The sequence below is a fragment of the Poeciliopsis prolifica genome, unplaced genomic scaffold (assembly GCF_027474105.1).
Source record: "Poeciliopsis prolifica strain line A6 unplaced genomic scaffold, Auburn_PproV2 SCAFFOLD017, whole genome shotgun sequence".
Lineage (NCBI taxonomy): Eukaryota > Metazoa > Chordata > Actinopteri > Cyprinodontiformes > Poeciliidae > Poeciliopsis > Poeciliopsis prolifica.
The window spans coordinates 4,024,999-4,097,087 of NW_026562392.1; the positions used below are offsets into that span (position 1 = coordinate 4,024,999).

General features: G+C 41.2%; 3 protein-coding genes across 3 annotated transcripts; 2 read left to right on the plus strand and 1 right to left on the minus strand.

The window, feature by feature from the left end:
- Positions 1-378: 378 nt before the first annotated feature.
- On the minus strand, positions 379-2,576 carry tpbgb (trophoblast glycoprotein b). The gene has a single exon (XM_055042396.1). The coding sequence runs from the start codon at positions 2,081-2,083 to the stop codon at positions 980-982; it is 1,104 nt and encodes a 367-aa protein (XP_054898371.1). The 5' UTR covers positions 2,084-2,576; the 3' UTR covers positions 379-979.
- Positions 2,577-6,109: 3,533 nt separating this feature from the next.
- ibtk (inhibitor of Bruton agammaglobulinemia tyrosine kinase) lies at positions 6,110-26,595 on the plus strand (the record flags this gene model as incomplete). Its single annotated transcript, XM_055042009.1, has 28 exons — positions 6,110-6,769; positions 6,994-7,090; positions 7,278-7,402; positions 9,029-9,139; positions 10,872-11,042; positions 11,217-11,334; positions 11,638-11,818; positions 11,925-12,048; positions 12,290-12,467; positions 12,694-12,847; positions 14,429-14,813; positions 15,850-16,106; positions 16,195-16,281; positions 16,378-16,460; positions 16,930-16,967; positions 17,069-17,165; positions 17,265-17,366; positions 18,307-18,424; positions 18,687-18,747; positions 19,047-19,174; positions 20,166-20,278; positions 20,388-20,533; positions 20,752-20,882; positions 21,031-21,129; positions 21,815-21,970; positions 22,111-22,311; positions 24,802-24,934; positions 25,305-26,595. Coding segments are annotated over 28 exons (4,380 nt in total), but the record flags the coding sequence as incomplete, so codon positions are not given.
- A 12,012-nt stretch (positions 26,596-38,607) lies between these two features.
- Positions 38,608-44,002, plus strand: tent5aa (terminal nucleotidyltransferase 5Aa). Its single transcript, XM_055042331.1, has 3 exons — positions 38,608-38,827; positions 39,558-39,985; positions 40,733-44,002. The coding sequence occupies exons 1-3, from the start codon at positions 38,608-38,610 to the stop codon at positions 41,510-41,512; spliced, it is 1,428 nt and encodes a 475-aa protein (XP_054898306.1). The 3' UTR covers positions 41,513-44,002.
- The last annotated feature ends 28,087 nt before the right edge of the window (positions 44,003-72,089 follow it).

A 72,089-nucleotide genomic window follows, 5' to 3' on the forward strand; every position in this document is an offset into this window, starting at 1 on the left:
CTGCCTATGCACATCCAGGTAGCAGCTCATTTACATTCCTCCAGAGGAGAGCGGGTCCTCTGTTCATGCTGGAGCTTCGACTTGCTCGTTGATGAAGATCACACCTAGAACTGTTACACTGGAGATGAGAGTGTCACACACTTTTCACCCGATGCTAAACTTGTTGACAGTTTGGTGGACGGGGGTGGAGGGGTGCCGAGATTTGGCACTTGGCATGTGATTCACCCCTCAAGAATGAACTGCATCTCCCTCCCCCCCCTTCCATCCCATCACCCCATCTCCATCTTTACCCCACCACCAACCGAAATCCTCCTTCAAAGCCTCACATTCTTTTTAAGGCCTTCGCTTCACACATGTACCAGCAATCCAGATGTTTTTTTTTTTAATTATTTATTTAGCTAAATATCCTTACAGAAAAAAAAAATAAAGATAAACAGAGCAATCACTTAAATCTACAAAATCCATAAACTATGTATGCTATGTATACTATAATCAGTCCAGAAAAAGGCATAGTCTGCACTGCATATGACATCTTTACATCCCAGATAAAAGGACAAACTCAAGCAGTATAACATCTTTCTCCCGCAATTGGGACATAATTGACAGGTGGTGTTTCACTTAAAAGTTGCAGCACTCCATTCAGTTGTCCTCATAGGTCAGTGAAAAGACAATTTGCAGGAGGTTTCCTCAAAAAAAAAATTGCCTTGATTCATCGTCCATGCAACGCAACACAGGAAAAAAAAAAAAAAAAAAAAGAAACGCCGTTGGCATGACGGCCGACAAACATGCGGCAGAGGTTGATCGAAAGCGTTGACGGATGCAGCATCTGGATGGCGTCATTGTGTTGTTTTGCTGGGAGTTTGGGGGGCGGGTGGCAAGAGAAGGAAGACTTTCATGCAAAAGTTGAACAGCATTGAGTCATTTAATTGCAGAGTCCATGACAATGCTCCCCCATCCCCTCCCACCGTTTTGCCCACCCTCACACGTCCGAGTTGATGCTCAGGTTGGCCAAGCGCGGGTCAGAGTTGATCTCGTACCGGTAGTGGTAACCCTCCATGTGGTCCCTGCAGGCGTCCCGGATGTTGTACATCCATCGCTTGATGCCCTTTCTGTTCAAGTAGAGCACTAGCAGGAATATGACCCCGATGAGGGCCAGCACCAAGCCCAGGAAGACGTACGACGTCTCCAGGACCCTCTCCATGTCGTTCGAGCACTTCAGCTGGGACTGCTCCACCTGCAGAAGGGGCTGGTGCCTCAGGGGCTCGGGATCGGCGCAGGTCAGCTCGTGCACGTCCACCACCACCTCCTGGGTGGAGTTTTTCTTCAGCCACGCCAGCAGGTCGCTGATGAAGCACTTGCAGCGCCACGGGTTCCCTGCAAGCTGGACGCGAAGGTCGAGGCGGAGGCCGAAGTCCGCCGTTGTGGCAGCGGACAGATCCTTCAGCTCGTTGTCCCTCAGGTCGAGGTCACGCAGCGCCGGCAGAGCCCCGTTCTCCACGCTCTGGAACATAATGAGGGAGCTGTTGCGGAGGTTCAGGGTGGCCAGGCCAGGGAGGCCCTGGAACATGCCGTCCGGCAGAAAGAGCAGGTCATTGTTGGACAGGTCCAGGGAGGTGAGGTTGGGAAGGTTTGCATGGGGAAAGAAATCAAGGGTGGTGTAATTGTTAAGAGATCTGCTGAGGTTGAGGACCTGCAGTTTACCACCATCAGGGAAAGCCCTCTCACTGAAATTCTGGATTGCGTTGCTGCTCAAGTCCAGCCGTACCAGGCTTGGCAAGTTTTTGAACGCGCCTGCATGCACCTCCTCCATCTTATTGCCACTCAGATACATTTCTGTCAGGTTTTCCAGACGGGTTGGGAAAGAGGAATCGCTTATTTGAGCGATTGTGTTTCCCGTGACGAACAGGAATTTGGTATTGGCCGGTAAGGAAGCCGGAATCTCGACCAAGTCCTGGTTTTGGCATTTCACGGTGTCTGAGGAGCACAGGCATTTGTCCGGACAGCAGCGGCAGGACGAGGCGAGAGTGAGGAGCAGCAGCAGCAGGCGCGTCATACCGGACTTGTGAGGTCTCCCCGGGCGCATTTTTGCGTTTACAAACCAGTAAACGCAGGAGGGAGAGAGAGGGGGGAAAAAAACAAAACAAACAACTGCTTTTCAACAAGTCGCCGCTTGTCTGGAACAAAGTTTTTCGTCAGAGTTTTCCTCCTGAATCCGATTAAAAACAGCTTCCTGTAACACCTCCATGTAACCGGCCGCGTGCAGTGGGAGGGAGGGGGGCTACAAAAACTCGCGCGTGAGAAGAGGCTACATTCTCAAGAAACTTCTGCGCACCTTTTCGACAGTTTTCACAAACATCGGCTATTTTTTTTTTCTTTTTCTTTTTCTCCGTCTTTAAAGCCGCGCGAGGATCCTCCGGGCTCTGGGGAAGCGGGAGAAATGAAGCGAAACGCAGAAAGAAAGACGGTCCTGAACGTCACTCTGTGGCGGCGGGTTTCCAGACAAAGCCGCCTGTTCTCCCAGACAGAGGTGCAGCGTACCTCTCTCTGTCTCTCTCTCTCTCTCTCTCCCTCCACCAAGCGCACTTCCAGCTTTCTGCAGCAGCCGGGCCGCCGTCACGGGGAGCTACCATTACTCGCCGACAGGAGGGGTGGAGAAAGAACGGGGCTCGCAATTAAACTCCCAACACCCCAAACGCGTTACTCTCTACCAAGTCTTCCTCGCGCTACCCCGACACGTCTCCAACTTCCGTGGAAAACCGCTCAGGTTTAAAGGGACAGCGGCGGTTTTGTGGAGTTCGACAGAAAGCCCCAATAAATAAACCCGAAGAGGCCCCCGAAGGACCGAGAAGCTAGAGGGGCTGTTATTAAAACATTCATCTTCTGATTCACACTGATACTGTCACCCCTGAGGAGTCATATGAACCCTCTCGGGTTCTGGGCTGGAGCTTTTGGGTGGGGAAAACAGATTTAGAAAACTATCCATGCAGCTCAAGCTCGGAGATTAAGAAAAACTGCACTTTTTTGTCATGTGCTTTTTGAAGGGTTTTAGAAACATCCACCTTTACTTGGAGACTTTGAAGGCTGTTTGACCAAATAAAAGCTAAAAGTGACTATACAGGTTTCACCATTTAGCAGAACACATAAACTCGAACCAGAAGAGCATACATAAAAATGTAAACGTTGAAAAGCTACAAAACATTCTCTGATCTTATGTTTACATATATAGGCTACATGTGGATGGATTTGTGCTTGAATATTGATGGAGAGCCCGCTCCTTGTTATATCAAATTTGGAAGCCCCCTGATGGCGATCCACAGTGTGTAACCCTATAGCTTTTTACCTCTGTCTGGCCCCTCTCATATTCTTAGCCCTGGGTCAATGGGACAACCATCTGAGTAATTCCATCACACCTGGATTGTGGCTGAAACCGATACCCACAACGTCCGCCGGGCCTGACATTATGGTTTCCAAGAAGACGCGTAAACTTTTGACACTCACCATCGCCTGCTCACACTGAGGTCAGCGCGCTCGGAAGATTTTTCTTCTTAGAAAATGAAAAGCATGTCAGGCAAAGTAGATATTTTAAGGTGCCGTGTTTTGCAAGGGCTAAATCGATTCAAAATTAAGCAAGGCAATGCGCTGTTCCACAGATAACTGGTAGTTCACTAATGCAGCATTAGCATCAGTCACATTTCATTCAGGTGACAAAAACAAAACATGAAACAACTATGAGCAGCAGTGAGAAGTGAGAAAAGCTGTTTAATGGACTAAAGAGGACTAGAATCAGATGATGGTAGTAGTAGCAATCATCCTGCAGAAAGTTTTGAAGAAATATAAAATTTTCTCTGATCTATTAAAAAGCATTCTAGCTGTAGTTTTTCCAGATTCTCTCAGTTGAGCTACTGTGGGCCTCTTGGCTACTTCTTTCTCTTCTTGTCCTGCTTAGCCATTTCCTTACATGTCTGCAGTTGTTGCATTCACTGTTCACTTTCAGCTGATGAACTCAGCAGGTAAACCAGGGCAATCATAAACACAAGCCGCTCGTCTTGTATTTTACTCGTCTTAAAACCATTTAGCTGGCATTCCCTTCCCACTTTTACTTTGTGTTGGCCTGTCACTGAAAATGCGAGTGGGACATTTAGTGGTTTGTATTTGGAAAGTGACAAACCGTGAACGAGCTCAAACTGTGTGATTGCTTTTGCAAAGTGCAGTGCCAGGTTCTTGCGGTTGCGCAATTTGACAGCGGTACAGGTGATTAGGAATATGTGGACAAACCAACAGTACATGAGAAACAGAGCTTTTGAAAAAGTAAATTAACGCCTGATGATGCAGCACAGCAACAATTGTTTCCTGCTTCAGGTTTAGTGTATCTTAGTGACTCTTCTATGAATATATAGTCACAAATTTAAAAGGAAAATGTTCTTTTGAATTTGGTTAAAATTTGTTTTATGAAGGTTAAGGGGTTTTTGATGGCCTTAAGCCACAATAATCAAAGTGAACATAAATCAACTCTTAATGCAGTTTCTGAGTTTGTCGCCTTAAATTTAATTACTCAATTTGCTGAGATAAATCACTCACGTGGGACGTCATATTTATGAGTCAAAGACATGTACTGCACTTTCTCGTAAAATAAATTGAGCTTTAAATGAAAATTCTAATGCCATACTGAAGCATTTTCAAGGAAAAGTCAAGGCCTTGAACCAGAAAAACACTAAGTAAGGAAGAAACTACAAACAGTAAACTGAAAGTAAATTGATAATAATGAAATATAATGGTTAAATTTAACAGTATTCATTATAGCTATCTTTTTCAGGCAATAATCCCTATTCTTCTTAAAAGTCTAGAAGTGTATTATCTATAATTTCAGGCGTTATCAATGCATAAGATTATGAAAAACAAAAACTGCGTATGACATCATCTGGCAACAGCACCCTTCACTTGCTTGTCGTACCCCCAAAATGGACCAATTGGAGATGAGCATGTTTCCATTTTGACCAATCGGAAGTCTCGTTATTAAGTGCGTGTTGTTACCTAACCTGCAGAATTTTAGCCTTGTCAAAACTGGGCACAATTTCAAAAGCTGCTAAAGTTTCTTATTTGCAATTATGACACCCTGCATATGCGTCGCTAAAGTCACTTTCTCCATGTCCTCCTTTTTCTTCATCTAGCGGAAGGTAAGAGAAAAAACCCAAATTTTTATCTCTATTCTTTCCTCTATCGCAGTAGCATGATTGAACTAGCTAGCAATGTTCCCCTAAAGAAAGCTAACGCAACACTGTTTATTAGATACTTGAAGTAACGAGAACAGTAAAGGCCCTTTTATGTGTTTTTCTTTTTTGTATTGAACGCTTCTTTGCTTCTATATTTTAAATTGGACAACATTCTGAAACAATTTGAGAAGCTAGCAGCTAACCGTTAGCTTGTGTGATAGCTAGTTGCAAGGTAGATTAACGGCGAACATTTCCTCTGTAACATTCAATAAACTTTTATCCAGTTGGATTTCTTCTACGTGCATACAGTATTGGGATATTTTAGTAACCAAAACAACCTGATGTTGATGTTAGCCGGCTAACTTAGCCTGTTGCATCATCCTGAAGTTGTGCATTTGTAACTTCGCATCATACGTGTAAACAGCAGATGTAAGCTTTTAAACTTGACAATTAGGACAAAGTTGTTATTACCTGAGTCATTTTGACATCCTGACTATGTTGAAGCTACTCACTTTCCCTGTTTTGTTACACTCAATGCTTCACTAGGATGACTTTCTGGTGTTAAAGGAGCCAAGAAAAGATTTTGAAGCAGCACTAATGAAAACGTTGTTTCCACACACATAAAGTTTTTGTTGTCTTTTTTTTGAACTGGTGCCTTTATTCTTCTCCCCAGGTTCATTCTACAATTATGGAGTTTTAAAACCAGGAGCGTGAGTTTGGGGGGGAAAGGTGGCCTTTCCCCTCAAGTTGGATGGTTGGGTTGCAGGACGTGGAGGTCTGGGGTTTTTGAAATTGTTGCCTTTTTTTTTTGTAAATGGTTGGATAGAAAAACTATTTTTGCAAATTTTTTGAGATGTACATTTTTGTATGAAGCGCATGTTAAGATTTGTATTTATTGAATTCATCATGCCGGTGTATGCTACAAGCAGCCTAGTGTGTGTTCGATCCTTGGTCGAAATGGTGGACTGAAGGGAGCTACGGAAAAGGCTCTTGGGGTCGCTAGGGTGCGGTGGAACCTCAACACAAGCACAATTCTAGCGCTCCAAACCACCTCAACCGTTTTCAGAAACTTTCCTTTCCTCCGAGAGCTTCTTTTTGTTCTGCAAAAATTGAGTGTCAGTGTTATTGGTTTGTTGCAACGTGTCTTGTTTACAATTGTGGGTGGTGGGCTGTCAGAAAGACTCTGTGACAGAAGCACAACAGAGGATACATTTTTTTTTTTGGAAGAGGTCAGGATGAGTCTGGCACCTCTAGACTGCACACCGAAATGCCGGTCCCAGCAACACGCAGACCAGGTGGTGGCGGCGCTAACCAGCGGCTCCGAAGGAAAGCTTCGGGCGTTCCTAGCTTCACACTGCCACAACGCAACCAGCCTGCGCGACGGGTTCGGTCGCACGGCCCTTCACCTGGCCGCCTCTCTGGGAAAGAAGGCTCTGCTGGAGTGGCTGCTGGACGCCAAAGGGGCCGATCTGATGTTGAAGGATAAAGAGTCCGGCTGGAATGCGCTGCACCGCAGTGCCTTCTACGGACACATCCACTGTCTCATATCGTTGGTCAAGGTACGTGTTCATGGATTATGATCTCTTCTGAATCTTGGGAGATAATTTGACAAAATAAAAAAAAACATTATGAAATCAACTGAAAGTGAAAGAAGCAAAGAAATGATAAAAAGAATAATGTTATAATACAGAAGTTGGTTGGACTAATTTCTTCCAAAGTTTAATATTTTGAAATTCATTTATCTTCTCTTTAATTATTGTTGTCATTTTTTGATCATGTGTAGCATGGTGGACTTTTGACCACCCTGGACAAGGAGGGTCTCTCTGTCCTGGACCTGACAATGAAAGACAGACCAGCACATGTTGTCTTCAAAAACACTGGTAAGAACATCAGAGACATTCTGCATCGTCCACTTTTGGACATTAAACTGTCTTCCCAGTGTAAATGAACATGCTTTTCATTTAGCTGCATAAAAGGAAAACATCAAAAGTATTCTAATAGTTAAATACATCTTCACGTAGAAACAGTGTTGTGGCCGTTCTTGTAATCATCTTTCCTTCACTGCAGACCCAACAGAAGTGTACATGTGGGGAAGCAATACTAATTTTAGCCTGGGCCACGGGAACCAGGACAGCCGACATCACCCTGAGCTGGTGGACGTGTTTGCCAGGACCGGCGTTTACATCAAGCAGGTAGGAAAACTCCTCAGGAGAGATGGACTCATCATTTCCTGCTCACTGCACTGAACATGACTTCTTATTGCACCTTGTTTATTAAGAGATTGCCGACATATGTTACATCAATGTTCTTTAAAAAAAATTGCACTTGTGCTTTGGAGATAAGTTGCAATTGAGGCTTAGCAGATAACCACTCCCTTCCCTGGAGGCCAGCATTACACAACCTTCTCCTTAGGGTTCGTCAGCATGTTTTTTTCCCTCATGGCTGACTCATGCTACCCCTTGCTTTTGAATTTACAACCCTTGGGAATATAGGATATTTTTTGAACGTTTTAACACTTTTTTTTTCTTCATCGATTGCTAGCAAGCTACTGACGTGGATACTAAATGAGTAAATGTTTTGTTTTTTCCAAATGTGTTATGTTAACTGTCTCCTGTGGTCTGGTCTCAGTTTACGATGTAGTAAATTCGAGTTGTACAGGAACTGTTTAGAAATTTGAGGTTTGAGTTTGCAGAATGTGTTCCCTTTATGCCTAAAAGATAGAAATCTGAAATTTGAGTTTGAACATTTTAAGCTAAAAACACACCTCCTTGGGGAACTCTCTTTGCAGATTTACAAAAGATTTTGATTTTTTTTACTGAGTGTTTCCAGTAAATCCTTTGGCAATGTTGACTACACAATTTGTCAAACCAACTGAAGACGTTAAACTTGAGAGGCTGGAGGGTTAACACTTGAACCACAGCCAGATGTAGTCAAACAGAGCATGATCACCAGCGCTTTGTCAGTGTGGATGAAATCTATTGATGTTTGAGGTCATTTATCAATTGTAGGTGTAGATTAGACTCTTCTTGGGAGGAAATTTAATGGAAAACATTTTATCATTTGCTTCATTTTCAGCAATTTGTTTGGAAAATTAACTTCACCGTGCAATTAACTGCTAGCAAGTTGTAGGTTTATGTGCAAAAGTACCACTCAACAAATTCCACATTAGTAAGACTAAATAAGCTATATAGGTTTTTTGTTGTTGTTTTTGCTTCACAACATGTGGAAGTGTTTCCAAGTAAGTAGTATTTCGCTCGCAAATATCGAGAATGTTTTGAATTAAATAGATAATTAAGCTTTAACTATTTTCATGTTTTTTTATTTACAGAATAAACTTTCTCTACACGTTTCTTCCCGCAAAATGGTTTTCTAACATTCCCTGTGGGTCGGGTAGATCCGATATCATGGCCACACAATGACCTGGCGATGCAGGTCTTCCTAACCTAATCCAGCAGGTGCTAGAGGTTAAATATTAATTCCACAAATGACATGCTTTTAATTAAATGAGCTACGCCGCTGTGCACGCTTGTGTGCGAACGTTCACATCAATAAGATTCTTCAGAAAACATCCCTGCGCTCTATTGAAGGCTTGAGGGACTCAATGTATTAGTAATGATGTTTGCTTTTCCACTTGTGCCCTGGCCTTTTATTGGCGTAGTGTTTTTAATGTCGCTACATGAGAGCTTGGCTGGATGTCGCGGAGGGAGGCGCATCAAAGCCTCCCAACTACGAGGTCAAAGTTCGAAGTATTTCCCAGTTACAACAAGTAGCATATTGCTTTGTAAAAAAACTCCTAATTTTGCATTTTCCTCCTGTAGGTGGTCATGTGCAAGTTCCACTCTGTGTTCCTGTCTCAGAAAGGCCAGGTGTTTACCTGTGGACATGGACAAGGTGGAAGACTGGGTCATGGAGATGAGCAGACCTATCTGGTGAGGTTTGACTCAGCACTTCGTCACATACCTTTCTCAATAACTACTAAAAAACAGCTATTCTCCTCAGTCGTCATTCATTCGAGGAGCACAAGAAGGTGTAGATCTTATCAAATTTGTGTTTTACTTGTTTTGGGTTTTTAAGTTTTCTGTATGTTGAGAGACAACATAAGAGAAGTCCTGTTGCGGCCGCACATTTTTAAAAACATCATAACTTTACATGTCTAAAATTAAGGTCTTAAAACATCTAAAATTAATGTTAAGAAAGTAACTTTGCCTGAACTACATTAATCACAGGCCTTGAGTTTTTTCTTGGCAAGACTATTTAATCGGATAGTTTTTTTCTCATGGGACTTTTCTTTCAGGCAAAAGTTTCAGTCACAGCCAGACATCTACATTTTGTCTGATGCTGGACGATTGAGGCTACCAGTAACTCACTGATAACATACGCTAGCTAGCTAATTAGCTCACTTTTTTGTGTGGGCCATTTTGGCCTCACATAATTTTCTCACATAATTTTTATCCTGTTTGTGGAGGTTATCTATGTGCAGCGCAGCACCAGGACTCCACACAGGTACGGGCAGAGTTACCCTCTGCCCTGATCGTCTGTCCATCTCCCGATGTCCTATGCCGGATGAGCGGGTTCCGTCTGCCCCTCGCGGCGTGTCCATTTCCGTGGCTGCAGAATCAATCTTCCTCCCTTTTCCCATCCAGGCTCCTTTTATTTTGGCTCTAATCAGCCTCTGCTGACACAAGTCCCGAGTCCCGAGACAACCACCTTCAGTCCAGGGTTTGGATTGTCAAAAGGGAAAAGGAAAAAGTAAAGCAACAAACCCAAAAACAATCTATACATGCAAAGCAAACAAATAGGCAACAATAATTAACCATAAAAGAAAACAATCATTTTCCCCTGTTCAACACACGTTAAGGCTCAGGGAAACTCTGCAGAGCTCAATTTTCCTTTTATGAAGAAAAAAAGCGGTTTTTCAGAAAATGCCACAAGAAGTCATTTTTCTCTCTTTGACACAAGCCATGTAAGTGGCTTGGTCAGAGTTAATAGGAGGATTGTTGGAACTAAATGGAGGGCAATCCTGGAAGAAAAGCTGTTACACAATAAAGGACTTGAGAGTGTTGCAAAGCTTCATGTACCATTAGGAGAACAACTCTAAAGATGCAACCGAACATAAGCTACATGTAGTTCATATCAATACTTGTATGTTAGACTGGTCTGTTCATAGACCGGTCTAAGACGCCAGTATTTTCAACAATTAATAGCTTTTCATTGTTGACAAGTTATTTCATCCAATCGGAGCTTCAGCTACTTTGTAAAAAAAACAAACAAGCTAACAAAACAAAGAAGGAAAAACAAAAAAGGACTTAAATTTCAGTCTCTACATATGTATTGATGGTGGAATCAGACCCAAAAAGATCTGTAGTTATAATCTGAACGACTCCAAAGTTTTTGTTCAGGCACTAGCTGTGAATACCTGTAAAGAAATACCATTAACTACTTTTCTCTAACTTCATTTTTAGTTATTGATTTATGTTGGTCCATCACGTCAAATTCTTATAAAATACCTGCAGCTTGCTGTTGTGGTTTGACAAAAAAGTGAACAATTTAAAGGTGCACACATACTTATGAAGGGACTCTGTTTGCAAATACAGATGGACTTTTTTTGTGTTTTGTGATTCATTTTTTAAAAAGGTTTTTTTTCTCCTTTCTGTTTTGAAGGTCCCTCGCATGGTGGAGGGTCTGATGTCCCACCATTGCTCCCAGGTGGCAGCAGCTAAAGACCACACCGTGGTGCTGACAGAGGAAGGCTATGTTTACACGTTTGGTCTCAACACCTTCCACCAGCTGGGCCTGACTCCTCCCCCTGCCTCTGCACATGCTCCTAAACAGGTGGGGAGGGGGAGTAACTGACCTTTCTGAACAACACCCCCCGCCCAAAAATGGGTCAAAGCTTCCTTCATTTAAAAAAAAATTTTTTTGCTTTGTTTCACGTCACACAATTGCTGTTTTTTACTTTTCCTTCTTTTTCTTTTTTTTTTGATGTTATTATTATTATATTATCAGGTGTTCTCCAAAATGCTGAAAGGCAGGGCGGTGATCGGAGTCGCTGCAGGGAGGTTCCACACGGTGCTGTGGACCAGAGAGGCGGTGTATACAGTGGGACTGAATGGAGGGCAGCTGGGTAAGAACTCGGCACTGAAATCAACAAAACTAACAGATGCAAAATGTGACTAAACTGTCTGGTTCAATTGGGACAAAAGGCTCAAAATGTGGCCACACAAGTGTAAAAATGAATCGAGAATGAAATAATATGCAAAAAAAAAAAAAGCCTTAGTATGAAGCCTTGAATAATTCTTTTTGTATTATTCATAAAATAACTGATGAAAAACATTTAGTATGGCATATTAAAATGCATAAACGTGATCAGTGTGTAGTTGATTTGGGCCATTTCTGATGGCGTTTTGCACCGTTCTCTGATCTCCAGGTTACCTGCTCGACCCAAACGGGGAGAAGTGCGTGACGACGCCCCGTCAGGTGTCGGCTCTGCACCACAAGGATGTCGGCATTGCCATGGCAGCGGCCAGCGACGGAGCAACTGTGGTCGTGACCGGGAAAGGGGACGTTTATCTGCTGGCTGACTACCAGTGCAAGAAAATGGCTTCCAAGTAAGAAAAACAGGAGAAGTTGTAGATATCTCAGCTTGTAACAAAAAAAAAAAAAAAAAAGAAAAACACTTAAAGTAATTGTGGTGGTATTTTTTTTTCTTTTCAGGCAGCTAAACATCAAAAAAGTCTTGATCAGCGGTGGCAGTCTGGACCATCGGGTAGATCCGCAGAATTTGAATGACAGCGGCGGGGAAAAGATCGCCATCTTGGCATTGGATGAAGCCGGGAGAGTAAGTCAGCGCTTCTTGCACACATGCAAACAGTTTATATAACCCCAGAAGCCCGAAGCTGCACATTTTAAACGCTGGATCCTGTTTTTCTATATTTTTATCACCGCCTCACTTCCCCTACAGTTATCCAACCCGTTCTATACAGTTTGACAGGGGAATCTCTAAAAACAGCCGTACCTTTATGGTACGGTCCAGGTGTCAGCGATGACTAAGAGTTGTGTAACTCTCCTGTCTCCATCAGGTGTTTTGCTGGCGTTCGTCTGGCTGCGCGGTGAGACAGTGCAGGTGGGCGTATCCGCGTCAAGTTTTCATGTCCGACATCGCCCTCAGCAACAACGGCATGATGTTTGTGACTCCCGAAGGGGAAGGGTTTAGTGGCGTATGGGCCGGGGAGTATAAAAAGTATGGAGAGAAAAAAGGTTAGGAATGAAACCCCCCTCTGTTCTCCCACTTAATTACGTGTTATAATCCACTAATGAAGTTATCAAATGCTTAATCTGCTCAAGTTGTCTGTTTCTTTTTAAATTTTTGTCAGACATTTTATATTTTTAATCTTCTCAGTAGGTATTTTTTTTGTTGTTTTTGTTAAGAATTGTTCACTTTTTACCTCATTAAGTTTTGCTGACCTGTCAATTTTTTTTCCAGAGGTCAGAGTAGAGGTTTCTGGGCCGTCGGATGCTGGCACCATGTATGAGCGAATCCGCCTGGAAAAGCTGCCCTTCGTCCACAGAGCCGTCAGCATCACAATGGACTCCAAAGGACGAAACTTTGGAGCTCTTCAAGCTGACCCCAGAACCAGGTATGAGATCATTTGGAGCACGAATTCACAAAAAAGTTATCAAAAACTACTCATCCAAACAGAGTGAAGTAGTTGAGGCGGGGGGAATTTTTCCTTTCTGTCTGATTTTTACTGAACTTTTACACAGAAATGCAGATGCAGTAATGTCTTGCTACTTGGGGAAATAAAAGGTAGTTTTTGCAGACTTTTTAAAATGTTAATTTAATGGATGTGGTGAGTGAGGAGTCCAAATATGATGTTGGCTTCTGTGCCTCGATGGAGCTGTTCTAAGAGTCACTGTCTACTTCATCAGAATGTAGTAGTAGTAACTTTTCTTTATGCTGCTGATTATGAATTTGTCACAGTGTTGAGAGTTATAACTCATCAACTCATGTTTGTTTAAAAATATTTGTGGCTCATTATTTTTGCACCCGTTCGAACATCTTCACCAGTTGTTAACAAGTCAAGTCCTCTTATTGAAAAATCTGTATACCTTTTTCTTTATTTTATTACTGATTCCTGTATTCTTTAAATGCAAATGAGGAATATTGTCTCCTATCTGAAAGCTTGGCCAGTTTATGTATTTAAATTATTTTAAAACTAATTAAAGTTTTTTATTTCAGTGTGGGAAAAACACTGAATTCTGATTATCCACATTGTTCCATTATGTAGGTTTAATCGGATTTCATACAAGTGTGAATATAAATTAGATCCATTTGTTTAGTAAAGTGCTTTTTAACTGGATTGAAATTGAAAATGGATTTCAATTTCAGTGGAAAGTCTGAGCTTCAGAGGATCGGAGCTAAAAAAAAAAGCGTAGTTGATTTGTTTTTGAGAAACAGAAGTGGGATGAGAAATCTCATCTCTACCAGTAGGAAGATCATATTTTTACTGGTTGCTGCGCCATCTAGGGGTGGAAACAGGAACGTCTTCTTGAGACGTTTGTAAAAGGAATAAATGTTTGCAGAAGTGCAGCGCCACATCAGGAAAGCGTGCAGTGAGAATTGTGAGCTAGTGTCTTTCTGCTTTGAGTTCATAGCAAATATAGACCAAATATAATGAGCAGGACAGCAAACAAAATATCAATGCCAAATGTATTAATTTATATAGCACATTTCCAACAGCTGGAACATTTGCACAAAGTGTTTCACAAAATAAATGAAGTAAATTTGATTAACAGTAAGTGAAGCATGGATCAATATATTTGATGTATATTATCTTGATCATTTCAATGATGTGATTTGAGAAAATGTGTTGTCTTGTAATTGATGACTGCATTATGTTTTTGTGACGTAAAACACTTTGAACTTCCTTGTTGATGAAATGCAATACAAATAAATTTGATTTAACTTTAATAACGAGCTAACTTTTGCCGCAATCAAGTCAAATCTTTGAGATCTGCACTGTTCAATAAAACTGCGACAACAATAAACTTGCAGTATGTACTCATTCTGAAGGCCTCGGCACCATATTGTCATGTTTCTAACAGTTTATTAAACTGTCATAAATTCCTGTGATTATTGTTCAAAATGGCTTAATTCCAATCTGTCCAGTAAATATAAAAGTGTAAATCTTTTTGTTTTCCTTCTCTGCATCTTCCAGTTTGTTTGAGGTGCCCAGCATCTCTCCGTCTTCCTTCGCCCAGCACTTCCGGAGTCTTCTGGAGGAGGCGGACGAAACGGACAGCATCCACGACGTGACGCTCCAGGCCGGCGAGCGCAACTTCCCCGCTCACAAGTACATTCTGTCCATGAGGTCCGAGTTCTTCCGGAAGCTGTTCGTGTCCGAGCACTGCGGCGTCAACGAGGAGCTCGACAAGGAGGTGAGACGGGGCGAAGACGCCGTCGGGTGCGACTTGTTCATTCTGGAGAAGATTGCGGCGGACATGCTGGAGTACGCTCTGCACTTCATCTACACGGACTCTTGCGAGCTTCTGGTGCATGGGGCTCGACCCAGAGACTCGGGGATGTCAACAGACCAAAACCAGGTTAGCAGAGAGCTATGTTTCTTATTTCTTTTCTTTCTTTCAAGACTTTTTTTTAATTTAGGGTAGTGTGAGAATTGAGCAGCAATTAAAGCCTAATCCAATATTATGTTTCTTGAGATCTATCCCTGAATCAGTAAAATCACAGAAGAAAACAATATTTTTGCTTGTGAAGGCTATTCTGACCATGTCGATGGGAGAGGAGCTTCTTTTTAATACATTTGTGTCAGACTATATTTCTCTGCATAGTTTAAGATTCAGAATAACAAACTTTTCAAAGTGAAGTTTGTTAGTGTCGAAGGACCTGAGGACCGAAAAATTATACCAAAGGACATTGCTGTGAATGTGTTCTGGATTTGATTTGACTGTTGTTTTTTGAGTTATTCAATTATATACATTTAATCTTCATATATATATATTTTACAGTTTTTTTTCTCATTCAAACCTACATAGAAATATAAAATACCCAAAGGTTTTTTTTTAAATATTTTGTGCACATTCTTAAAGTCCTTAATTCATGTTTATAATATTAAGGTTTTAAGATATCTTAAATGAATTCTAAAAAACTAAGTTTGCTTCAAATACGTTAATCACAGGTTTTAAATGTTGTGATGACACTCCATTTTTTTTTTTACCAAAAAAATGGATGGTCATAGAATAAATGAGATTCTTCATTGCTAGCTCTTTTTTGTGTCCATCATGGTCTAAGTCCAAATTTATCACCACTTGGTTGAGTGATGTTCGTCTTTGCCATTGGCTCACTTCTGTTCCCGCTCCCTTTGGTGCTGCATTCATTCTGGCGGTTAAGGTTGTTTCTTTTGCATATTTCTGTCATGATACAGGTCTCAAATTCCACCCACAGTGGTCTTAAAAAATCTTAAATTTGAGTTGCTGAAAACTGAAGAAACACTGCCAAGCTTAATAGCTTTTTTTTTTTTTCTTCTCCTGTCTGTCCCGGGATTCACCTGAACAAACCGTTTCCTCTGATTGTGCCAGGCTTGTTTCATTTAGACTGTGTTCCTCTGTCTCTGCTGGCCAGGACTCGGAGCACGAGAGGCTTATCAGCAGTCTGCAGGACCTGGGGCTGAGAGGTTGCTCAGCCCTTGAAGTTTACCAGTCCCTTTCCCCTTCAACCAAAGGCGACGGCAACAAGGCAAAGAACAAGGGCTCCAAGTCGGGCAAAAAGGGGAAGGGAGGCAAAGGTGACAAGACCAGGGCCAGCGGAGGAGGGGCCAACCCGGTGAAAACCTTACAGGCTGTGGCTAAAAAGCTGGGCCTGGGGAGCCTGTCAGCACGGTGAGAAGATGTTTCCCCTCTCCAACACAAAGGCAGAATTGATTTAATATCATCTGATGCATGTATATTTTTATTCCCATCCCTTCAGGCTGGATGGTGTGAAGTATGAGAATGGAAAGATTAATGTTGTACAGAAGAAAACTGGCAGCAAGCTCAAATTTCTCCAGAAAAAGTGGTTCGTATAAGAGTTCACTTTAGTTGTGATAAAAGTAAAGAAAAAAAGGATGGTAAACAATTCAGTATATTCTCGTATGTTGTATTGTTTGTGCAGCTCCTATCTTTGTGATGTCACTCTAAAATCTGATGATGGAAAAGAGTTTCCATGCCACAAAAGTGTCCTCTGTGCAAGACTAGGTAAGGAACTAAGAATGACAGCTGATTGGTCAATTTCCCTTATAAATTACATACTGCATTTTATTTTAGATACCTGAATAAACACCATTCAGTTTGTCGTGTGTAGGATATTGTAAGCTACATTAATGTGTAACAGCATCTGTATCGCATGCAAAAAACTCACACTCTTTAATTTGCTTTCTTGGAAAATCTCATAAGTGAACACAGAATAGTGAAATGAAAGGATGACTGCAAGTTCTTTTCACATAAAACCATAAATACGACTGTAGGCCAAACTTCAGATTAGTGTCTTTTTTTTTATCTTTCCACTGTAAATACGCGCTACTTTTAAAGTTACAGCAAAACTTAATGTTGTCATTGTAACACATAGGGTCAGACATTTTCAACAATTTCTGAACATTTTTTGCAAATATTTTGATCCTCATCCAACATGTTTCTGCTTTGTTTTTGTTTTGTTTTTTTCGATCAGAATACTTCAACAGCATGCTTGGAAACCCCTGGATCGAGGTTAGAGATTTGATCCAAAAGGAAGTGTTTCTGTATTCTCTGCCCGCTGAGCATTTTCTTTAGCGGTTTGGCTGATGACGCTGCTGTGCTCCGTCGTTCAGGCGACGTCGTGTTCAGCTCTGGAGATGCCCACCAGCTCAGAGATCCTCCAGGTCATTCTGGAGTACGTTTACACAAACGAGTCTCCCACCATTAAAGGTGCAGACTCGCATTTTGCTTGATTTTTCTAACGGTTGCCGGATCACGGTTGGTCATAATGGCTTTTATTGTTGCTTTATCTGGTTCTTATCTCAACAGACTCTCCCAACGTGGAGTTCGTGTGCAACGTGCTGGTTGTGGCTGACCAGCTGCTCATCACGCGGCTGAAGGAGATGTGCGAGGTCATCATCACTGAGAACCGTACGTTCTTCGTCTTCCTCCTTTTCCCGTTCACAAGAAATGCTCTGCTATTCTAGCCTGTGGGTGTCTTTAAGGTTTTTTTTTTTTATGTTAAAAGAGCAAATTCATTTGTCTTCCACTAGAAATTTTAAATTGGTTTAAGATTAATTCATGTTGATACAAGTTTTTTTTGTTGTTTTATTTTTCCATAAAGGGTATTTGGCTAATTTGCATATAAGCTGTTCAATCCAGGCAGTTTTTCATGTTGGAAATTAGTATCTGGAAAGTCATTTCAGGATCAGAATGTGGAGAAATCCTTTGGTTCTTTATTAGAGTTTTAATTAATTTTATGTGTTTATTTAACAAAGATAAAAAGGCAAAGTGAGGAAGCAGTGCATGAACAGACTTTTGATTTGAATAGACTCCCTTTTGATCGTGGAATCGCTTGGTTTACAGAGGAGTTTGATGGATTCAGTTACAGCAGGACGCTCAGGTCATCAGCCTTCAGCCACCAGGATTCAGGAGTTTGTTTCAAATTAATGCTTTTGAACTTCACCGTCCAACATGCTGATTTAGGGTTTTAAACACTAATATTTGGTTGTTTTAAAGAGTGTCCTTTTCTAAATTTCTCACTGCTAAATGTTCGGCAGACATTTCAACCTTTCTTGCTCGTTTCCTATTTCCTCATGTCACACTCCCCATGCCCCACATTTTGAAAATCCCTTTATTTTTGTACTGCTTATTCATTTTTTATGTTTAGTTTTTTGCCCCAATATTTGCAAAGAAATAAGTCCTGAATTGCAAATTCTTGTTGACTAACGAAACATTTACTTGTTGAGGCATCTGTGACTTGTAGCTTTAGACACTTTAGACACAGTGTGACAGATGTAGTGAGTGAACGCTGTTGGAACAATACCTAAACAGTTGTTGCATTAAAGCATGTCTCCCGCCTTCCCCTCAGTGACCCTGAAGAACGCAGCGGTGCTGCTGGAATTTGCCACCATGTACAACGCGGAGCAGCTGAAACTGTCCTGCCTGCAGTTCATCGTCCTCAACATTGGCGCCCTGCTTGAGTCGAAGTGAGAATCTGAGTCAATACAACAGCTTAGCTTAGCTAATTCATACCACCTTATCAGGTTTAGTATTGTTAATGGCAAAGAAAATAAAGCTTAGAGCTATAGAATCTTAGTATTGTAGCATTTAACTTAATTCAGTTGGTATTTGAACTTTTGTGTAGATTTGGTAAAACCGTTCTCTATTTATGTCTTAATGGGTGTGATATTAGTTAGAAAATAAAAGTGTGTTTGTGTTAACTCCTTTATTTGGTTGTGTTGTCCTCAGGGCTCTGGATATCCTCAGTGAGGATGTCCTCATTGAGCTTTCTGCAGCTTACAGACGGGCGGTGAGTTTCATAGCAGTGCTCCATGCTGTGTGGTCATCAGGCTTGTGACGAGACAGAAGATTGTTTGGACGGGGTTCTGGGACGCTTCGAGGCTGAATCAATGCCTAATCAAAGGCTTTTTCCTCGAGCCTTTGATTAGCAGCTTTTCCAGTTTCTCTCCTCTGATCCCCACACAGCACAAGAGAGAGAGATTTATTTCAGTGTTAATCTGAAAGAAAACAGAAAAAACACAACCATGTCATTCATTACTTTAATCGGCCGTCGGGTGTGTTTTTGTCTGTGGAACTGCTTGTTTTCAGATCCCTGCAATGCAAAGGCGAGTTATCACGCCGTATCCCGGAGCGCCAGACCTCAGTGCGTATGAGGAGGAGGACCTGGACTCGGCATTCAGCCCCAAACCAGAGGGAGAACTGGATCAGTCCTGCAGGTACACCAAGCAATAAATACACTAGTTAATAAACTTTTTTTATTGCAATGAATGCATATGTAGCTTTATTCAGAACTTTTATGCAGTCTTACATGCACTCATCATGGGAATGAATGCTGAGGTTGGGACTGTAATGATAGATTCTGAACAGTTCTTTTTCAGGGCATACTGATTCTCGTAAAAGATCATTATTGTTTGTATTATTATTTGCTTTCGTGTCAACAACTGGTGGCAGAAATGTAATTGTTGTAGATCAGAGCCTCACAATTTGCATAGAGCTTCAAATGTATATATATAAATGTCTCTTTTGAATTTATCCAAATATCTATTACACATAGACCATTATTGTAGGCATCAATAAGCTTATTGCAGAATATATAATCACTATTTTGGCAGAATTTATTTATTTTTTAGGCACTTTAAAAAAAATCCACAAATGTTCAATCAATTTGAGGTTTTGACCGTTCTAAAAGCATAATACTTCCCTGCTTTATGAATTTTAAAACACAGATTTAATGTAATAACAATGACGGTTAAGCATTCCCAAACAAAAGTCAGATTTTGAGACTCAAATACAATAATTATTGAGGCACCTTTATTAAAATAAACTAAACCATTTGGATATTGAAGACAACAGGGAAACACTTTCAAGTGTCTGTGTTTTATAAAATAAAATGGTTTTAAATATAGTTAAATACTTGATTTCTAAACATTTTCAGATACAATGAATTCATCATGAAGCCAAATTTTTTTCTTCTTTGTGTAGACTAATCCAATCATTATCTTGTCTGTTAAGATAAAATTAACTATTCTACTTTCAGGCCGGTGTGGAAAATGGTTCCAAAGCCTTAATTAATTGTTCACTAAAGTTAATTAAAAGCACAAAAGTATCACTCTATATTTAAAAGCCTGTAACTGATAGTTTTTATATGTATGAAACCCACTCTCCAAAACAATATTCTGATCATATTTATTCATCTTCCGTTCTCAGAGAAGTCCTGTTGAAGAAGGCAAAGGTGAAAGCAAAGAAGAAACCAAGGAGACGCTCTGACAGTTCAGGAGGCTACACACTCTCTGAAATCATTCAGAGCCCTCCTGCTGCAGGTACACACACACACACACACACACACACACACACACGTTTGTACTTGTATTTTGTACATTTTGCAGCAGGTTTTTTTGGTAAGCTGCCTTTCTTCTTCTTTTTATCCAGCGGTGTCTCCTGTTCTGGTTAAGACGGGGAAGGCCAACTCCACCGAGTCTCTGCAGGAAGTCCTCACGTCTGACTCGGAGGGCAGCTACATGGCCGTCGGCAGTCCAAGAGACATGCAGTCTCCTGTCTTTCATGACAAACCTGAGGTTATTTTACAGCTTCATTTTTGTTAAACTGTTGTCTAGAAGAATAAATAAATATTAATCCTTAGTGGCTAACACTTTAATTTCTGTTCATAGTTCACCTTAAGCTTTTAAGCCCTTCTGACAGATGCTTTAAATTGTATGAATATTCTTGAGTATGAATTTCTAAAGCTACTGTTAGAAAACGAGGAAATAACTAGTTTTCCTGGTTATTTCTGTAGGATGAGCGAGCGTTCAGTCAGAGACTAAAGACTTCACCCAGCACTCCAACCTCCCTGAGATGCAGCCTTCCTGTTCTCCCTCCAACTCCTCCAACTTCCATCCCCAAAAGCCTCCCCAAGCTTATTGCCTGGTAAGGAATATTTTCCCCATGATTCACGCATTTTATCACTTTTTAATCGAGACTTGGTAGAACTATATCTTAAGGCAGCTGAAGTGTAGATGCTGGAACTATGGCACTGTTTTCTTGATACCAACGGATCTGTTTCTACAACCTGCAGTCCGGCTCACGCACCTCCAGTGTTGGATCTGAGAACCATCATGGATATGGAGGCCAGCTCTCTGCAGACTCTTGGTGCAACTCCAAAAAGCCCCGGAGTGTAAGGAGGGCTTACATGCTGAGTGGATCAGGGCTGGAACGTTTGATTGTGACAAATTGATTATTGGAATAATTTTTTTTTTTTTTTTAGTAATCCATTAATCATTAACTGGAGAATGTAAAGTCAAAACAAGGTCATGTGCTTGTTTTTTTTTCCTCCTGTAGGATGTCCTAATTCATCTAAAGGAATAATATTGAACAATAATTCAGCAAAAACTCCACAAAAAGCATACTTATTTTGGATGATAATAAATAATTAATAATAATAAAAAAATTTGTAAATCTTTTCTACCAATATCTTTTCTTCCTCAAATGGAAGATTAAACTTAAAATGGTTCAAGTTCTATTTGAAAAAATCTATTCTTTTGCTTTTCATTTATTAATCGGTAAATCCAAAAATAATCAACAAATCAGCCCTGCACTGTTTTGGTGTTTCGTTGAGCAGAAATGGCTGAACTTTTCACATGTTGATGTTAGAAGTATCTGTTTAGCTGCAGATGTATCCTTTGCTGTAAATAATCAAGTGTACTCGATCACTAAAATAATTTAGTTGCAGCACTCGAGCATATTACACAACTAGACCTGGTGTTTTTAAGATTAATAAAGGCATTTGTGTAACATTACATTTAGATTTTATTGTCCTAATTCAGGTGCGTGTGTGTGTGTGTTTTTGTGTGTGCATGCAGGGTGGCCTCCAGTGTCAAACACGGTACCGTTTCCTCCAAACTGTCCCAGAAGCAGAGGAAGATGTTGGCCATGGCCAGCAGAGAGGCCAGTGTGGATTCACCTCCGTCTAAATCAGTACCCATAGCGACACCATCCAAGAGCAGCGAGAAGGCCTGGTGAGCCAACAATTTTTGTTTTTTTAAAAAGAAAACTTTTTAAATTGTGCTTTTATTATTGATGTTTGTGGGAGTCTTTTTCTCAACTCAAAGCTTTTCATCTTTGCCAATATTCCAGTATTTTCTATTGCATTCTGCAGGGCAACAGCTGTCCAGTCTCCCCCCTCTTCATGTTCATTTCGGGCTCTCGTGGAGGAGGAAGTGAACCGTTCAGCCAGAGTGGGTCACCCGGGACCCCAGCGGGTCCAGAATGCCCCGGGGACCTCCAGCAGCGCCACGCCCGCTGCCCGGAGGGTCACGTTCAAAAGCAGCGATAGCGGCGAGCCGGAGAAGCCCATTGGGTGAGCAGAGAGCTTTCATGTTACTATGCATGTCACCATGGCAACAAATTTTTACTTCAATAAATTAAATTATTTTTAAAGAACATTCAACACCGGTACAGTAAGATATTTTAAATATCCAAAATAAAACTCAACAACTAAATTAACCTCCGCCTCTCCACATTAATAAAATCTGTAATGAAGTCTGTGCAAATAAAATATTAATTATTAAAATAGAAATTACTGAGCTCAATTAAATTCATCGTGTGACTTAATGGCTTATTGACAGGCCTGCACATTATCTAATTTTACTGGTTCAAATACATGGGCCTGTCATGCTAATAAATGGACATTACAATGTCCCAGAAGTTATTGCGATTAACGATAATATTGTTTTTGTGACCATTTTCAAGTAATATGGCGCCAATGTCATAAAAACGCAAGATCACCTTCTCAAAGATCATCACACTTGAATTCTAATAAACATTCAACACTGGAACTGGAAAACATTCTAAATATCAAAAAAATAGAAAAAACAAAGTCAATTGTGAAGTTTCTGTGAACAAAATAATAATAAAAAAAGAGGCTAGTTGAGACCAAAGCACCAGACTGAAGACTTCTGTCATCCAGCTTTTGGTAAAAAGAGAGAAAAAAACAATCAGCCATGCAAATGTAGATTGAGTTTGTTTTATTTTACCATGAGATTCATTGACTTCTTGCTGATTGTGACAAGTCTACAAGTGTTGGTGTTAAAATTAGCAGAACTTCTTGTTTTTTCTGCTGATTTCCACTTGAAGGCACTGTTGAGGTATTTATCACGTTGTCATCACAGTCTGGTTTTTATTTTGATTTCACTGCATTTCTATTTTACATTATCTCTCCTGGTGGAGTAAAAACACTCAAATTGATCTATTCCAAAGGCGGATTCAACATAGAAGCATCATATTAACATGAATGTAGTTTTTGTATTTGAGAGCAGAGAAACCATTTTCCAGACCAATTTCCATAAGAAGTGGGAAATAAAATCCAACGCCAGTTTTATGTTACTGGTGGAGTTGTTGACGTTAAGTGCTGGGAGTCCTGGAGGTTCTCTGCTTGGGAGGCCTGGAGTGAGGCAGGATACTCCGATCTGGGTGAGCCGAACGGCTCCGAGTGACCCGATGCAGCTGGGTTGACCTGCCTGCAGAGACAGAGTCACCCTAACCTTTACAGTCTCTCTTGACAGCTGGGTAAACACAGTGTACACACGCATACACACACACACACACACACACACACACACACACACACACACACACACACACACACACACACACACACACACAATATCCTGATCAAGGGAAATGGTGTGCTTTGCTGTTTATATACCATCTGACCCCCCCAAAAGAAGTTCGCTTATCATTATCATTTGTTTACTGGATTTGAAATCTCCTGCTTTAAGCCGTTTTCATCCTGGATTGTGACAAAAAATCCAGGATGTTAAACAGCTGCAAGACTCAGTCAGCTGGAGGCGGTGATGTAAATCAGAAACGATGGGGGCAGTCCTCGCGTCACCACAGATCGCGCAAAGCAGAGAGCGGGTTTAGCGCGGAGTCAGGAAGCCCTGGCTAATCTCAGCCGTGCTTTTCCAGACCCACAGTCAATTTAATAGAGATGCCTCTAATCTTTGATTTGACAGACCGTCAGACATTTTTTCCGTCTTATGTCTTCAGCGAGTGCTTCACGAGGAAACTCCTGGTCGTATCATTACACTGGCCTGGCTGCAGTATTCAGTAGCTGAATGCTTCTGACCACATTTATAGTGCTTTGCATAAGCACTCATACCTCTCGTACTTTTTTGCAACTTTACTGCCAGGAAATTCAATTTATTTCATTGGGATTCTTTTGTGGCAGATAATCATGATTGTTGAAGGAGAACGATCCCAAAAATGTGATCGGAACTGCATACAATTCCTGAGTGAGTCAATGACTCTTAATATCAGTTTGATAACAAATTTGATTCATTATGTTTGGGATTATTTGCTGAAAGATGAACCCCTGCAAATCATTTTATTTTGACTTTCAGCAGGTTGTCTGCTCCAGAACTCTTCAAAGTTGACAGGAAATTTGAATGCATCACTAAAGATAACTAACTGTTACTGGAAGACATTATTAACAAAACCTGAGCACCAACTATTAAGTCTCAAAACAAGCAAACATAAATAAAGTACAAGAAAGATGCAGTTTTTTTGCACAGATTGACTGAAGGAGTAAAATTAGTCGAGGTGTTTCCAGGCAACACAAACTGTCAACGTCCATTCCTCAACCTCCTCCAGACGTTTTGGCTCCTGAACGAACGCCTGAACTAAAGCAAAGTTGGAACGAAATGCGAGAATGATCGTCATCCAGAAAATCTGTATAATGTCTGGTATGAAATGAAGTCAGAGTTATCAGGACGTCCCTCGCAGCTCGGTGTGCAGCGCTCTAACCCACCCTGTGCGTCTCCTCCCTCTCCCTCCTCCTCCTCCTCAGGCCGTGGGTGCTGGGCACCGTGGGCAGCCCGCCCCCCTCCTCCCTGGTGACCTTCGCCTCCATCGTGGAGGAGGAGAAGCAACAAGAAGCGGCGCTGATCCGCAGCCGAGAGAAGCCGCTGGCGCTCATCCAGGTAGACGACAAACAAACGCTCTCCTTCGCCCCTGATTCTGAACTAGGACTACATGGTGGTGGAATGTCTGCTCCTTTTGTCTGCAATCTGTTCCCGTCTGGCAGATTTATCTGTTTAACATCTCCGTCTTGCGTTGCTGTCAATGCCAGACTTCTGCCACTGCTTTCACTAAACACTTTGTAAAAGTTTTTTTTTTTTCTTTCCTCCCCCATGTGGCTTTCTGGTTTCCATTATCTTAAACGCTCCTTTACCGCCATTAGACTTTCACCGTCAGCGTTTCCTGTTTTCACCCACAAGTGAAATGTGCTTTTGCTGAACACATTATCCCATCTCACAATCTGTGGGACGTTGCGCTCCCCTCTTCCTGCAGATTGAAGAGCGAGCAATTCAGGACCTGCTGCTCCACTACAAGGCGCGGGACAACCCAGACGAGCTGATAGCGGTGGAGACGACGTCCAGAGGCCCCATGGCAACGCCAACCTGGCACAAGCACTGACGCCGGGCGAGCCCGGGACGCCACAACATCAGCGTGCCGTCAGAGCGAAGAGTTTGAATCCAGATCCTCCCCACTGTGCGTTTCTGCTCTGCTGCTGCTTCGCGTCTCCTTCATTTCAGCTTGAGAGAGCGACAGCTTCGCGTGTCACAAAGCGCTCCCAGCGCAAACAACTTTTAGAGCTCGCAGCGAAACAGTAATACGCCGCAAACGAATTTCCTTCGTAAATATCCTGTCGCGTGACATTGCCAAAGAATCGGGAGTTTAAGCTGCAAAGTGGGTCCAAACGAAACAGAGGGCTTGTGTGTCTGATAAGTGGAAGTCTTTGGTTTGATTGTGAAGATTTAAGAGTGCCAAACAGCAGCTGGCAGAGCTTCAGCTTTAATTAGTGGGATATGTCGAAGAGGTGCACCGATCGGCGTTCTCCGGCCAATGCCGATTTCTGTCTTTTTCTTTTTTCTCTTTTGAGGTTTGATTTGCTGATGTAGATTAGCGTCCGTCAACTAAAAAACGTAGGCCATACAGAAATGTGCTGTAGGTTTGTTTCATGTAGTAGTTGAGAAAATCCAACGAAAAATGAAAAAAAATAAAGAAATCGCCTGTCAAAGCACATGTCCTTCACTTTTACCTGAGTTTTCACAAACTGAACCTGCATCAGCATTTCACGCGTTTAAGGAATCAGAAAAATCCTGAATTTTCTTCTTTTTCTTTTTATGTGTATTTCAGCAGCTGTCTAAGGAAAGGTTGGCTTTCTGATCTTGTCAAATTGATGGATGTGTCCTTTTTTTCTTTTTGATGACAGATTTGCTCAGCTGCACTGTCACCAGTAAACTATTGGACAAGATCATCGTCCATAAATGGCAACTAGTGTAAATGCATGATTTCACATAGTTACACGTGAATGGTAAACAAAGTGAGAAGGCATATTGTTGCGAAGCTGGTTTAAAACTGTGATTTAGAGACGGCAGCGTGCGGATTTAAAATCTTTATTTCAGTAAATTAATTATTTTTTTTGGAAGGCCATTGTGAGTTTGTTACTTGAGCTTTAGAGTACATAATCGCTTTACCTACCAAAAGTTTTTTTGTGTGTGTTTGTCTAAGACGTAAGGATGTAAAAGCAAAACTGGCATGCAATAAAATAAAATAAAAACCTCATCTGTTCAATGAACTTGACGTTTATTTTCATCTTGGGTTTAAGTGATTCAGGTTAAAGCCGACTTCCATTCTCTCAATTTCCCATCAAAACATCCAATTGGTGTTCTTTTTCGTCGGAAATGGAAAAAAAATAACATTTATCCCACCCCTCCATCGCATCTCATCACGCTACATCGGCCCTGAATGAGAGCGGGACCATTATGAAGTCTCGGTCTCTGATTAACTGTGATGACCCTGATCTCGGCAGAGAGGATGGTGATTGAGGGATTTTATTGGCCGTAATTGAACACGGAACGTCGGGTCCGAAGTCGGAGAGAGGCGACTCATGGGGAAAAATGTTAATGACGGATTAGGATGTATTAGCCGGGGCAGAGATGACACATTTGTTAGAGGGGAAAACATCTTCCTTTTGACCTCGCGCTAATGCGATGTGCCGGGCGATTTATACTTTTTCAAGTGGACTGCTCATTGTGTTTGTGCTCGGAATAAAAATGTCGCTGTACAAAATGTCCGGAAATTGGTTTGTTGGGCAATAAGGAGCTCTCCTTTAATGCCCAGGGCTACCGTCAGTCCTCAGATTTTTTTTTTCATTTAATACACACATCTTGGTGTTTGTCACAACCCATTGGATTAATGTTTAAAATATTGTATGTTGGTAATATAATCAAATTTCAAATTTAGCTAAAATGATCAAATAAACTATAAAATCATGCAAAGTATATATATTTTTAATTTTCAGGGGCAATTCTTATATATATATATATATATATATATATATACATACACACACATTTTGAAATGACAGGGTTGTTCGAGGCTTAAGTACAATATCAGAGTTTAAAAGAGTTTTCAGCTTGATTCACCAAATCATACCAAGTAATTTTGGTCCATTTACTAGTTGGCAAAACTAACTTACAGGTAACCTTTCACTAAAATATTGGAGATGGAAAAAGTACGAGATAAAAGTGAAATAATCTCCCAGGAATCTGGTATTTACACTGGCAGATTATTTCACTCGGCCAACACTTTTTCAACACTGTTAAGGAATCATGAACTTAAAGTAAGCTCCCATATCTTGCTGAAAAGTTACTTGTGAGTAAGTTTTTAGCAAAAAATATGGACTATTTTGGTTGAGAAGAGTGAACCTTCCTTGGTGCACACAGAGCATCTGCATAGTGTAGCAAGATTCTGATATAGTGTTGCCACTCTAGCAAGTTATTTTTTACTTTGGATTGCTTATTCAAATTGAGTTATATAAAAAAGTTTGGTTTTATTCAGTTTCCTAAGTTAACTTTGCTTTTTAGCTGCTTTGTTCAAGTACTGAAGCCATTAGGTCTTTAATCAACTTTTGTTGCATCTTTTTGTTGCATCTTTTTGTTGCCCGTCATACTGAAAATGCGAAAGCCACTGGCAACATTTAGAGATATTCAAGCAATTTATCCACTACTTTCAGCTGAAACTTGAGAGATTATTATTTTTGCCTCAAAAGCTGCACAGTTTTTATTGCTGCAGCATATCTTTGTGCCGCTTTTAAATGTCATCTAGATGTGCGGTATCCCGGTTGCTCCTTCGTTCCATCTCTTCAGCATATCTGTCTAATCCTTGGTTCCATTCTTTTCCAATTGGGCCGTATGAGTATTTGAGAACCCCGGTGGGAATCGCTGCTGTAGATTTCATTAGTCAGAAACCCTCCGAGATCAACCCGGCATTATGCAGCATTTGAGAAAGCCGAGCCTCTCCCTTTTAAGAGCGGGAGAGGATAAGCCCTGGTTATTCAGCTTCCCTTCCAGGCACATGGGAAAGTCGTAGGGCTGTCCTCCAGATGGTGAGGATGACTCCAGGATTAATTTGTTTATGGAGGAAAAGTGACGCTCCAGACGCCCCGCGGAACAGCTGCCACATTTCCAAGCTGCTCTGACTGGAGAGCGCCGCGTTACAGCCAATTCATCAAGGCTCAATCGTTATTTATTCAGCCATCACTTATCAGGTAGCCTGTCAGCACCAGACAGTCAGTTGAATAGACCTGAAGTCGAGCTTTGAGAAGTTGCAACCTGTCCCCGGGGGGGAGAAATCTAATGAATCGCTTACGATGAGACAGAAATGGCTTAAAAGCTGGATATTCATCCTGATTTTGCTTACAGAACTAAAGCTCAGGCCTAATTTAGAGACGTGTATTGACATCAGTAGAAGGCTGAATGGAGTTCTCTAAAATGTGTCGACTTGTCCCAGCCTTATTTATGGGGACAGAATTCTTTCTAATATTATTGATATGGAAACTGAATTCATGTTGTATTGAAAACTTTAACGGATAAGAAATGAAAGAAACTCAACTCAATATTCAGCAATAATATCAAATCAATCAAATGTACATATTTTATAGAAAACCAATGTAATTTCCATTTTCCGCACCATTTTCACACATGCTTAGAAATAACATGTAATAAAGGAATCAGTGTGACAGTATTTCATGACGGGCTGGATACTTCAGGGTGTTTTACTATTTTTTGTTTACATAATATTCACAACAACAAAAAAAAAAAAAACACTTGTAATTAGGGATGCACAATATTATCGATATCGGCCGATATTAGTTGTAACATTTCACATCGGTCATTTGCATTTGGTAGCAGGGTGAATCGACGAGGATGATGCAGTGATTTAATCCCCCAGTAGAGAAAACCATACAGTTTCAGTAAGTAGGTAAAGGAAAAAATATCGGTATTGGTATCGGTTTTCTCCCAAATGAGTTTTAGTATATCGCATATCGGATATCGACCAAAAATCCAATATCTTGCACCCTACTTGTAATATATTACTTTCTTGAGCGTACCTGAAAGCTTTATATGGTTTTTTACAACCTTAGAGTGAGAGAAGAAAGACCTTTGGCAGGGAGTCAGGGTGGTTCATATAGAAAATAATGAACGCCTGATGTCATGGAGTTAAAAAGAGAGGCGCAGGGTGCAAAAAGCTGCATATAGTTGTATTAATGCACAAAGCGCTCTATTACTGTGATGTGATCAATGACTGGAAGTGGTTTCGGTGTCTCGACTCAAACTTTCCTTCAAAAGTTAAGTCAAGATTCACTGAAGAAACGCACACGGCAGCCGCTCTGTTCCCTTTAGAAGACATAAACAATGATAACGCTGGATAAGCATGTTCCAATCTAGTAATTCGAAGTACTGCTGTTGAGGCAAAGCGGTGTTTATCCGCCGTAGTTACGATTACATCAGCTTAAATCATGCGAGTCTCTGGCTGCATTTTGAGGCTTGCTGTCCCGCTTGAAGGCGATCCTCTAACGGGTTTACGTCATGCACTACTGCACTTTGTTTTTAAGATCTCCATCCATCTTCCTGTCGTCTCCGGCCAGCTTCCCTGTCCCTGCTGAAGTAAACCATTCAGCAACATGATTCCTCCACCACTTTATTCCATGTGAAATGCTAGTTTTCTGCTTCATATTATTCCTTTGCACGTAATTTAAAAAAAATAAAAAATTAATTTATGGACCTGCATGACCAGAAGTCAAGACAAGTCTTTTAGTATAGTATAAGGTAAAACATAATACAACCATCCATTATGAAACGAGCAACAAACGATACATTTTGTCAAATGCCACCATCAAAATCGGCAACTATGTTGATCAATCTTCCAGTTACCGGGAATAAAAGGCAGCTCCGAACAGGCAGGTTTTGATTTAAAGGACTTCTGTTTCAGTATCTTAGCTTTCTGAGAGGTTGAGAACTTTGCATGTCTGCGGCGACCAGGCAAGCCACTGCCCCCACCTCAACTTGACAACCGACTGGAAAGAAATGAGGATTTCTGCAAATAAATCAATAAATCATAATCTTTCAGATTATCTCAAAGTCAACTTTTCCAAACGAAGACTAGAGCCAAAAGAAATACAGGATGACGTTGACAGACGACAATCCAAATACTCCACCAGGCAGGTGAGCACTCCTTTGGTAGTTTGTCTGCATAACTTAAGTTCCTTTAAATGGAGGCGATAAACCCACTTCTTCAGGGTTGCCTTTGATAAGCAGCGAGTGGAACGACATATTGGATGGGTATTTGCTAGATGACGGCAATTGACAAAATGTAATATTTATTTCTTGTTTGCTAATTGATCGTAGGATTAGGTTTTATGATTTAAAACAATTTGTTCAGCCTTGTTGCTGAAAGTTTCAGCACAAATAAACTTGGACAAATTAGCAGACTGACTCAATTCCTTGCTTTTCATTATGTTTTAGTGAACCTGTGATCTACTAGTTTATTGGATTTGGAACATAAATTTGCTAAAGTAACACGTCTACAGCCAGGCGGCAACAGAGATTAGAAAAACACATTAAAAAAACCCTGTTGTAGTTCAGGTGTGGCTGTTTCTTGCGGGACACCTTCCAGTCTGGCATCAGCTTGGCTGGCAGAAACGGGTTAGGGTTATGGACAGAAACGGGTTAGGGACAGAAAAGGGTTAGGGTTAGGGACAGAAACAGATTAGGGTTAGGGACAGAAACGCTGTCACGGTGATTGAAGAGGCGAGCGGTGCTGCAGAAAAACCTTCAACGTCTGCAGCATCTATTAGTCGCTTAAGTGCTTTAGCAGCACCATTTGAGCGCTTTACTGACCCCTGGTTCTGGGATCGCGGAGACTCTATAATGAGGAAGATTAGGTGAGATGAGCCTCGCTATCTTCTTGTGAAACTTGGGCCTCTTCTGTAACTCGCAGCTTCGACCTGCCAACATGGTTTGAAACCAAACTCTCCTTGGAGAAGAAGACGGTTCCTCCGCGGTGCAGATGACCTCTGTTGCCTCACCTGGAACGCCCCCCCACGTGGAACAGTCACGTTAAAAAGGAGTTTGACTAAAACCGGACGGAAATTTCATTGTTGTTTGCTGTGCCTTTATGATTCGGAACCAAAAATAATTGGGTTTCTCCACAAATAGTATGGTCGGACTACTGGGAGCTTCCTGGAATACTAGTTAGATGGAAAAGGGATGAACGTAGAGAGAGAAATAAACAACAGCTCTGAAAAAAAAGGAACCTATTTATTTATTCAACCTTGAAGCTTCTGCGTCATTTTTGACTTCTTTTACTTTTCTGAGTTTCTGTTACATTTCTTAACGCAAAAGCAAATTGTAAAACCCCAAACGGACGGTTGCTGATTAGTAATTGCAACATTTCTGTTTACGCCTTTGGGAGTCTCTACAAAATTCCTTTTTGGAAAATCGGTTTCAGCCCTTTCATTTGCTTGATTCAGTAAGGAGGGATCACAGCTAGCCAAGGCCAAGCTGGCTGGAGCTTTTTTCCACATTATCCCTCACATAATCTGTACAGTACACTCTGCTATCATCAGAACCTCAGGCAGCCAAGCTATGAGCCTTTCTACCAGAGGCAGTAAAAGAGCAACGTAGCTCTAGAGCGCAACGATGACCCCTGTTTCACATGAGCGAAGCTATCCCTGCTTTAAGTATATCTTGCGTTTCTACAAACCAAACAATTAGCTCCCAACTCCCATTTTTTTTTGTAAAGATCTTACTTTGGATAATAAGCGATGGAATGTTCTGCTGATGATTATCTCAGAAGCCACCAAGATGAACATTCTCAAACGTTCAGGTCCAGGCTCGCCTTTGGGTTCTTTATCTCATCTTTTCTGAAGGTTGTTGAAAACGTCGAGCATTGTTCCCATTTTCGCCTACGTCTAGACGCACTCGCGCAGATAAGCGGAGCCGCTGACAGCAGTGCTTGTGAAGCAAACACAGGAAGTTCCTGATGAGCACTGGTTCGTCTTTTTTCCCCTTTCCGACATGAAGAAATCACATTTTGATTCCAATGTAAGGGTGGTGGCGACCTGTCTGAACCTAATGGGGATATTTTTAAAGCCAACACAAACTGTAGGACATGGAGCTTTAAAGACTTTAATTTTGGGATGGGTGGATTTAAATGTGTGAACTATTTCAAAAACCCTACATTTTAATCTATTTAAACTGGAGTTTTATGTGAATGATCTGGAGTGCTTAAAAGGGCTTTTTTTTTAGCTTAACATGAGGTCAGAATGTTATTCCCTCATCAAAACACGCCTGGAGTCTTGTCTTGATTTTTTCATGCATGTCTGAAAAATCCCTGTGGCAACCACTCAGCTGTGCAAAACACCCAAACCTGAACCTCCCTCCCTCGGCTCCTTCAGACTAGCCAGCTGCAATTAGCCAACGTCCAGTGGAGCTCATTGTACGAGTTATTTCTCAGTGCAACCCTGGTAAAAATGACACTAAAGGGTTAAAAGATGAGCGATGTTACGATGGCTTCCTGAAGAAGGAGTTTCAGAAAAAGCTGGAGTTTTTAAAGAGACACAGGCCCAATTTCAAGTCATTGAATCAGGAAGTAAAATTTCTTTTCAATGATATTTGACATATGCAGCATTTATATAGCACTAACAACTAAAGGTGTAAATACTTACTTGATCATGCTATAAAATGGCACTATATGCCAAGAAAATACATAATGCTGTCCCTTTAATAGTAGGGCAGAAGGTAAATAAAACATAATTTACAACTTTTGAGAGAGATTTATGAACCATTTGCGTTTGTTTTACTCTGATACACTAAATAAAATCCAGTGCAACCCGCTGCCTTCAGAAACCACCTGATTTTGAGACACAGGTTTGCTGGAGGACGTTAGTGAACAAAGAGTATCGAATAGAGCAGGGAACATGCGGCGGAGAGGTCGAGGGATAAAGCTGTGGTGAAGATTAAAGCGGAGGCAAGTATAAATCTCAAACTTTGGGCATCTCATCTCTCTGGCTGTTTACTCTCTCATCCAAAACTGGAAGGAGTTTGGCTGCAAAGACATGGCATCCACCGAAACCAATAGGAACTAACAGAAGCTGCCAACAAGCCGATGGCAATCCTGGAAGAGCTGCACGGATCTACAACTGTCGTGGGAGAAGGTGTTGACAGAAGAGCTAATGTCTGCGCACTCCATAAATCTGCCCTTAATGGAAGGGTTGCGAGAAGAAAGCTATCGGCTGTCCCGTTTGCAGTTTGTTACAAGCAAAAACATGTGGCTGAGCGTGTTTTAGTCAGACGAGAACAAAACTGATTTTTTTTTTATTGCTGCAAAGCCGTACCGTTTATTTGTATAAAATGTTGAAAAATATATTTTCCATCAACTTCACAATTATGCTCTACCCCAGTAAAATACAATAAATATGGCCACCTTCCTAAAATATAGTCTGTCATTTTTTGCCAAAAGTGATTTTTTTTCCACTTAAACTACCGTTCAAAAGTTTGGGGTGACATTGAAATGTCACTAAAAGCACTGTACTTGTCAATGAAAATAACTAAACCAGTCCTAACCTTAAAGAAATACACTATACATTGCTAATGTGGTAAATGACTATTCTAGCTAAAAATGTCTGGTTTTTGGTTCAATATCTACATAGGTGTATAGAGGCCCATTTCCAGCAACTATCACTCCAGTGTTCTAATGGTACAATGTGATTGCTCATTGGCTCAGAAGGCTAATTGATGTTTCAAAAACTCTTGTGCAACCATGTGCACACATCTGAAAACAGTTTTAGCTCCTCACAGAAGCTACAGTACTGAATGGGGTGACCCCAAACTTTTGAACGGTAGTGTATGTCAATCATTTTTATTTATTTTATTTTATTTATTTTTTATCACTCTTGGCAAAAAAAAAAAGGGCTTGGCGTATTTTTGGAAGGTGATGCTATGTAACATTTTGTTACATAATACAATCTCTGAGCATCTTTGAGCATTGATCAGTCCCTTTGGGACTTCTCAGTTTTTTAAATCTTTTCATTTTTTTGCAATCAAACCCACAGATTTTGTGTTGCTAATTTGGAAATGTTTGCAAAAAATTTCGCAATTTTTGCGCTTAGATATGACGTTAAATGTGACTTTTAGTCACTTGCCATGTCGATCACGGACTTAAATTGGCTTCAAGTAAGGCTGAGGCCACCGTGCCATGGAAGAAATACTTCCACCTGCAGGTGGGAGTTAGCAGTGACCTCAATCTAGTTTTGTTGTTGTTTTTTATTTTTGTTTTTGGCAATTTTGCTAAAAAGAAATTTGCAATGAACTCAGTTTTGTACTAGTGCAAAAATAAATAAATTAGAAAGTTCGGAGTACTATTGATTTTTGTGTGAATTTTAGATAGTGTGAGACAAAAACTTGAAGGTACCGATTTATTTCATTTGAATGAATATTTTCCAGTTCTCTGTGTAACTAGAATCAGACACTGTATTTAATCTGCAGCTTAAAGCAAGAGGGAAACATGGCCTGTTTGTGTTCAACTCTTAAACACTCCAGCTCATCTCAAAAAGCAACTCTTGGATTTTAATTTTTTTTTTTAAAGTGATCAAAAAGATTTTTATATTTTATCAAAAGTGGCACACAGATCCGGTCAGGGGGTGGGGGACTTCAAAGGAAACAGCAAACAGAAACTTTATGGTCAATAACTGTGACTCATACAGGAAGATAAACGATGTTGGGAGGCCAAGAGACTCTTTCCTCCTTTTCTCCTTACCGGGCTCAGCTGTCCAGACAATGTTTCGTGGACTCCAGGGAGAAACTTTGTGCGACTGTAAAAGATTGCTTTTCGGGGAGTTGGATTCGCCCCTCTGCAAAAAGGGCAACAAAAGCAGGGTTTGGCTTTGGAAAGTTGTCTCTTTTTCTATTCTTTCCTTTTCTTGTCGAAAAACACAAACTCATTTGCTTGAGAAAGACATGAGCAGAGAGGGAGAGAGAGAAAGAGTGGAGGTGGGAATTCGATTTGATTTCCAGACGTCATCATCATCGTCGTTGTCATCGACTCATTTCCATCTGCAATACGTGAAGACCTCCACTTCACGATGAGTAATGAGGTGCCAAGTCGTATTTACATAAAACATCTCATCAGTGGTGCTGTGAGTGTGTGTATGTGTTTGTTTGTAATACCTTCTGGGGACCCACTGCTCCTTGTGGGGACCAAAGTGTTTTTGGCTCAGCAGCTACATTTAGGACTAAGGTGTGAATTGAGTTTTGGTTAGGGTTAGGATTAGGATAAGGGTAAGGTTCAGGCTGTAGAAATGATTGTAAGTCAATGGAAAGTCCCCACAAAGACAGCCATTCAAACGTGTGTGTGTGTGTGTGTGTGTGTGTGTGTGTGTGTACCTGCTGTTCAGTGTCTCTAACAGTGACTTTTTGTTTTGGCTCTGAAGTGACGGTGTGGCTGTGGGGGCCGATCCAATCCGTAAGCAGCCGAGCCTCCGCACCTGGGAAACGCATCGTTGAGTCTGCTTCGGGTCCACTGTAACTAGTTCCACGTATATTTCCAGATGTGGGATTCGGTTTCAGGGAGCTGTTTTCGTCCTTCGCGAGCCAAGTTAAGGCTTAGAAAAATAAAACAAAAGATTACAGATCTTCATGAGAGGAAGACTCTTTCACCTCGTCAATCTGCTTGGCGACGGACCTGAGAAAAAAAGACTGTCGCCTGAGTAAAACTTGCCTGGCAACACTATGTAAGCTCAAAGATTTCAAAATACAACAATCCATCTAAAAAGAATCAAGAAGAAATGAGAAAGTTAATGGCATTTTCACTTGGGTTGCAAAACCGTCTTTGAGAGAGTATCGATGACTCTAAAGGAGGTCGCAAAAAAAGAAGCGGGAATCATTGAATCATTGTTGAAATTTTCTTTCGGCAATTAGAAAGAAGAGTGGCCAAAATAGGATTTTTTGGTTGTAAATTCAAATGATAAACCTAAAAATGACACAAAAGCCTGTCTCACATTTACCCCCCCAAAAAACAATGCCGATGATTCCTGAGATTTTCTACACATTGATGAATTGAAAGCATAACTTTTTGGAAAGTGTCTGTTCTGTTATGTTTGGAGTAAAACTGTCGAAGCAGTTTAAGGAAATAATGTATGAACAGTCAAACATGGAGGTAATAATCTGTTGGTTTGGTTCTGCTTTGCTGCTTTGAGTCTTGAGTGAGTTACAGCAATGAGGTAAAACCATGAATTATGTTCTCTAGAATATAAAACAGTGAAAGTGGTTTGGCTGACCATCAGTTTGGGACGTTAAGCGGTCCCTCAAGTTTGATTGTCGACTGGGTTTAACAGCAAGTCCACATCTGATTCGAAGGTGGGAGCCGTGAAGGTTTTGTAGTGGCCCAGTCAAAGCTTGGGCTGTCAAGACCAGAAATATTCACAAGTTTGCCAGAATGAACTGATGAAACCCTTTAACAATCTGTTCAAATATTAATAAATATCTGTCACTGTGTTCAATACGTACTTCTTAAAATTAAATAATATTGATTATCTTTCCACATTGAGCGGTCCCTTTCGAATTTCTCAATTGATTTGTTTTATTTTTCCAAATCACAGCTTTTGTGTTGCTGATTTAAAAATAATTGTAAGAAATTTTGCAACAGCTACGCTTACATATGACGTCAAACGTGACTTTTTGTCACTCGCTTTACTGATCACGGACTTTAACTTGACATCAAGCAAGGCTGAGGCAGCGGTGCCAAAATCGAAGAAAAGAGTACTGCTGCCTGCAAGTGGGAGTTAGCAAACACCTCTTTCCAGTTTTTTTTTTTTTTTTTTTTTGGTCACTTTTGCAAAAAATTTGCAGTGAACTCAGTTAGTGCAAAAAAAGTTCAGAGTACTATTGATCATTGCGGAATTACGAAGAGCTGAAGGGACTGATGTATATAATTTAGAATCAGGAGTGTAGAGGTCCTGAAGAAAAAGCCAAATCCAGATCTTGAGTTTGACACACGTGCCAGAAATAGTCCATGAATGTTTTTTAAAACCTTTCAATGTGGCTAAAATTAAAATGATTCCTCAAAGAACGGGGCAAATCTCCTCCACTGTTTTGAGTTTAATGACATTTTCACTCTGCCGATGGTGGGACAGTTATGTTTTGGTTTTTCCACGTAGGGGTAAGCTTGGCTTGGATAGCTTTCGCTAATCAGAAAACACTTGATGGCACTTAAGGACTGAACAACTGACGAACTGCATGCTTTTATTTCTGCAAAGCTGTCTGAAGGTCTCACACCGTTTTTATTGGGTTAAAGTCTTCACTTCAAAAGGCCTTCAAAACCATCATCCTTTTCAGCAGTTTGGTCACAGATTTGTTGCTTTTTCAGGGATTATTTTCCTCCTGGTGAGATCTGACAAGAAGATGGCCTCACTTTTCACTCTTATGTGGAGAGGTTCTCAAATGGTGGCAATTCAAGCCAGTCATTCCTCATGTCTGACTGTCTGTTAAGGTTGCGTTGACTCAGTGAAATTTGTGTTTGAAATGAAATAGTTAGATTGTAGCCATCACTGGAACTGATGCTTCTGTGTCCTTCAAATGCAGCTGGGATTTTCACCTGTTGGTCGGCGACGGAAAAAACACAATTTATCACTGCTAATGGCTGATGCGACGTGATGTCCGCATGTCGCAGAGTCGACTGCATTTAGACTTATTTGGGATCTTTTAATCAAATTGACTTGAGCAGAAGCTGCTTTTTCCCAGATGGCTTTTCCATTTTGGCTTAATAAACACCGGCACAGCAGATTCTGTCGTCTGTTTCTTTGCTCTTGGCGTGAAAAATCATTTTAGGAGCCGGCAAACCACTTCAACTGCAATATGCTGTGACCCTGGCATGAAAATGATGTATTTATGTTTTGTTTTTGTTTTTTTCTATCCGGTGCATCTGGCTGTATCTGTCCTACAGAATCTCTTGGGTTGAGTTTCATGAATTCAAGACCAAAACAAGCCAACAGGGGGCGACAAAAGGTCGCGAGATGAGCTGCAGAAGAGGCAAACAGGCGATCGGGAGATTAGAAAAGGCTCTTAATATTTAGAGTCCTGATTAGCCTATTATTTTTTGTTTTTACCAGTTCGACAGACAGTTTAAAAAAACAACAACAAAAACAATAATGACCCTGGAAAATCATATCCGACTTTGAAAGTACATTTTATTGAATAATAATAATTATTATTATTTGCATCAGCGCCACTATAACGCGCACCTCCATATGAGCGCGCGGCTGGACGCGCTAATAAAGCGCATTAAAGGGGCCGCAGCTGCTCGCGCTGCTGACATCCTCCAGACTTTTCAGAGCGGCTCCTCCAGCGCGCTGCCGCGCGTCAACTGGGACCGGGACCGGCGAAAAACACCCCAAATCCCCCCTCAAAAACAAGAAGTTCAACCGAACAAAGTCCACAGGAAAGCAGACTGCAGCAGGACACGAGCTGGTATTAAAGGGATCATTTCCTGGCCAGCGGTTGGGCCGCGCGCGGAGAGAGACATTAAAATGATGCACGAGCTGCGCGTAAAGATCCAAAAAGGTTCCTCTTAGGGGCGGAAGGGGCCAGAAACACAAAGACAAACGAAAAAGAAAGGAAAGAAAAGAGAGACGCTTTTATTCATGCAAATTCGTGAAATCATAGGCGGGCCTTCGGGCGATGGAGTCACAGCCCGGAAAGGCAAAGCCCCCCCAGTTGGATCATCCCCGACCTTCAAAGACTGTGAAGCGCGGCGCGCGGACGCAGTGACGGCCACACCGGGGCGAGTGATCTAAAAGCAGGAGGTCGCCTCTTTCTTTCCTTTCTTTCCTTTCTGTCATTCTTGCTTTGTTTCTCCTCCGGACCGGCTGCTGTTCTCCCAGAAGTCCGTGCAGCGGTTCTTCTGTCTCGACTGGATCACTACTGGAAACTTGCCGCAGCAGCCATCACCATCAACAGTTGGTTCTTAGTATATATTATATATTTCCCCATATAGTCATAGATGATTACACTCCTTCACGGAACAGTCCGAGTTGCGTCGATGCAATTTCTATTACCAGCATCTTTATTTGCACGTCTTAAAGCCTAAAGACTTTTTTTTTTTACCAATTCTTGAGAAAACTTTTTCATTTTTGCTTTTTCCCCCCCCTCTCTCCTCTCTCCTATCGTTGAGGAGTTTTTTTTTTTTTTTTTTTTCCAGCACGTCCGTCGAGGACGACCGGCCCGCGCCGGCGGGGGGCGCGCGGCGCGGACGCCAGCAGCGTCAGCGTCCTCGGCTGGGAGCAAGTGCAGCGGCTGGACGCCATCCTCACGGAGACCATCCCGATCCACGGCCGCGGCAACTTCCCCACGCTGGAGATGCAGCCGCGGCAGATCGTCAAGGTGGTGCGGAGCCGGATGGAGGAGAGGCAGATCCGCGTGCGGGACGTCCGGCTGAACGGCTCCGCGGCCAGCCACGTCCTGCACGAGGACAGCGGGCTCGGCTACAAGGACCTGGACCTCATATTCTGCGCGGACATGAAAGGCGAGAGCGAGTTCCAGACTGTGAAGGACATCGTTTTGGATTGCCTCCTGGATTTTTTGCCCGACTGTGTGAACAAAGAGAAAATAACCCCGTTGACTCTGAAGGTACCACTCGCCACTTTGTCTTCACTTTGTCTTTGCTGCCTGCTTTTAGAAGATGCTGCACGCTGACAATAAGAGCGCGGATAGGTTGGCAGGGATTTTACTAAAAAACAAAAAAACAAACAAAAAACCCAAAAAACTGCTGAGGCAAAGAAAGCTGCTCTGCACTGTTTTTATTTGGGTCAGTGCCATCATTAAAGGCTTAAGAAGGAGTTGATTGGCCGCCTCACACATTTTTGCCTTCAAATTTGTGCTTGCTCATACAGATCTGAAAGAGGAACATTGCTTGAGACAAAAAAAAAAATAAAAAAAATAAAAACAAGAGAGAGAGAGAGAAAAAACAGAAAGAAGACAAAAACAGTCTGTGCAAGCTGGTTTTTAGGAGGTAGAGTTTGTCTTATCTAAGTATCGGTTTGCACCAAACAGCAGAAAATAGTTTGGAAAAAGTGCTGTCCTGTTGGTTTGTTGGTTTATTAGGATCGATTTCACAGAGGCTTTAAAGTGCAGTTAGTGGTTTTAAGTGATAGTAAAACAAAGGGGGTTAAGAGGATAGAGATAAACCAATTTAGAAGGGATCTCCCTCTTAGGCTTTCCAGACTGTAATGTCTTTGAAAGGTTTTTAATTCAATAAAAAACACGTCATAGTTACATGTCTAACATTAAAACACTGCCTACTGTTGTGTAATTAAAACTCAAACGTGCTCGTCTTGTAGATTGTTTATGTGTTAATGTCGCCTCTCTCAACCTCAGGAAGCCTACGTGCAAAAGATGGTGAAGGTGAACAACGACTCGGACCGCTGGAGCCTCATCTCTCTCTCCAACAACCGGGGGAAGAACGTGGAGCTGAAGTTCGTGGATTCCCTCCGGCGGCAGTTTGAGTTCAGCGTGGACTCCTTCCAGATCAAACTGGACTCCTTGCTCCTGTTCTACGAGTGCTCGGAAAACCCCATGTCCGAGACCTTCCACCCCACCATCGTGGGCGAGAGCGTCTACGGCGACTTCGGCGAGGCCCTGGACCACCTACGCCACAAGATCATCTGCACCAGGAACCCAGAGGAGATCCGAGGCGGGGGCCTCCTCAAGTACTGTCACCTGCTGGTGAGGGGCTTCCGGCCAGCGTCGGAGTCCGAGATGAAGTCTCTGCAGCGCTACATGTGCTCTCGCTTCTTCATTGACTTCCCCGACATTGGTGAGCAGCAGCGCAAGCTGGAGTCCTACCTTCAGAACCACTTTGTAGGGCTGGAGGACCGCAAGTACGACTACCTGATGACCCTCCACGGAGTGGTCAACGAGAGCACCGTGTGCCTGATGGGACACGAGAGGAGGCAGACCCTCGGGCTCATAGCCATGCTGGCGGTGCGAGTCCTCGCAGAGCAGAACATCATCCCCAACGTGGCTAATGTGACGTGTTACTACCAGCCTGCTCCGTATGTGGCAGACGGTAACTTCAGTAACTACTACATAGCGCAGGTGCAGCCGGTGTTTGCCTGCCAGCAGCCCGCGTACTCCACATGGCTGCCCTGTAACTGAGTCGACCCGAATGGAAAGGAGGAGGGCAAAAGTCTGATTTCTTTAAACAGGAGTGAGCGCAACCATTATGGCCTCAGATCTGTCTGGCGTGTTTCGACGGCTGACACAAGAGAGTCCGCCGTTTAAATGTTTTGCATCAAAGCTTCTGTTTTAGTTCATACATAAAGTATGAATGACACATCCAGAACAGCTGCCGTGTTTTCAGCGTGAATATTACACATTTGTTTTCAAACGCCGACCTCGCCTCGTCCCACCGAGGCCAAGCGGGGTTGTGGGGAAGGGGTTGGGGGGGAAGAGGAAGTGTTTGTAAGCAGCTAATTTTGGGTATATTGAAAGCGACGGCTGAATGCAAATTTGTGCCTAGCCTCGAAGCGAGCAGCACAACTGTCACGGAGACTGATCGAATCTGTCACAAACCAATTAGGCTGCCGACCGAACGGCTGCATCGCCGTCCTCGAGCCGACAGCTAACTCCAGCAAAGCTTTTATGGGCGGTCTGCTTAGTGCAAGTTAACACTCACACACACGCACAGACATTCAGGCTGAAATCAGAGGTGTGTGTGCATGTGTGTGTGTGAGAGGCTCCTGAACAAGTACTTGGCCTCCCTGAACTGAAGTCAGTTGCCTCTTCACTGGTCAACTATGTCCACCTTGCACCTTTGCAACCAAAGAATCTTTTTAGACCACTTCTGACATTGCAAGCCAATTTTGACCTGGGAAAACTGAACACAAATTTGAAGCTATTGTCATACCGGTTTGTATATGTGAACATGTATTAGTTTCTAAGTGCCTCTTGCCTCTGAGCGGACAAGGAAAGCAGTGAGCCGGCAATGTGACCCCACTGGTAACACCCCCATATGCTTCTGAATGTATTTGTGATGTCACGTACAGTCAGTGTTGAAATGAAAATAAAAAAGGGGACACCATGCTTTGGTGCTGGAATTTTCATTAAAGTAGCAGCCAAGTGTGTGATCGAAAGATATTTTTGCAATGTTTACATTCTTCAGATTCAAAAACATTATCCTCGGTGAACGATATCCTATCCGAGTACTGCTGCAGTGGTTGGGAGAAAGATCATCAGCAATGGCAACCAAACAACTCCCAGCTGGAATCTTATCTGTATGTCGTACAGCGGCGCTTCTCTCTTTTCCCCTCTCAACCGAGAAAAAGCAGATCAAAAACAAGAGAGGACGGGGTCCGAGGGAGATCCTGCTGCGTGTGGTCGCCGGGCTTCATCCCATAATAGCAGGATATTTGCAGAGACACCTCAGATCAAGAGATTCTGTTTGCTGTAACACCCTCGCAGGGAATTCCTCAGCTGCTGCCGAAGAGCTTGAAATCTCAGCCAGGGTTGGGGGTAGGGGTGTCCGCCAGGTTCAGGGTTCAGTGTTCAGTGCCAAGCACTTTAAGCCGCACCCCTAAAGTTTAACAGTGTGCTCATGGGAGCGCTGATCCGATTGAAGACGGAGGGGTAGAAGCGGAGGAGAGACAGGAAGCAAAGAAGGGGAAGAGTGATCAGTCTGGAGAGATGGGTGCAGCTGGTGATGGGGTTTTATCTCTTTAGGGCTAGCGTGCGTTGCTGTAGCGAACGTGTTACATTCATGCTTATATTTCAACTTGTAGCAGCTTGCAACCTTTACGGCAAAAACAAAAATGGTCTATTTCCAGCACTTGCTCTGTTTCAATGAATGTTAATAAGAAAAGAGAAAGAGAGAGAGAAACGAGTCTGGAGACAGAAATCCACATACCAGCCACAGGAGATTTCAAGTTGCAACCTGTGTTTCTTAGGTTGCCTTATTTGGTGTTCATCAGTGTTCTTTTTGGTGTTCATTTTTTGTCCATTTTGACAAAACCTCTATACATCTCTATGTATATATTTATTTTTTAGAGCTGTGTCTTTAAGTAGAGAGTGGGAGAGAGACAATTGTTCACTTCACCTCAAAACATAAACTGCACTGCAGCTTTTGGAAATGGCAGGTAGAATGTGAAAACTGTTAGGGTTCGCCACAGAGCCGCAGGTTTCCCCACCAACGCATCACTTTTACGTTGACTGTGAAAACACACCTCAGTCTTCAGCGCCCTTGTTGGTAGATTGTACAGGTGATGTTTGTCGATCTGCACTTAATGAAGTCCTGACAGCTAATTAGCCAGCTAGCTCCAGTCTGCCTGTCACCTCTTGTGTTAGAGATCGTGGGTCTCGAGTTTTTGTTTCGGATTTTCCGCAGACTTTTACAAAAACCACATATTCTGAAAAAAAAAAAATCTTGTCTTGTATGTATATTTTTTATGATTGTACTTCTTATAAATGTATCAGACACTGCAGATGTTGCGGTGCTTTTGAATCTGTGATCGGGCTTCAAAAGGATATGTTCTTGATAGATGGTTCTTTTTTTTTGTTATGTCGTGTTCAGTTGGTTAAAAAAAAAACAGAAAACAAACTAAAGATGTTTTATTCAATAAAAAAGAAATAATATGAAAACCAGGTTCATAACGGCTTCCATGACTCATCTGTTTGAATCTAAATCCGTCCGCCAACGCGCAATGACGTTCAGGTGGGCTCTCTCAAATCCACACATTGGCCCTCGGGGTCCAAAAGGCCCAGCCAGAACTCAGTCCAGAACTGGCCACGCTGAAAGCCAGAAAAAGCTGTTGTTCAATGTGGAGGGATTTAGATGGACCCCCAAAAAAGAGTAGAGCTCATCAAATTCTCTTTCAACAGCCACTCAGGCAGCATCCACATACAGCAAATCAGCGGTCTGAGCAGAGATCAGCACTCAGGCCCGCCGCGTGGCCCGGTCCAACTGCCTCCTGGATCCCTGGCTGGCTGAAATAAAACTGTCAGTCACTCAAGTCACATGACAACCTGTCCTAGATCCAAACGGCTCCGGAGGAGAAAACGCACATCGAGAACGCGACTCACAGCGTGACACCGTTCTAAATATAGAAGATGTGATAATGACATTACTCCACATAAGCCTTATTTGAAGCTTATTACCTGAGTCATTAGAGGAGCGACTGGCCAATCCACACTCGCTGGCCATGCGAGGCAGTTGTTGTGTATGGCTTTTTCCTACTGGCCCTTTCTTTTCCCAACAAAAAAATGCTTAAAGACCACGTTCATGTGTTTCAAGTTTGCCTGTAACAGGCATCTGCAAATGGAAATGGAGTGTTTTTAACGTGGCTCCTCTGAAGTCTGGACACACTTTGGTACTGAACAAAAGACTGTAGCTTTTATCTTTTATCTTCACATGGTTTCAGAGTTTCTCTTGGAGTGAGTCTCTTAACCACCAGTAGAGCCAGGTGGGATGGGTTTAACAACTGCTGCCAGTTCACGCCGGTTTGGATGCGTTGTTTCACAGAAGAAAGCTGGGAAGCCATCCTTTTCCAAAACCACACAGGCTTGAAAAGGAGAACGCTGTTTGGAAGCAGACACTTATAGCCCTTTAAAGAAGAAAATACATTGTTACTGAACATTTGCTCACCATGACCCATGTCTTTAAAACAATGACTATTATTGTTATTGAATTTTTTTATTGTACTGTAAAGGAAAGAAAAGATGAAACAAAGGGATATTCTGTGAAAAGTTGAATAAAGTGCTATTGGCTTCATTACAATGATTAACCATAACCTTTAGGAGACACTTATGAGAAAAACATCAGAGAAAGTTCATAGACTCCACTTTCTTCTCAACAGCACTGAATGTTTCAAAAACTTTCTCAAGGCATTTTCTGAAGTGAAGTGCAACTCTTGGAATATACTATATTAAGCATACATGTAAATTAGCTGGTGTCAAAGGCCAAACGTAAAGTCTAGTCCATCCAGAAAAGAACTCCAATCTCAAAAGCTAATAATTCATCTGAAGACTGTTAGACCAGTGACATATTTACACTGAGTAGTATTTTACCCTGTAGACCTTTTATTGCATGGGAAACAGAGGTGGGAAGAGATCAGTCACCAAAACTCTTCCTGTGAGAAATCTACCGAGAATGGAATGTGTAGTGTTTCTAGTCAAAGTGTTGGTCAAATAAAAATAGTGTCAAAAACTTTATTTTTGACACTCTGTTTTACTTGGAGTGTAAAACTGTTTTACACTCTAAGTAAAATTGTGTTAACTTGGTGTATCACAATTTTAGCACAGCCATTGACACAGCTTTGCTCTCATGTCAGATGTTAACTCTGACATTAAATGCTTGATATCGATCACTCTCAGTAGATGCTTCAGTCGGGAAGATAATGGCAGAAACATTCATTTCCTGCTAAAATTGAATAATATCTCACTCTTTGTAGCCTCCCAACACAAACACATACCTGTTTACAAGGTTAGTTTGGATTCATTAAAGTACGATACGCTGACATTATCAGACATACTTCCCTCACCCTGTTGCCTTTATGCTTGACTGGTGGGCTTAGATGGGTTAATGGGGGCTTGTGAAGGCTACTCATACTTGCTTTATCACCAAAGGATTGGTATAATCCAAACCTGGAATTCCATTAGCCAAATGCAAACCTTCATCGAGTCACAGCTGTTATAGTTAGCTGTTTATTGATAAATCTCCCGGCCTTAGTTTGAATCTGATTGATTCTGCGAGTCTTAGTTTTAATTCCCACCATGACAGCACTTAATCCTCTCTAAATATATTGTCCTATTTGTGGTGTCCCTTAAAAAAACACATTGATGTGAAGGCGCCAATAAGCCTAAATCTCTGCTCCTTAATTTTAAGATGCAGCATAAAATGGCGAGGCCCTCTTAATTTCAGAGGAGCTTTTGATTTAAAGTTGTGAAAGAGTCTCACCGCAGCTGCTAGCTGGCACAGGGAGAGAGCTACTGTAAATCTCACCAGTCTGTCAGGGAACGTCTTCATAATTACCTGTTTACCTTCACATGAAAGCATAACCGCATTTCTGCAACTCATCCTGCAGTTCCCCCGTTTCCCCTTGTTGTCTGGAAGCTCCTCTGTTCTCTAATGGCTTTTCCACGCCAGAGATCGGAGAGTGCCTGGCTTCACAGGATTTCTCTCCTGTTTTCCAGGCTCTCTCTTCTTTTTTTTTTCTTCTGTGAAGAATTTTTTCCAGATGAAAGATTTTATGGAATAAAGGGGAGCTGTTAAGAGGGCGCCTTCACCAAAGTATGTCCCAGTCAGACTTCAGCACAGCCTGGTGGCGAGGAGTGATGAACATAGTCAGGCCAACTCACTGCTTTGGTTTTCTGTGTGGCTTGGTCTTTGAAAACCTAGTAATAGAAACATTTTTACATGATCATGTTTTAAAACTTTTGTTAAATATTTGGGTTACCACTGAGCAGACTGCACCAGAATACTGTCAACAAACCTTCCAGTGTCCCTTTACCCCACGATAAATCATAAAAATAAAAACGTATGGCCTTAATTTTTTTACTCCGACATTGAACTTTCAAAACTCTGGTCTGTGATTAGCCTAACTGAATGTGTGACTACTTATGGTAGACATTAAAAACAGTCTAACATTGAACATTCTACAATAAACCCCCTAACTACATAAGAAACTTGAAACTTTAATGCCAATTTTCAATATAAAAGGTGTGAAATTAAAATATGATTAAAATATTTGCATAAAAAAACAGCAATAGATTTTGCCATATTGATTTTAAGGTTGCACCTGTTAAGTGTTTTTCTGCATTTAACAACTTGTGGGGAAAGTTTACTAATATAAAATGAAAAATGGGAAAGTCAGTCAAGAACACTGTCCAGGGGTGATTTGTCTGAAGATTTATTGACTCTTGTAAAGTTATACCTCAGCTGACAGTATCAGTGTGGAAAGTTGTGAATCTGAAACAGCTGGCTGGATTTGAATCCGTCACGAATCCTTTAGAAGATTAGAAGTAGAGCAGGGAAGATTCAGTAGAAATTAGGTGAAAGAGAAAAATGTATTATGGGAATGTGAAACAAAGATTAGATAATGATTAAAAACAAAGATTTCTAAAATATATGTGCACCTGGTTTTTATGAACTAACTGAGGACATTCCTTGATATAGTCACCAATCGTTGCAGACCATTGGTCCCAGTTGGGACCAAAGTTTTGTCCTAATACTGTTTAAATGCATTTGCGGGTTTTGGCATAGATCATGCTTGAGAGCAATGTCAAGCTTGGTTTGATTGTGGTTGGACATTTTCAATGGGGTTAGGCTACTGAAAATGAATAAAAAATGAATGAAAGTCAATTCCTTGTGAAGAAAGAAAGGTATCTTACACGTGTGTGTGTGTGTGTGTGTGTGTGTGTGTGTGTGTGTGTGTGTGTGTGTGTGTGTGTGTGTGTGTGTGTGTGTGTGTGTGTGTGTGTCCTTGCATTTGATACATTATAAGGACCATTCTGCTAACACATACCACATTGTGGGCACTGACTTTTTCTTGTGGGACCAAGGCCTGGTTCTGATATCCTGTTTAGGGTCAGAAGAGACAGTTAGTCTAATTTTATCATCACTGCACAAAAACACATCTCATTTGGCAACAAAATGTCATTGCTTGGCTACAGATCACACAGAAAAAATGGAGAAAAACTATAAGTGTGACTATTTAAAAAAATACAGCCATAGAGATATGTTCATATGTAAAAATATTTCTCATGCAATTAAAAAAGAAGAAGCTGGAATAAATAGACATATAAGAATATATTGCTAAATACATATAAGAGGCAATGATAAAAGCAATATTGTTGTTAATTCGATTTTGGTTGAGGTTAGAGTTAAATATATACTAGGATTGTTAGGGTTAGAGAAAATGTCTGAGTCAGGAAAAAATGCATTTACTAAAAGAGATGGATGTCAATATAAAGTCCTAGTATGGGTAGTAATAGAAATGTATGTGCGGGTGCGATTGTGTGTGTAAGAGAGAGAGAGAGACAGAGTGTGTGTGTGTATATCCAGAGGATGAAAAGGTGAGCCTCTCTGAGATTAGTGTCAACTAGGTTAGCAGGTTTATCTTATTTAAGTCCCAGGACAGAATTGCGTCCTGTCTCAGTTGGCAACAGAAACTTCTATCTCATTAAACCATATCAGGGAGAAACATTTTTGCACACCTGTCAGCCATGAGGACCTGTCTCTGTCATTTCTGATAACTAGAAATTCTGAATAGTTAATGGAATACAGTGCAAAATTATGCAGACTTTATAAAAAGGGAATTATTTTCCTACTTCTTGTTGAACAATAGCTTCAAGTAAGCAAAACTGAATCGACGGCAGCTTGCAAGAGAATAATCGTATTCTCATACAAATTTATCTCTGGACTTTGACTTCGCCATTCTAATGTATGAATATGGTTTGATCTTAATGATTTCTCTAAAGATCTTGTTTTTAGAGATCTTTTATGACAATAAACAAAGTCACTTCTGACTTCTTTTATTGCCTCTAACAGGTTTACCTTCAACGCACCTCTATATAACTGAGCTCCATCTAAATCTCCAAGAAAACTGACCAGCTTTTGTGCAGAAGAAAATAATTACCACACAATGATGCTGCCACCGCAATATTTCACAATTGGGGATGGTGTGTTTATGGTGATCAGGCCAAAAAATTTGAATATTGGTCTCATACAGCAAAAATACAAACTTACCAAATAATTTCATCCGAGTTTCTTGACAAAATATCTCAGTACACTTGAAATGAGACAAAACTAACTTACAAATAACTTTTCAGCAAGACGTATGAGCTTGATTTAAGTCAATCATTCTTTAATATTGATGAAAATGTACTAGTTCCATCTGCTAATGATCCACTGGCAGATTATTTCACTAAAACAATATCTGACGTCTTCATAGAGAAGCTGCATTTATACTAAAATTAAATTATAATTCTATGTAGTAAACGTAGATGGTTGTCTTTAGTATTTTTTAAAGTATATCAGAGTAAATAGTTTGATGGATTTGACCACAAATCCATCAAACGCTTTAAAATTTTATTTGGAAACTTCAAAATGTTATTTTAAAATATTTTCAAAACTGTGTAATTTCCATCCGCTGCATTATTATACTCATTATTTTCAGAGGTGCAGCTCTGTTCAAACATCATGTAATATTCTCATACATGACATCAAAATTAGTGGTTAATGTGATAAAAATTCAGAGTATGATAACTTCTGCAAGAAGCCGTTAAAGAATGTATGGAAAATATTTTTGAGGAATTTGTGGAACCTGCTATAGGAGAAAATTTGGGTGTTCTTTAGGCATATGAAATTTCCCTGAAAAGACATGGATTATAAACTTCCTAACTCGTAGGACATTTTAGTGTTGCTGCAGACTGTTAAGACTGACCTGTTGTTTCTCTGTTGATGTTCAGGGCAACATGGTAGCAGCATAAAGCACGAGCTAATGCTAACACCCGTACCAGGAGAATACACTGATGTATTCAACAGTGTTGCATCTACATCAGGCAAATGTGCACACACCTGCAAGAGAGGCTGTAATAAGTAACTGGATCAAACTATTGCTTCTATAAACTGGAATTATTTTCATGTATTAGACCTCAATTCAGCCAAATGTGATTTTTTTTTTTTTTTTTTTTAGCAAATGCTATTCCTATCTTGTCTTATAAAAAAATCTAACTGATGCTGACAGGTCCTTGATGGAGATTTGTGACGTAAGAGGCTCCTGAGTCGCCTGGCAACCTCTCACTGGCTTTTAGTTTCATCAGCAACAAGAGCTGCAATTGTTGCGCAGTTGCCTGAAAGAAGCTTCAGTACACAATGATAAGTAGCCAACATCCCACCGTATGCAACAATGAAATGTCAGGCTGCAAAACTCAGAGTAAGTTTGCTGTGCACCACGAACTGACAAGGGACAAAAACAGAGTGCCTGCACACACTCTCATTAGGAGGCAATTTAGCATCCAAATTACCTATCATTAACTTTTATGGACTGTGAAGCTGGAGTACCCAGAAAAAAACCCATACATGCACACAGAGAACATTCAACCTCCAATGTGATCTTAGCACATTTTATTTCAAAAACAGTTTTATTTAATCGCTGCAACTATTGTAGCAGTGATTAGTGCCGCTGCTACAATAGTCAGTAGTAAATGTAGATGGTTTAAAATCTGAAATAGGTATTTATATTGTGAGCATTGGAATTCTGATTTAAAATGATAGCTTGAGAACAGCATCAGCTAAAGAAAGGCAGAAAGTTGTTTTACTAAAAAAACCCCCCAAAACAATAGATGCTTATAGTGTTGAGATTTAAACAAACAGCATCAGTTACCGTAAGCGTTTTTATATTTGTTTTCTGCCTTTTTTTAGTCATGTAACAACGCTGATAAACTGATATTAGCTTGCCAGTTGGCTAAGCCAATATTTAATGGGCGAACCAATTTGATAGATAAAAGCTAGCCTGTGTTAAAACAAGTTTAAACTGCCAAAATAATATAACACATCATTGTTATGGTTTTATTTAGGTGATTTTTTTTTTCAACAGCAGTTTCCACTGAAAACCTCATATTGATCCCTACTGACCAAACTCTTCATAATGCCTAGCTAATGCTTACAAATTATCATTAACTACAAATCACATTCTCAGGAGGAGATACATTATGAGATTAAAGCCATGAAGACATAATATACATTAAATAGGTAATATGCTGAATGACTTATAATTTTATGTAATCCTTTGTTCTTCAGAACCGAAAGACGCTGCGTTCGACACTTTGTGATGTGTGAAACAGGAATTTTAACATCTTTTCTAAGAGTTTCAAAAATGGAACTGCTTCGAGTCATTTCTAACCCTTTAAAAACTTTCATAACTCAAATGTATTCCCACTAATTATGACATAAAGTCAGTTATCGCTGCATTAATCACCTTAAGTTTAGACTAGTGCATCCTGTAGCACCAGCCAGTTTCTTTGCACGGCTTGGTCGCTGTATGTATTTTTGAACTCTTCCCCTCTCCCCCATTTTATAAATGCTAATGCTGGGATTTTTGTGTCTTTTAATGTCTCCCATTTGGAAATTGTGGAATTTCTGGACAGCGCTTTGGTCCGTTCTGTCATTTTAAATGTGCTTTGTAAGCAGGATTGACGTGATTCGTTTTGATTCAATAAATGCTGCCATTCTATTACACACAAAGAGAAGAAAGACATAGACTCGGCCATAGTGTATGGAATGATTTCATGCAAAGTTTTGACTTAAATCGAAAGAGTCAATCTTTGTCACGCAATGATATCACATTGATCTTGTGATCACTTCTTTTTTTTTTTCTTTGGAAACAATTCCTGTGGCATTTTCCCTACCGACAGCCTGTCAGCGAGGAAAATCACACCGACTTGCTGTCATGTAACATCCTGTACGTTGCTGTGGCTCTTTGACCTCAGTTTCAAAACTGCTTTCCTCTAAAAACAAATGACATCCTTGGCTCCGGAGCAGCCCGCTGTTGCTTTAAATGCACCAGCTGCTTTACATAAAAGCACATTCTTCTCACCACTAATAATAGCTTTAAAGCTATATACTTACACACTCGACTACAAACTCCCAAATAGTAAGGTAAAACATGCCATACACTCAACGAACCATGTTTGAACTATATTTCTTTACAGACGTGTGTGTGCGTGTTTATGTGTAAAAGCAATGACTTTATGGCAATTGGCCTTATCAATGCAGCTATTTTAGTAGATTTACTGGTACAGCATCGCAACTGAATGGTATTCCATCAATTTTAAATGTCTCTAAACCAGTCTCACAGGGAAACCATATAAAGTAAATATCCTTTTCCAAATGAAACCCCTTTCAGACTCCTCTAGGTAACAGGACCCAGATGGTACGTCTGACATAAAAGCCAGGTAATTTCGGGAATTATACACTTCTCGTTTGAATTGAAGATCCGTGGTACCAACCTGTGTCTCCCAAACAGCATGATCCTTGTAAACCTCCGTCAACACAAAATTTATTACCGTCCAATTACATTTAGTCAGTGGTGCAAAAGTCATTGGGCGGTGGAGAAGTGCAGACGAGGACTCCTGAGCAGGAGATCTTGTTCGCCTTAAAGGGTTGAGTCAATCAGGCTGGCTGAGACTGAGGGCGAGTTTGATTGTTTCTGTTGTGAAGGAGATGTTCATGTTCAGACTGCCACAAAGGTGATTACGTTCTGGTACAAAGGAGCGGCAGAGACAGAAAGATTGAATATGCTTTTATCTAGATAGGAGGCCTTCAATGATGAGAGGACTGGGTGGTTTATCGGCACCCAGGTGTCTGTGTAGGTTTGCTTAAGGAAAATATTTGTAAGTTGATCAGATTCAATGATAGCTTAAAAAGAGTTATACATTTCTTTCATCATTTGAATGATAGGAGAGCAAAGGTGAGACAGGCAAATCGAAGGCGCAACCATTGACATCTTGGACAAAAGAGCCATTCTGGACCTAAATTTCAACTCATCTCCGTTGTCCGGATTTTTTCCCACCAAGTAAAGCTCATCAGTGTATCAGTAACCATCCAGCTGTTCTAGATTGTTCTACCAGCATAACTCCAGCATTTTTCTTTTTTGCATGCACCCATATACACTCTGTTGCAGGGGTGTCCAACTCCAGGACTCTGGGGCAGTTGTTTTAAATGTGCCCAGTTGATTTAAATGGCTATATTACTTCTTCAACATATCTTAAAGTTCTCCAGAAGCCTGGCAAAGACCCAATCTTCTGTTCATGTGTGTTGACATCTAAAACGTGTAGGATACCGGTCGTTGAGGCCCTACTTTTGCACACCACTGCTCTATTGCCAAAATGTAAACAGATTTTTATTCAAGGTGCAGTAGAATGATCTGTACACCTCGTCATTGGGGTAAAAACTTTCTGAAAAGGCCTAAGACGGGGTTTAGTGTTGTGGGATTACGTGACTTTTTCACCATTCTGTCACGAGTGAGATGCTGATGCTGAAAGCGATGGCATGGCTTTTGAAGTATTTGTCTCATTTGTTCCAAAAATTTTATTAAAATTATCCACTTCAAATGAACTCATCGATCACTCAGTGGTCCACGACGGTGTCTTGGTGTGCTATGACGATCTTCCTGGAACGAAACGGGCCAATTCCTGAAAAACAACTCAACAAGTCAGGGGAAAAAAAATATGCCTTCACTGCTCTGAAGTCCACTGGCAACATGTTTTTTTGCATCGCTGCATCCGACACTTTGTGACGTCTGCAGCTGATTGTCCTTAGAAACCCGTTCCATGAAGTCGTCCGAGCCCATTCCAGCGCTCCACACACCGATCTTGGACTAATTTGGAGGTTGAAGTTTGGGGGTCTGCAGAAAGTCGATCACTTCTGTGCTCTGTGCACTTCAGCAGCTGCTCTGCGCTTTCATGTGGCCTACCACTTCATGGCCCAGTTGACGTCATTGCCTTCAACATTGTCGCATTACAGCTGACAGCTGCCGTAGAAGCGATAGGGGCACCTAATTGAACGGTTCGGATGGGTGAGTGAACACTTTAGGCCACATGCTGTGTGCATCTCCACCTGTATTAGTAGCTGCTTGTGAGTATCTTATGGGAAGATCCGAATTGTTGACATTTGTTTCAACAAGACAAAGTTCTAAGGGAAAGAAAGGATATTGTCAATATTTCAAGTTATGAAAAACTGACACCTGTTTTCCTGAGATTAATTCAGTTCCACGAAACTGCAAAGTTAACTCCAATTGTAAGTCTTCTTTTTGACTGTGTAGCCATCATTTCAAAACGGAGCAGAGCGCCCACATGTCCTTGTAGGAAATATTGCCCGCATCAAGCAATCGGGATGTTTTTGAAGTGTTTGCCTTAAACATCCAATTCTGCTCTCGAAATCTCTGCTAGAGCCCTTTTACTCCAGCCAGCTTTTTTTCGTCCTTTTTGTTCAGCCTCAGCCAGACAGTCGTATTGGTGTGTGAGACTGAGATGACTGGTGGGGCAGGGGGGCCGGAGGGGGCTCTTGTGTTACTCTGAAGAGCTCCCTTCCCAGTTCACCAGGGTCAGTCACAGGATGTGCTGCTCGTAAATGTTCAAAAACACAACTACATTAACTAAGCACAATTACAAATAACACAAAAACGCAACATTAATAAAACGGAGGAGAAACCTGAGACATCTCTGATTGGATGATACCATTGTATTATTCAGACATTTGCTTCCTCTTTGTTCAGACAGACACACAGACAGTCACGGTGATATGCATTGCCCCAAATAGTGAATTCTAGCTTTGCAGAACGTACAGACTGAAAGTATCACTGAATAGCGGTAGCTATGTTATTCATCTTTCCTATTATGGCGGATCGAGGTACATAGCGCCACTTGCTGCACGTGTGTGTGGCAGCATTAACTCACATCCATTGAATTCTGTTTCTTAAATTTGTGTCATGAAGACAAGTTAGCTGTGTTTGCATCACCAGTAGCATTCAACGTGCTAAACTCAGATTAACCTTCTGTTTTAAAGCCAAAAGTGGAATCATCCAATCGGAGATGTCTTTTGTTTGGTCTGTTTAATGAATTGCTGACGCGGTCTGCACTTCAGGGCCACCGTAGATCCTTTGGAGCACAAAAAAAAAAAGAACCTATTTGGAAAGTGTGATTTTGTTTTGTTTATTTGCTTGTTTTTTTTTTTATTTTTTTTAATCCTAGTCAAGGGAATCTGACAAATCAATATATGGTGCTGGTGCTGTAGTTTAATTCACAACTCGTTTTACCGTTCCATTTCAGAAAGAAAAGGTTACTCTGGATGTGAGTTATTAAACCTTTTCTCATAACTCCAAGGTCCATTATATGAACCATAATATATACATCGTAATAATTACCGGCACATGGGGAAAATGTGTCTATTTGTGTGACTTTTATTTTACACATATACATTCCCCCAGCTTCTTCGCCCATTCCTCAGAAAACACAGTAATTCATTGTTTGACAGCTGTTTTCTTTTCTGTGAGCTTGTCCCGCTTGGATCCTTGGGTGTAATTCCACACACAGGGCCAGCTGGAGATTTTCCTGGAGAGAGAGAGAAGTAAGAGGGAGAGAGAGAGAGACAGAGAGACAAAAATTAAGTCCTACTGAGGCTAGAACTGACACATTGGCCAATAAACCACCACTGTAGCTGAATCGACATGTGTCTCCTCCAGTCCGGATCCACCTGTCTCATGTCCAAAACACATAAAGTCACACTCCAGTGGACTCATATTTGACTTGGACTTTTAATTCAATTACACCTTGACGGATTTGCTTGGTTTATGGATATCTTCATAAACACCTGCTCCTTTCTTTCTCTTCACAAATGATAACTTATGTTTGCTCATATTATCCAAAAGTACTTTACATATCCAATGTAAAGTACTTTTACATTGAATATGTAAAAGTATTCAAACTGTGCCAAACTTTTGTTTAGATTCTAAGATCTTTTAATAAAGTTATTGAATCAACATCAACAGATGGGCGGCAATATTGACACCAACTCAGTATCGGTATCAGATCAATACTTGCGTGGTAAGATTGATGCATTTCTTTTTTGCATTGAAATTTCACAACTAACTTAAAAACAATTTTGTTTTGATTTGCTCTCAAATCAGAATTGTTTTGTGTTTTTTGCACTTTATTAGAGAAAAAAAAAACAGAATTCCAGAACAGATGAGAAACAAAATTCATGACTTATTTGAAATCAATTTATCTTTCATTTAAAATGGACAACACACATGAGGCAACGTGTAAACAACGTATCATATGAATGTGCCAGATTTGTGGCAGAATCTTTTCGTTGAGTAGCTTCATAGAATAGAACAAGACGAACATTGAATCGCACAATTAATGAATTAGTGGAGTTGTCTTGTAAAGTTCTCAAAATCCAACGATACTCCTCGAATCATCAACTAGTACCCAAAATAATTTGGAACAAACTCATAGGAACTGTCACTTTCTGAAATCCAAATGAAACATCTCGACCGGACTTTCAGAATCGGAACATTCTGATCAGATTCTGAGACGGTTTGGTTCCAAAAGTCCCCAAAAATATGTTTATTCATATGTGTCAACACAAGATGTGTCAGAAGTGCTCTTATGTAACGTAACGTGTCTATGTGCATGTGCAGTGTGCTTATGATATGTGCATAAATGTTAAGCTATATGTTACAAAGTACCACATGGTGCATGATAACACTTGTTGTGAGCATGTTATTCCTTCTGGCCTCATTGAGCCTGAGTGCATCATGTCAGAAACTGGCTTGTTATGGTCAAAACTTTGAAGTTTGTTTATTTCCTCCCCCACTCTGATTGAACACTGACTGGAAGACCAACAGCATGCGTCGCTTCGCCGTTAGCTTAATCAGTGAGCGCAGAAAAGACTAGGCTGTTACCTTGGCCGTGGTTCCATCCTGGCTGCTCTGAAGACACGGAATGAAAAATGTGCTGGATTTGCTTGAATTCATGCTCAGCACAGAGAGAAGGAGTTTTCTCCTTCTCTCTGTGTGTGTGGAAAATTTTACAACTTCTATTCTGAATAAAGTCTGGTGCACGTAAACACACGCCACGACTGGATTCATTCATTTTGTGAGCATATGAACCAAACATTTATATTATTTCATCTAAATAAGTTTCAATCCAATCATGCAAGTATGCCTGCTGTTGTCGCTCACCTGGTTCAAAGTTCACATGTAGAGCTCACTTTCTGTATACTCTCTTTGCAACAAGCTTTTTGAGTTTCCACTTTATTTTCTTAAACAGGTCAACCCATTTTCTCATGACTTCTAACATAAATATAGACTTTGTGTGGACGTTAATGATGCTGCCTGGATGTTGTCTCTTTTTTTAGGCAATCTTCTATAAAACAAGAGACGGTTTTGCGTGAAAGCGTCATTAAACAGACTCATTTAGTCTGGCGCCAACAGTCAAGCAACGTCAGAATGAATCCCATTTCTGTACAAATCGGCTGCTTGAATTTTAGTGAACTAAAACAGTTTACACATTTCGATATATTAATGCATTCACTCGCTGCCATGCGACTGACTGACAGATCCGAGTTTCGACCTCTATTATCCTACGCAGATCATCCGAACTCTGACCTTCCAGTGGGACTGAAGAGGTGAACTCAGTCTGCACGCTCTGAACCAACACTTACCAGGAGCGTGTTGAGCAGAGCCCCTCGCGTTCGCAGGTGTCTCAGGAGAACCGTAATTCCAGCTTTGTTAATGTCATAAAACTGCAGAACACGGCAACTCGGCTTTAATCACAGGGCTTCTGCTGAAACGAGTAATTTGCACCTGTTCCTGTTGCCTCGCACACAAATCAAGCTTACGCAATGAACATTGTTAGACCTTCGCATTTCACTTAGTTGCCATCTGAAAAGAAAAAAAACAAACAAAACAAAAACTGCGTCTTGAATAAACCCAGCACACACAGCTGAAGACTGCCAAGGTCTCCTAGCAACTTCTGCCCGAGTGCCAGACTGTTAACGATTCCTGAACAGAACCCGCTTTACAGCCGTTTTCCCTTTTCATTTCCTGTCTGGATGACCCGGAGCTCTCCAGAGGGTGACTTGTAACACACTTCCAACTGAGTTTTGGACACCGACCCCGACCTTATTTTGCAGACAGGATGTTTTAGCGGACCACCTGGAGGGTCACTGGGAGGGAAGCCTCCGGGCCGGTTCTCCCCAGATGGTGCAATGGAGCGTTTGTAAACAGAATACCGTGACATTATAAAGCCTGTCAGCTTTATAATAAATCGCAGAATTTTATGGTTCTCCTGCAGCTGAGTGATTATACGACTCTTTGTCTGTGTAGCAAATGCGTTTTACGTTTTAAGCTTTGCTGAATTGTCAAACGGCTGTTTATGTTCTCATACTTTTTTTCATTTATATTGGTGTGTTGGAAAATACAAGACCCACCAAAAGACTGGTTAGAACATTTGGGAACACTTTATTTGACAGGGTGTGCAGAACACATAAACATGACATAACATGTTATGAAGTCTTTATGAATCTCTGTGACTGTTATCACGAAGCGTCATTCAGTAAATAATGACACTTTTATTGCAAAGTTGCTTGAAAAGTGGCCTTGACGGTCCATTAAAAGTGCCAACTTTGCATCACTTTTTAAAAATAATGACACGTAAAGAATGCAAAGTTGGCACTTTTAAAGAACTGTCAAGGCAACTTTTAAAGCAACTTTGCATGAAAAGTGTAATTTACCGAACGACAACAGATTCATGACAACAGTCATAAAGATTCATAAAGACTCCGTCGTCTTCATAACACGTATTATGTCATGTTTATGACAGTGTCATGTCACCCCGTCAAATAAAGTGTAACTGAAAATTTATTTAAGGATAAACTCATCATCTGGAAGTTAGATTTCCAGTGGTGACATATTAATAAGGAAGAAAGTAAAACCATTAGTTCCACTCTCATTTTCAAGCATTCTGCATCCAGAGGTGAGGGAATCTTCATAAATACAGATATTGCGTTTGCACAGATAGAGTAATGTTATAGTTGGGTCACTGCAGCAGTATTTGAGAAGTGGCTTGCTGTCACTGTGATGTAATGGTGCAGAATTACATAGTGTGTGAGTTGTGAAGTTCTTATAAGGGGCAGTTTGATGTAAAATCTGCGTTTTTTAGCTTTACATCATGTAATAATGCGGTTCCCTCAAAAACATACTTAGAGTGTTGTCTTGATTCTTTGATGCATGTTTGAGAAATCTCCCTCTCAGAGCTGCAGTTTCCAAGCCTCCACTCTTCCTCACAGAGCAGGCCTCCCCCGCTCAGCTCCTTCAGACTAGCCAGCAGCAATTAGCAAACATCTGGTGGAACATCAACTGAGCTCACTGTTCGAGCTGCTTCACAGTGTAACACTGGTACAAACGATACTAAAGGGCCAACATGTTGTGAAAACTTCCTAAAGGAAAGAGCAGGCGCATTTAATAAAACAGTAACCCAATTGTCAAGGCGTTCAATTTTACAAAGTAAAATTTCTTTTGACTCAAATTTTTATTTGTGTGTATGTAAAGCATTTCGATGACAACTGAAAGTATCGCAGTTACTTAATTGTGCTATAAAATGGCACTATGAGGCTGGAACATACATAATACTGCCCCTTTAAATTCATAGCAACGTTAGCTTCTGATCAAATTATGTAACCTGCAAAAGTCAAATGCTTATGAAAAGTGGTGCCAGGACAAAATTAGTAAAACCAGAGACACATTAGGAAGTTCTAATATTTCTCCTGCATCAAACAGCCGTGGCATTAACTGTTTGATGCAGGAGTAGCGGAGAACTCTTAACACCGTGGATGTAAATTAAGAAAGTGAAATGACATCTTTCCTTCAAAATGTGTCTGCTAAGCTAGCAATTGAAGCAGTGACGAAGACTTTAAAAGTCAGGGGCTGCCAGGAGCTTCGTTTTAATGTTTTATTGGCACACAGTGCCAATTTTCAGCATACCTCTATCCTGAAGTGTTCATTAAAGCTAAAATTACAACAGTTACAGGCTTATAAACTGCTCCATCGGAGCAGCTCAGCGGCCTGACGACCGGTGTTGTTTCCCCCGGACAAACTTGCCTGCCCGAACCAGAACCGCCGAGCCAAAGCTGCACTTACCTGGGTTGAAGACCGGGGTTAATAATCAGGTTCTTCTCACACCTGCACAAGCAGAATCTCTTCCACGCCGCCCCAGCGCATGTAAATATAACCCTGCTGAGGATCCGTCGCTCCACTGATGAATGTGGAAATATCATAACTTAATTTGGTAAGAACAAAGATATGTTATTCCGTCGGCTGGACATTATTGGCAAAGAAGGTAAACAAAGTTCTGAGAAAAGTATTCGCACCCCTCACATGTCTTTGACGTGTTGTCACATCACAGCCGCAAAGTTTGGAGCATTTCTTGTGATTCATACATTCATACTTTACCATAACTTGGTGAGCTTATTTGGCACCTAGCTTCCTTTTTTTATTTATTTATTTATTTATTTTTTAGTAGTTAAAGAGCGGTAGGGTTTATAAATCATCAAATAAAAGTTTTAAAAAAAATTTTAAAATGAAGGGGACAGACTGGTCCAACCTTTATGGTTTCCCTGCTTCTAATCTGTTCTCCTGCAGTGGAAACCCTGAATCTTTCAACCTCAGGCTCGTGGCGTTGCATCATCACAGAGCTGAACGTGCCAGTTCTGCTTCATCTTTCCAGAGGGAGCTTCGGACGCATTTTTGAGATTCCACCAGGCTCTACCTGTTTTCCCTCCCGCCCCAGTCCCGTATGCTAAACAGCTTTCTGGCTCCAGCCACATAACACATAAAGGATATAAAATTTTTATCGCGAGGTATATTTCCCAGAGTCCCTTCATGTCTTAAATCACTGCTAACAGGATGTCTGTGTTCCAGAATGTTAGTTTTTCCTTTTTCTTTTTGGTCTCATGTATGCCAGTTTTGCAGCGTTTCAAGCTGTCTGGAGATGACGCTTCTCCCAGAATTTTTTTCCTATTTTTTAATTTTTTTCTTAAACTCTTGAGCTCTGAGCAACTTGTTTTGCCAGAGTCCTCTCTCCTCTTGTGCCTCATGAGGTCATTGGAGTTTCAGTCCGGGGTCAAGTCCCGGTCCAGTTCACGCTGAGACCCACATGTGACCGTGGCCTGTTGTTTCAGGGATCCAGCGGCGCCGGTTCCTTCGAGCGCTGACAAGTCCGGTGGAAAGATCTGGAAACCCAAAAAAATTTTAAAAATAAAACATTTACGGGGGGAATGAGAAGCGAGAAGGGGAGAGACGGTGATGACCGAACCCAGACGAGAGAAAACGGGAAGAAGAAGAGAAACAGAGAAGGAGAGAAAAATCCAGTTGGTGTCCACATCTTCTGAGCCAGATTCGAAAAAAGCGTTATACAGGCATTTAACGCTTGTTTTTTCTTGGGGTTCACATTTATTCTGGTGTTATACATTTCTGCCATGTGAGTCAGTGGACTGCTCTGCCAGTAAACGCAGCAATAATGCATGGATGATCTGCTGGCTGACACGCCCAGGATGTAAGCCATGACTCTGAGGTGACCCCAGCAATGAGCAACAAAAAAAAAAGAAAAAAAAAGAAGAAAATTAACAGCTGCAAACTTCTTCCAAACTGCAAACACACAATGATCTGAACACAACAGCAGCAGTGCTGTAAAAAAGTAAAAATATCCCTCGAAACTGTTTATGTGAAAATTTGGACTTTTATTGAGCTTTTATGTGACGGAGCGACTCACAGCAGCACAAAGTGGCAGGTTATATTAGTTTCAAATTTTGCAAATAAAAACCAATCAAATGTGTGGCGTGCATTCTATATTTAAATACATACATTTACATAAAAACCCCAATTCAATCTACTGAAGTATTTGTTTTTTTCCTCACTATGCATTCAAATCTCCAAAAAGTAGAAGATGCTAAACGAATGTTGAATGTTTTCGTTTCAGAAAGTAAAGCTTGCACGTAACATGGATTCACTTGACATAAATCGAAAACATTTCGAGCCTTTATCTCTTGAAAATTAAGTCAAAATTTAGAATCTCAGAAAGTCAGAATTATGAAAACAAACAACAACAAAAAATGGCGGCACGCCCAAAATCAACTAATTATCTCAAAGCGCCTTCAAAGGTTTCCTGAGCCTCTAAACAATCTCAAATGGTCATTGCTAAAGAGTGCAGCAGGATGGAGGCCACTCTGCTCCAAGTCCAGAATGAGGTTTCCAGTCGGCCATGATGTACTTTCACATCGTCCGGTTCTGGTCTGCTGCATCTTCTGAAGGCCGCAGTTGACAGCGTTTTTTTTCTGTGGAGCTCCCAGAGCACTTCCTGCTTCATTCTGCACTCGGGCTTCGTGGAGATGCTGAATCCATTTTCCAGCCTGTCTCGGCACCGGCCCACCCCGCCGAAAGGTACAGAGAGCTCGTTCAATGACTGCGGTTTTATTGACCACGCCAAAAAGAGAAAAAGAGCTAATTTGTCAAATTAAGTAAACATATCACCTTTATTAAGTTGTTGTGTAAAATAAAGGAAAGCTTACGTCAGCTACATGTAACAAATTAACTGAAAAAAATGACAAAAACATTCAAGCTTTTCCAAAATATTACCTGTTCCAGTAAATCCAACTTTACTGGAACAGCATCATGAACAACACAGCAGACAGGACGCCATTAAAGCCACAAGGAAGTTTAAAACAAGGTTATTTAAAATAAATAAATAACCCAAGCTTTAAACAGCTCACTGATCCGCTCTTCGCTCTGAAACAACTGGAAACTTTCAAATCTGCCCATGGTGACTGGGAAAACCATTCGCTGTGCGCACGACATATCTGGCTTTTACGGAACAGCGGTAAGGAGAACCATGTGGTTGAAAACTAACAAAGCATCTTGTCCTGAACACATCATCCTTGTTGCGGTGTTGGCTGAGCGACGCTGAGCCTCTGCGGCACGAAACGGCGAAGCGGGTCAGAGCTGATGGGAAGACGGCTGAAGTTAAATACCTGCTAGCGCTACGATAAATCGGTCTGGCTTCAAATCTAAATCCAGCTGAGACTCGGTGGCAAGACGTTACTGTTGGACTCTTCAGTCTGGAGCTTTTGCAGAGAAAATTGGGGGGGACGAAAATTATGCATCAGCCGGAGAACGAACCAAATGACTTGCAGCTGTGGAAAAAGGCGGCAGTGATAAACAAGCATCCACTCGTCTGGGCTGCATACATTGGCACGACGCACTTTTCAGATTTTTTTTTGTTTTTTTTTTTGAAGAAAACTTTGAAAACCGAAAGCTCTCTTTCCTTTGAAAGAGACTGTATTGTGCAGAGTCGGCTCTTTTGAGCTTTACATCATGTTATAAAGTCATTCCCTCATCAAAAACTTAGCTTGAGTGTGGCTTTGATTATTCTATGTAAGTTTGAGCAATAATTCAATCTCCCATGGCAACCACCCAGCTGTGCAAAACGCTCAGAGGCCCCGGAGAGCCTCCTTCGATAACACAGCTCATCCTCAGAGACGCAGTTTCCAAGCTTTATCCCCCACTGAGCTCCTTCAGACTAGCCAGCAACAATTAGCAAACAACTTGGCGTAATTGACCATGCACTGTAATGAAGTAGCTCAGAGCAATGCTGGTAAAAACATTGTTGACGGGTTAATAGAGGAGCCATGTTATGATGACTTACTGAAAGCGTAGTTTTTAAAGCAACAGAGGCCCAATTTCAAGGCATTGAATCACAAAGTCAAATTTCTTTGAAGTAATTTCTGACATATTTAGCATTTTTGTGACAACTGGAGGTAACAGCTGCTTGACTGTGCAACAAAACGACACCGTGTGCCATAAATTAATAGCACTTTCCCTTTAATTCCCAAATACACACTCTTGTTTTGCTCTGTCACATTAAACCCCAATAAAATACACTGAAATTCATAGTCGCACATTTACAAAATGTAAAAAAGTTTCGAGGGGCGTAAATACTTTTGCAAGGTTTGCTAGTTAACCTGTCGGGGGCTTCAGGTGCACATTACCTCTACAGTCAAACTCAGCCACTCTTCGGCCTTCCTGTTCCAGAATCCAGGGACTGCAGCCTGACATGTTTTTCAAAGCGGCCGCTCTGGCCTCCGGTTCTGCTCCAGCCACGCTGGAGAGCGAACAGCCGTCAGCTGACTGCAAGATTGTGCAACGATAACAACCAGGGGACACATAAAACTGACAGAGGAGTAGCTGAGATAATATATCCATCTCCCCATGACATGCGTGACCACACGTGCCGCTCACCTCCTCGTGACGTAGAGCTATAATTGCAGGCATTTTGCAGCACCACAGAGCTTTTGTGTGAAAGCCCGCTAGCTGCAGCTTCTCCTCAGCTGAAACAATAATGGGATCAAGCCTTTCTTTTTCTTCCCTCTTTCTTTCGCTCCCCTCCCTCTCTCCACGCTGGTTTATTATTCTCTTTTATTCCACCCTTTTCCAAATCCGTCTTCTTTCTTTGCCTCTTTCATAACTCGTTTGTGTTCCAGGCTTGCAGAAATTGAATTCTGCTTCTTATTAGTCTCAACCACAACAGCCCCGAACCGTGAATGATCCAGCATGTCCCTTCCTACAATAGGAAACACCATCAGCCACCACCGTGCCAACCAACACAGAGACGTTGGCCGGGGCGATTGAAAGCCGTCCACGGCCATCAAGTTCAGAGGAACATGGCGGCCGCTTCGACGCTCGACCCGGAGAGGCGGGACGAGGCGGGAATCGACGAACGCAGTGGAAAATGCAACATCTCGATTGTGAAAAGTGAAAGCAGGACACAAAAAAGAAATGAAGAAAGCAGATGAAAAAGAAACGCAGTAAAATTGAAACAATTGAGATTTCACCGTAGGTTCGTTGTCTGCAATGTTTTGCAGAACCACACCAATGTCCCGGGGCCAGAAGTGGACCGTGGGGTCACACACCTTTCTGATTTACAAAGCGGCGCGGCCAAGCTGACAGCGTCTCTCTGTACCGACGCAGCGGCTCGCCTTTTAAATACGGACGCCGACACTGTGCATGAGAAACCAACCGGACTGATGTGATTTTATACGACTTTGACGACAAAGATCTCCACGGGGAGAGACAATTGGAGCGACGGGTTCACCTTCCCTGGTGATGTGGAAGGAAAGAATAGGAAAAACAGAGTTATCTGTGTCGCTCCTGTCAGGTAAAAAAAAAAAAAAGGTGAGCTGGAAATTCTCAAAAGACAGAGCTGATCATTTTCTAGCTTTCTTTTTCATTCATCAAAATTCAGACACGAGGATTGTCCTGTCTGGAACATGAACTGATGCTTTATATAGTGGAGTGAATCGGGTAAAATATCCATCCGTCTGCCTGTCTATCCATCCATTACATTACGAACATTAATCGTTTTGACCTCTGCAGCCTCTCCTGCAGCGTTACACGGTCTTGTACTGCGGTCAGCCATGTAGAGATGGCTGTAGACAAAACACCGTAATACTGACTCCAAACACCCTCCCTGCTCCCCCAAAGGATGAGCAGGGAGAGTGAGTCAAATTTCACTTAAAAAAAAACACAGCAGTGGACTTTGGATGAAACATGTAACATGTACTTGTTGCAGCAATAAGTTATCCTTCGACCAAAGCACAAACAGTTCGAAGTTAACGTTTTCAAATTGGCGTTTGAAACAAAATGACCTTCCTAAATATGAATACCTGGAAAGCCAAGGATCTTAATTCATGTTGTTTCTGAGCCAATGACATCTTTACTGAAACAACGTGCAAATTTACATTTCATGATTACAAACTTGAGCACAGCGATTCATCGCAACGCCAGAGGGAGATTAATAACTACAGAGATCCAACAAATCTGACGTCCTTCAACTTAAAATTTATGAAATTTCACGACTTGGCGGAAAGTTATGTTTAATATACGCGACAGTACATTACCAGCAAATTTATAAAAAAGGGTTTCTTAAAAGAAACATTTATAGTTTGAGAGGATCAGAGATAATAAAAAAACTGTTAGAAATAAACATATTCAATGTTGTCACGTTTCTTCCATTTTTACTTTTCAGAAAATAATAAAATATAATATTCTACCAAGGTGTAACGAAGCCTATTGATTCAGTAGAGATTATTATTATCTTCATATGTAAAATATATATAAGCATGTTTGTATGAATGACTGATGTTTAATTGCTGATGCTGCAGCAAAGAAAACTACTATTTTCTCACTTAAAACGTTTGTTTATATCAACATCTGACGTGTATATTTACAAAAATAAATGAATTAATGTGTCATTTAATAAAAATGATAATTTCCAAGATGGCTTTCTTCGTACCTGGAGCTTCCTTTACAGAGTTTCTTAGTTGTCAGGGCTGAAGGTCAGACGTGACTCAACATGGTGAGGTTTCCTCCTCCCTTCCCCACACCCTTGACATTTGGGATGCGGCTTCCCCTCCGCACTCATCATGCGTCTTGTCGGCAGCGAAGCGAATCCCACATTGCTTCGTCATCCGCAAACTGCTGTGAGAAATGGCGAGTGCGACTCGTCGGGCGAAAGCGCTTCGACTTTTACGCCGCGTCGATGCCGCCCGGAGCCGGATTGTGCAGCAGCTGCGACCCGATTGCTTACGCCTGCTGCACTTGGCACGTTTTGTGGATGAGATGTCGAGAATGACAAGAAGAAGAAGAAAATTAAAGTTCAAGAAAAAAGAACAGACCCCAAGCAGAGACGGTTGAGCGGTTCCTGACAATTTTGCTAAATGAAATCCGTCGTCATCATTTCTAATCTATGTAGTTGGGCTGGTGTCACTGGCTAATTCTGACCGTCAAGAAAGCATTTTCAACAAACACACCTCAATGTCTTTCTTCGGGTTCTTGAAAATAAAGTCAAAGCACAGCTTAGCATGTTTAACCAGCAGAGGCGAGACCACGGAGGCTTGTCTGAACGCTTTAGGTGGGATTTTTAGAACTAGAACATTTGCTGCTAATGTGAACTACAAGCAAACAAACGAACAAAAAACATTTGATGATGGCAAACAATTATTCCGATCTAGATTATGTCTTAATGAGGTTGGGTGTCAGTGCAGACGAGTGTGATGATGCCGGTGTGAACATGCCCAGATGTGCTTGAGAGCGTAGATGGACTTGCCCTGATTCTTGCTTATTTCAGGCATTTGTTTCAGTGACGAAAGAAAACAAGGCAGAAGGAAGGTCAAAGGTCAGGATCCCCCAAAATGTGTCATTTGAAAAGTTTGAGTTGGCGATAAACTCCCTCTCTCTCACTTTGAATGCAAACCTTTTACGCACCGAATCGCTGAATCGCACAGGCTTGTTTGGACGCTGGTTTTGCTAAAAAAGCAAGACGGAGGAGGTTTGTCGCTCTGCGCCGGTGGAGCATCAGTACATGAAAATGATTGGACATCTGACAGAAATCTTTTGATACGCTTTTGTTACATTCTTGGTACATCTTGAAACCATGTGTCTTTAAAATCCCCCTCCTTTCTTTACAGACTTTGATTCCTAAGCATCAAACTTTGATGTCTTTTTTTTTTATTAAGAGTTTAAATAAATCATCCAAGGCTTGTGAGGAGGTGATTTGGACGTTGTGACACCATAACCAAAGTATGACCTTGAATGGAGAAGGGGAGCTGGCCCCCCTTTCTGCAGGCTGTCGTTACTAAGAGATGAAAACAGTGGTGATAAGTGTAATGCCAGGATGCAGATAGACGGTTGAAAATCCAAGTCAAGCCGATTTAGCTATGAAGCCCATTTGAAAACAACAAGATGTGACTGGAGGAGTGCTGTGTGACTTGCTGGATATCAATTCAAGCAAAAGAAAATCAATTTGGATAGCTTCAAAAGCCAGGGAGTGACAATAGTTTTTTAAAAGCATTTTCAAAAATATCAAATGTACAGGATGAAAGGTGCACAGTTTCAGAGAAGTCACTCCAAAAGCACATTCTTTTACATTTATGGGAACAAGAAGAAGATTTGCAATAAAATAGCAATTACTGCTACTTAAAACTTGCAGCAATGTCCAGCTAGCAACATCGTTTAATTTATGCCACACCATGCAGACTCTCTGTCTGCTCTGAGGTAGATTTGCCAACCTGCACTGAGGCAAGATGACCTACCTTCTAACGATAGCAACTAATTTCTTGACCACTTATAAACACTCATAGTGCATTGAATTCTTACCCTTCCTTAAATTACAAAAAACAAACAAACAAACCTCTACAGGTAACGTTTTCATTTCCATACACACTAAATTCTAAATACAGAAAAGTAACAACTATTCTCCAAAAGCATGACAAGACTCTAATCATGTAACATAATAACAAAATGGGAAACATCAGCTCAACATTAACGTGACTAAACATTAAATTGATTAAATAACTACAAAAAAGAGTCAAACAAATGTCTCTGATTTGAGTCATTCTCTTTTCCCCCTAATCCTTGGCCTAATCTTTCTTTCTGCACTCCTTAAGCTGCCTGTCCCCAGTGTGCCATTTGAACTGCTGTCATTAAAGATCAATGCATCAGCAATTACATGTTATGTAACATTTCCCTTAGTTCACATGATGATGCAACATGTCCTGGTGCATTTTTTTTTATAATACACCAGGTATTAGGTAACAAATTAATTCCAGATGGTCTGATTGTTCTCACACGAACTGTAGCAAATCGAACAGTTTCCCTTCTCAGATAATGAAACAAGCCAGAGTCGCGCAGATAGAAATATGAAAGAAAAAAAAATGGGACAGGATATAATATTTCAGAGGCTATCATAAGTTTGTTTATCTGTTGAGAGGGTACACTGACCTCTGGACTTAAAATGCTGCAAAAATCATTAGGAAAGCATTTAATATTCATGTTGACAAGGGAAAAGCACTATCGATGGTTCTCACAAGAAGACAAACTACTTGCTGTTGGATGAAAAACTGGAACACAACTGTTTGTGAAAGCAGGCCAGCAAATAGAGAACTGTGGGAATAAAGGCGAGAACGGATGTCAAGGGCATCGACTGGCAATCTGAACAATCTGTCTACACAACACTTCACTTCGAAAATAAGGCGATTAAACCTTAAAAATCCGTGCATAAACAATGGATGACACCGTAATAGTAGAGATGTTTGTCTTTTTTAAGTAAAGACAAAATCATGTCTTAAATTGTCTTTGGTATCTACTGGCACTGAGTGAGAACTGTCAGCATTGTTTGAATGAAAAATATAACTATTTAATATATAAAAAAATACAACTCTGTGTATGTATATTAAGAGTGAAACCTTAAGGCAACCCTGTCTTATCTTCTTTTATTTATTTATTTATTTTTTCATTTACAAAAGCTGTTCACCATTACTTGTTTCTTCAGAAAGTCTTGCTTTCTCTCACCCTTACGCAGACGGAAAATAGTTTCCTTTTAAATGTCTTCTGAATCATTACACATTGGTAAAAAAAACAAAAAAAACTTAAATAGAGATGTTTTATCACAACTCCGGAAACCAAAACTTTATCATCACATAAACCTGAAACTTTTATTAGCCTTAAAAAGATCCAGGACAAACTGATCAAGCTAATAGTGAGATGAGTTCTCACTGTTAGCTATTCTACTTTAAAAGTGATAGATAAAAATTTGATACATAAATTAGATGAAGCAGAGGAGCGGCTGTGCAGATGTGCGTTAGTCCATGTTCTGTCTTGTTGAAAGGTTTACATTCCCACCATTCATGATCTGGTTAAATATGCAGATGGACTCATTTGGCTCTCAGAATGACAATGCACACACCACTACATGATGACGTGATGAAGCAACATGTCAACATGTATTGTTCTGTAGTGTATAATACAGGATTGTATCACTGTGTTGCAAAAAATTAGTGTTTTATGGGGATAAAACCTACCTACTGAGGTCAATCTCTTGAATATCTGCAGTATGGAGAAGCCTTTTTAGCGTTCATTGATTTATTTACTATTAATTTACGTTTCTCATTGTCTCTCTGGCTAATTGTCTGATCAGTCTCTTCTAGAAGTGCCCCTGGTCCAATCAAACAGTTGAACTACCTCTTTGTTTTTCTCAGCTGTGTTGAAGCAAAGACTCAAAGGTTGCAGGATGCATGTCCTCGAAGGCTGGAGTTTCTCACCCTTTGTCTACATGTATAATTTTAATTGTTAATCTCATGTCAGGAGTTCTGGTCAACAAGGGAAATGTGAACAGTTTCTATGAAGAGATTCCAGGTTATCCTTTAGTTAAGATGTAGTCCCTTTTCGGGATTCTCCACTTTCACTGATTTCCACTAAAGGTGTTAAAAAGAAAAACTCAACCCGTCTATAACCCTGGAAGGATCAGAAGACACATGGCCCGTCTTGTATCAGAGATTCAGCAATCACAAAGGACTAAAGTAAACTTTTCCATAATCCTAAAGACGAGGAAGTCAATGTTGTTTCACTTCACCTGTGGTGAAGAAAAGCACCTGAGATTATCGGCCACCCATGAGTCTGACAATCTCAACAGCCTTCAGCATCTCAATTGAATTTCTGCCACATCAAAAGACAAGTTTTTACTACTTTCACAATTTTTCCCAAGGCAGTAGATTCCCCCTGAGTCGTCAGATTTCGTTTCCTCCAAAGATGGACATATTGATCGTATTATGGAAGATCCCAGAGAACTCCTTTCACCTTTCATTACCATCCTCAGTTGTGGGTCTGCATTTCTCTGTCCAAACCAAGCACGGCGTTGGAAAGGTCCAGCGTTCCCCGTCTGCAGCTGTCGAATGGTTTGCCAGAGCTCTCTTGAGGCCAACCAAAAACAAATCCTTCTCCATGGCCTTCCTGCATTAGGCCCAACACAAGCCGTAAGCAGTGGTCGCTGTGTCCTAAGTCAGATCTCTGAACAAACCCAATCAAAGGCTTCTTCACAGGCCATTCAAAATTATGCGATGGAACTGAAAACTGACCCGACAACCCAACCTACACAGTACGGCTTGAACCGAGGTAGAAAAGGCAACAGAGTTGTTTTTCGAGTCGGGTCAGTATCAGCTTCTTCTCCATAAGCTGACTGAGGATTTGATGGGTGAAGTGTGAATCCATTAACAGCTTAGCAGACTGCCTGTCTGGGCTCTAAGGAGAAGATGTTAAGAGTCTGGCTGTGGACTGCGCCTGATAGACAAATCTGACTCTGGTCTACCAAGCGTGCAAAACACTGCCAAATGAATTATTTTCAAAAGAGAATGCATTCTCTATCAAGGCCAACACTGCTTTCCATTGTCGTGACAGACAGAAAGAGCCTGTGAGCACGACACATTTTGTTCCCTTTTAGAGAAATCATCTTTCCAAAGAGGTACATATAACCTGACTTGAGTAATCTTGCTAATAAAAAAAGAATTCTTATAAATGTCAGTAATATTAAACAGTGCAGTGAAACGGTATTTGACCCCAAGCAGATTTATTTATAGTATAGTGTTTTGAAACTGAAATGTTTCAAATCCATTCATCGCTCCATTTTCTTACACCCTTTCCCCTCGCGGGGCCAGGAGGGACGCAGGTGCCTGTCTCCAGCGAACGTTTCGGTGGAGAGGCGGGATACGCCCTGGACAGGTCGCCAGTCCATCGCAGATGTTTCAAATCATCAAACTATTTTAAATAAAAGTCTTAGATAGCCAAGGGAGATACAACATTATTATTAAGGGAAAAACAGCAACCCAAAACCAACCCAGTCAAGTATAAAAAATTGATAACCCCTTCGGTTAAAGAATAAAACGATCGCAATCAACTACAACTTTTTGTCGACTTGCACTAACCAGATGTAGCTGTCAATATTTTAAGAAATGCAGAATCAAGACCTAAATTTAACTAAATCATATTTAAAACATGACATAGGCTTAATATGATCATAACACAAAAAACTGAAGATGTGGAATCTGATGACCAAAATGAATAGAACTGGTTCAAACTGGTCCTTGTCAAAACTGGGCACAATTTCAAAAGCTGCTAATGTTTCTTATTTGCAATTATGACACCCTGCATATGCGCCGCTGAAGTTCCTTCCTCCATGTCCTCCTTTTTCTTCATCTAGCGGAAGGTAAGAGAAAAATCCCGAATTTTTATCTCTATTCTTTACTCTATCGCAGTAGCATGATTGAGCTAGCTAGCAATGTTCCCCTAAAGAAAGC

Excerpts from the sequence above, each read along its gene's own strand:
- tpbgb (XM_055042396.1), bottom strand. The coding sequence starts at position 2,083 with ATGCGCCCGGGGAGACCTCACAAGTCCGGTATGACGCGCCTGCTGCTG.
- tent5aa (XM_055042331.1), top strand. The coding sequence starts at position 38,608 with ATGAGCGCGCGGCTGGACGCGCTAATAAAGCGCATTAAAGGGGCCGCA. Across the intron at positions 38,828-39,557 it reads CTGCAGCAGGACACGAGCTG|CACGTCCGTCGAGGACGACC; the intron begins GTATTAAAGGGA and ends TTTTTTTTCCAG. Across the intron at positions 39,986-40,732 it reads TAACCCCGTTGACTCTGAAG|GAAGCCTACGTGCAAAAGAT; the intron begins GTACCACTCGCC and ends TCTCAACCTCAG.